At 40.5% G+C, this 72,089-nt stretch overlaps 1 protein-coding gene across 1 annotated transcript; it reads right to left on the minus strand.

Annotated features, from left to right (window-relative positions):
* Window positions 1-18,034: 18,034 nt before the first annotated feature.
* Window positions 18,035-59,960, minus strand: LOC134226327 (ras-related GTP-binding protein A). Its single transcript, XM_062707044.1, has 3 exons — window positions 59,592-59,960; window positions 59,309-59,408; window positions 18,035-19,604 (listed from the first exon to the last, which is right to left on the minus strand). Exons 1-3 carry the CDS (start codon window positions 59,601-59,603, stop codon window positions 18,649-18,651), a joined length of 1,068 nt encoding a protein of 355 aa, XP_062563028.1. The 5' UTR covers window positions 59,604-59,960; the 3' UTR covers window positions 18,035-18,648.
* Window positions 59,961-72,089: the final 12,129 nt, after the last annotated feature.

The following is a 72,089-nucleotide window of genomic DNA, read 5'->3' on the forward strand; positions in this document are numbered from 1 at the left end:
CAAGTGCCAGCCAAGCCACCACCACCTCGGCATGATCTGCCTAGGATCCGACGTATAACACGCGTCAATACCGATGCTCCATCACTGCTAAAGATTCAAACAACCATCTAAAGCATAAAATCGATTAAAGCCCCAGGGGTCGATCACATATCAGCCAAGATGCTCAAAGCTGATCCCATGACATCCGCTCAACTACTGCATCGTTTATTTCGTAATATCTGGGACACCGCAACTTTCCCGGTCGACTGAATGCAAGGTATCTTAGTGAAGGTGCCCAAAAAGGGTAACCTGACTGTATGCGATAACTGGCGAGGCATTATGTTGCTGTGTACCATTCTCAAAGTTCTATGCAAAATTATCCTAGCCCGCATTCAGGAGAAGATCGATGCGACTCGACTTCCGTGCTGGAAGATCCTGTGTGGACCATATTGTCACGCTCCGCATCATTCTGGAGCAGGTCAACGAATTCCAAGAGTCCCTTTACTTGGTATTCATTGACTACGAAAAAGCTTTCGACCGTCTCAATCACGAGAATATGTGGGGCGCCCTGAGACGCAAGGGGGTTCCTGAGAAGATCATCGGCCTCATCGAAGCACAGTACGAGGCCTTTTCGTGTAGAGTGCTGCACAATGGGGTCCTGTCCGACCCTATCCGGGTCGTAGCTGGTGTGAGGCAAGGATGTATTCTATCACCGTTACTGTTCCTCATCGTAATCGACCAGAATCTACCAGAATCTGTAGATGCGATTGACCGTGAACCAAACCGCGGGCTGTTATGGCAGCCTATAATTATGGAGCACCTAAACGACTTTGAATTGGCGGATGATGTTGCACTCTTCGCGCAACGGCGCTCTGATATGCAGAGTAAAATCAACAACCTTGCCGAGCGCTCCTCTTCGGCAGGTTTAGTCATCAACGTCAACAAAACCAAATCGTTGGATGTAAACACGGTGACTCCTTCCAGTTTCACAGTAGCCGGGCAACCAGTGGAGAATGTTGAAAGCTTCCAATATCTTGGTAGCCAAATGGCATCAGACGGCGGTACCAAGGTCGACATAGGCGCACGGATCAAGAAAGCAAGAGCTGCCTTTGCGAGTTTAAGAAATATCTGGAAAAACAGGCAGATAAGTGAACGCACCAAAATACAAATGTTCAACTCAAACGTGAAATCTGTGCTGTTATACGCTAGCGAAACATGGTGTGTATCAGCGGAGAACACTCAACGGTTGCAGGTGTTCATTAACAGATGCCTGCGGTATATAATTCGGGCCTGGTGGCCTTACAACTGGATCTCAAACAACGAGCACCATCGTCGTTGTCATCAGAGGCCGATCGAACGTTTAGAGGTAATCATACCATCTACCAGAGCTGCGGCAACACACACGAGCTGGGAACAGCTTTCATAGTGATGGGCGATATGCAAAGGCGCGTGATCGGGTGGTGGCCGATCAATGAGATAATGTGCAGGTTGAGGATCAAAGGCCGGTTCTTCAACTTCAGCATAATCAACGACCATAGCCCACACTCCGGAAGCACTGATGATGATAAGGACGCATTCTGCGCACAGCTGTAACGTGAGTACGACAGCTACCCAAGCCACGACAGCTACTGCGCACAGCTGTAACGTGAGTACGACAGCTACCCAAGCCACGACGACAAAATCATCATAGGAGATTTGAACGCTTAGGTTGGCCAAGAGGAGGAGTTTAGACCGACTATTGGGAAGTTCAGCGCTGACCGGCTGACGAACGAAAACGGCTTTCGACTAATTGATTTCGCCGCATCCAAGAATATAGCAGTTCAACACTCGGCGGCTTGTCGACAATATCGATGTGGGGTGGTGGCTTCGCCGACTGGTAGTGGCAATGGCCCTCCAGCGGGGCGACTCTCGACGGCATGTCGAAGATGGCGGTTTGTTGGGGCGGATTTCCAACTAGTACAGTCACGATTCGCTGGTTGGGCCAAGACCTCGACCCAACTAACGAATTCGGTTTTTTAGTTGGGCCAACTGACAGCCATATGAACACATGTATTTCGACTTGAACATCACAAATGATGTCCAGTGACACCCAATCCCGTTTTCCGTATTTACATCGAATTTTTACGTACGGTTTTTTTCAGTTGGTCCATGACCCAACAAGCGGAGGCCCAACTAAAAAGCGGCCCAAATATTAAAATCCCAACCAGCGAATCCCGACTTTAGTGGTAATTATGGCGGCGTGTCGTTGCGGTTGTTCCGACTGGTAATGGCAATGGCCTTTCAGCGGGCGACTCTCGATGGCTTGTCGAAGGTGGCGGAGGTCGTGGCGGATTTCCGACTGGCAGTGGCAATGGCCTTCCAGCGGGGCGACTCTCGATAGCGTGTCGAAGATGGCGGTTTGTCATTCGACTACCGGCTACGGAAGGCTCTAGAAACCGTCCGAAAAACACACACAAAAAGAAAAAGCCCGCAAATCGTCACGGAGCTGCTACACCATTAAACACTTCTAACCATAACCTCAAACCTTAACCTCAAACACCTAAGCATAACCATAACCTTGTAATAAATAATTACCTTTTCTGTACTATTCCTATTACACAGCACTACGAGGAACATTTGAATGGTGCTGAGAGTACAGGCAGTGAAATTCAAAACAGCGGAGGAGATGACTACGTTAGCTCAGCGGACGATGGAAGCCAACCAGCCCCCACCTTGAGGGATGTTAAGGATGCCATCCAACCGTTAAAGACCAATAAAGCAGCTAGTAAGGATGGTATCGGAGCTGAGCTCATCAAGACGGGCTCGGAAAAGCCAACCACGTGCCTCCACAAACTGATAGTCAGAATCTGGGAAACTGAACTGAATTGAACTGGAGGAGTGGAGGGAAGGGGTTAAATGCCCCATCTACAAGAAAGGCGACAAGCTGGAGTGTGAGAACTTTCGAGCGATCACCATCCTTAATGCCGCCTACAAAGTGATATCCCAGATCATCTTCCGACGTCTGTCACCATTAGTGAATGAGTTCATGGGAAGTTTTTTTTTCTGTTTGGGTGTGCCACTGCGACCAATTTTTTTTTTTTTTTAACTAATTTTATTTGCTAATTATCTAATACATGCATTCATCTCTTAGACTAGGTGTTCCGTGTTTTCTTAACACTATCATCCTTATTTGCTATGTTACATTTTTAGTTATTATTAATGCATTTCAATTGCCTCTGGCAGTTAGAATATTTCCTCTGGTTGAATTGAACCATGTAGGAATTACAATGTTTTCTACTTAAACTAAACTTAACCTAATTTATACTAAGGGTACAAGGAGCTAATCGTTGCAATAGAAGATTGCAACGATTTTTGTCTAAAATTGGAAATTATTTTGTTGGACATTTGTTGCAATGTCTCAATATTAGAAATTCTATGAAGTTCATTGGTACTATACCACGGAGGCAACTTCAGAATCATTTTCAGAATTTTATTTTGAATCCTCTGAAGTGCCTTCTTTCTGGTATTGCAGCAACTAGTCCAAATTGGCACAGCATACAACATGGCAGGTCTAAAAATTTGTTTGTAAATCAAAAGTTTGTTCTTAAGACAAAGTTTTGATTTTCTGTTTATAAGTGGATCCACTTAATATATTTGTTACATTTGGCTTGAAGGCCTTCAATGTGATTTTTAAAAGTTAATTTTTGATCTAGCAGAAGTCCTAAATATTTAGCTTCGCTAGACCAATTAACTGGAACCCCATTCATAGTGACAATATGTCTGCTAGAAGGTTTCAAATAAGAAGCTCTCAGCTTATGTGGGAATATTATAAGCTGAGTTTTGGAAGCATTCGGGGAAATTTTCCATTTTTGCAAGTAAGTGGAGAAAATATCCAAACTTTTTTGCAATCTACTACAAATGACACGAAGGCTTCGCCCTTTGGCTGAGAGACCTGTGTCATCTGCAAACAAAGATTTTTGACACCCTGGTGGTAAATCAGGTAAGTCAGAAGTAAAAATGTTATACAAAATGGGCCCCAGTATGCTGCCTTGGGGAACACCAGCTCTTACAGGTAATCTATCAGATTTAGAATTCTGATAGTTTACCTGCAGTGAGCGATCTGATAAATAATTTTGGATCAGTTTAATAATGTACAAAGGAAAATTAAAATTCATCAATTTTACAATCAAACCTTCATGCCAAACACTGTCAAATGCTTTCTCTATATCGAGAAGAGCAACTCCAGTCGAATATCTTTCAGATTTGTTGAGCCGAATTAAATTCGTAACTCTTAATAACTGATGAGTGGTTGAATGCCCATGGCGAAAACCAAATTGCTCATCAGCAAAAATAGAATTGTCATTAATATAAACCATCATTCTATTTAAAATAATATTATCAAACAGTTTGCTTATTGAAGAAAGCAAACTGATTGGGCGATAACTAGAAGCCTCAGCTGGATTTTTGTCCGGCTTCAAAATTGGAACAACTTTGGCGTTTTTCCATTTATCTGGGAAGTATGCCAATTGAAAACATTTGTTAAATAAATTAACCAAAAAGGATAAAGAGCTCTCAGGAAGTTTTTTGATAAGTATGTAGAAAATACCATCATCACCCGGGGCTTTCATATTTTTAATTTTTTTAGTAATAGATCTCACTTCATCCAAATTAGTTCCCAACGAAGGGTCGAAAACATTATCTTGATTGAGAATGTCTTCGAAGCTCCGTGTAACCTGATCCTCAATTGGACTAGTGAGACCTAGACTAAAATTATGGGCACTCTCGAACTGCTGAGCAAGGTTTTGAGCCTTTTCGCCATTTGTTAATAAAATTTTATTTCCCTCTTTAAGCGCTGGAATTGGCTTTTGAGGTTTTTTAAGAATTTTCGTTAATTTCCAAAAGGGTTTCGAACTGGGATCCAACTTCGAGACATTATTCTCAAAGTTGGTATTTCTCAGAATAGCGAAACGTTTTTTAATTTCATTTTGCAAATCTCGCCAAATAACTTTCAACGCGGGATCGCGAGTTCTTTGGTATTGCCTTCGCCTTACATTTTTAAGACGGATCAGTAGCTGAAGATCGTCGTCAATAATAATGGAGTTGAATTTAATTTCACATTTAGGAATTGCAATGCCTCTGGCTTCGACAATTAAATTTGTCAAAGATACGAGCGCATTGTCAATATCACTTTTGGTATCCAAAGGAATATTAACATCAAAATTCCTATCGATATATGTTTTATATAAATCCCAATCAGCTCTATGATAATTAAAAGTAGAGCTGATTGGATTGTAAATGGCTTCTTGTGAGATTTCAAATGTCACAGGAAGGTGATCAGAGTCAAAGTCAGCATGAGTTACCAATTGGCCACACAGCTGACTTGAATCCGTTAAAACTAAATCAATTGTAGAAGGATTTCGACTGGAAGAAAAACAAGTAGGGCCATTGGGATATTTAATAGTATAATATCCCGCAGAACAATCTTCAAATAAAATTTTGCCGTTGGAATTGCTTTGAGCATTATTCCATGAACGGTGTTTGGCATTGAAGTCACCAATTACGAAGAATTTTGATTTGTTGCGAGTCAGAATTTGAAGATCAGCTTTCAACAAATTCTTTTGCTTCCCATTGCATTGAAAAGGCAAGTAGGCTGCAATGAAGGAAAATTGTCCAAAATTTGTTTCAACAGAAACTCCCAAGGTTTCAAAAACTTTGGTTTCAAACGAAGAAAATAATTTATGTTTGATACGTCTATTAATGACGATGGCGACCCCACCACAGGCGCTGTCAAGACGATCATTTCTGTAGATAAAATAGTTTGGATCTCTTTTAATGGAGAGTCCTGGTTTTAAATACGTTTCAGTTATAATAGCAATATGCACATTATGAACAGAAAAGAAGTTGAATAATTCATCTTCCTTACCCTTTAGCGAGCGAGCATTCCAATTTAGAACTTTCACACAATTATTTGGGTCCATTGAAACGGAGACCGATAACAATTTTTTGTGTGTACTTTATACCAACCTGAACAGCTTCAGGAATGGTATTTGCTGTGAACATTGCATCAATCATGTGATGCAATTGTTCAGTTAAAAAATCAAAATCGGAAGAAAAAAAATGCTACCTGAATCGGCAACATGCCCGTTATTTTCCGTTGGGACATGGGTATAAACCTCATTTTGAGAAGAGAAATTTTGTCTACCAGCAGCGATGTTTGCATACGTAGGTACATTGGAAAAATTGGAATTTACTGAAGTGCTTGCAACCCGTTGAAGAGCGGCAAAATTTGTTTGTGAATTGTGGTGGGTATGAATTGCTCGACCGGTAACTGGTTTCGAAGTTTGAGCGTTTGAAAAATTTCTACCCGTCGAATCTGGGATCCGATTGGAATCTCCCGTCATCAATTTTGCACGGGAATTCAAAACTTTTTTGCATGAAGGGCATTCCCAGAAATTGGATTTATAATTGCCCCCACAATTTGCACACTTAAATTTATTGGAATCTTCTCTCACAGGACAGGCGTCCTTGGCGTGAGAGGTTCCACCACAAATCATGCATTTAGCATCCATGTGACAATGTTTGGTTCCGTGACCCCACTTTTGGCACTTACGGCACTGAGTGGGGTTTTGGAAATTTCCCCCAGGCCTGCGGAAATGTTCCCATGTAACACGGACATGGGACATAATACAGGCCTTTTCCAAACTTTTCATATTATTTAGTTCACTTTTGTTAAAATGAACTAAATAAAATTCTTGAGAAATGCCCCTCTGGGAAAAGTTAGATTTCTTTTTCATCTTAATTACTTGGACTGGCGCAAATCCAAGTAATTGAGAAATTTCAATTTTAATCTCATCCAGTGATTTATCATCACTGGGAAGACCTAGAGGCCTGAATAAGAGAAACGCGGATAGAAAATATGACTCTGCCAACACTGTATTCAATCTTCTTCATCAAAGAACAACACATGAAAAGGAAGAAATGATTTATGTAGATAAAATCTTACAATCCCCTATTTTATGTGTCCACATCACATAACAATAGAATCCAATAAACAATGGAATTTCATTTCATAATCTATTTATAACTTGCATATATTATTGAAAACTAATGTAAAATACATTCAATTTTGTTTATTGAAAAATGGCACAAAATCGAATTTGGCCGTTTTCAGTATTTGAGCCAACATTTTGGCTGCTTGACAGGTCTCCTGCTCGATTGGCTGCTGTTTTTTGACGGTTCGATTGGCGGCACATACCTATCCGCGTTTCTCTTATTCAGGCCTCTAGGAAGACCTTTCAAGACGACTTTGAACAATCGCTCAGTTTTGTCGTCGTATGTGAAGAATTTATGGCGCTTCTCAGTTAAATAGTGAAGAAGACGTTTGCGATCGTCAAAGGATCCCGGCAAAACGCGGCAGTCACCCTTCCTAGCAATCTGAAATGAAACCTTGATCCCCTGAAGGTTACTCAAGATTTCATTCCGAAAGCCAGAAAACTCGGCAACAGATACCACAATTGGCGGAATCCGTTGTTTCTTCGTATGAATCGAATCACCTGGGCTAGAGATAGATTCGATTTTCTCAAATTCGTCGTTAATCAAATCGAACTGATTGCTCAGCTCGATAGGAGAAGAAATAATGTCAACGTTAGAGTTAGTAGGAACATCTGAAGTCTCCAGCTTCCTTCTATTTTTTCCGCGCTTGGGCAGGACGGTCTTGAAACCTTGTTTCTTTGAAGGAAGTGGAGAATTCAGAGACTCCCCCTTCCTCTTGTTTTTATTAATGCTCATGGCTGAGCGTGGAGACGTGACCTTCTAAGAGGTTTCTTCCCAGAACGGTGTCCCTGCAGGATTACCACCGCTTGTCGGAATTTTACTTCCGCAAACGGGTCCAACGTAAAACGAAGGCACGGGTCCTTGCAAAGATCGTAACGGGATCAGTGGGTACAAATAGCACTAAGAAGCACCGTTGAAATTAAAATAGCTTCGGGTAGTATTAAAAACTTCCTTCCGCAACGAGAGAAAGAACCGCACAGCACGAAAGCACGATGCGGTCTGGATCGCTATTTCTTTGGTGATACTGTTTCAAAGGGTATTAAAACTACTAGTCACAACACGTGACATAGAGTTATGTGCTTCATTTCCAGAAATACATAGTGCCATAGTCAAAAAGCTGACATTTAGTAACTAAAGGCGTATTTGTCAAACTTATTTATCGAGCTCTTCATTGGAATGATACACTTCTTCGCTTGTGTTTATAGGAAGGAATATATAGGAATATATGAATATAGGAATATATGAAGAAAAGGTATAGAAAATTCAGTGGTCAGATCACCTTCAGATAACCTAAGAGCAGTCGCATGCGTACACGCTTCATGAACAATCCAAACAAACAACGAAATCTTATTCAAAGTAACCCGGATGTTGCTTGCATTCAACGATTAACTCTTCATGTTGATCATATGAAACAGTATTTGTAGAAAATCCTAACCGCATATTGGAGAGACGGCATAATATTCTAGCTACGAGTGCAATCGAATGGTGCTATAATATCTTTCTTATAACATATATTATGGCTATGTTTACCTCATCTGGAAGGTAATAAGCAATCAATTTTATTACTATTGGAAATTTAAACTAAATAAAAAATGTTGATAATCGCCTGACATAAGACGAGTTAGTAATATTCCATTTTTATTCCACCATGTCGTGGATAATTCCAGAACGTGGTAGAATTAAATAAAATAGTGATAGATGAGAACATTCAACTAAAATATTTTCTTGTCTTTCATGTTGGTAATGTTGTTGTTGGGAAACTTCAACAGACAAAACGTCTGTTAGCTGTAATTTCGTAAAGAACAACACACCACGGGTTGACGTAACAACTGTTTAAAATTTCAGCGAGTTACTACGCGTTTACTAGGGGTAATTCAACCATTGTAACATCGATACACCTATGCAATAAATCGCCTGCTTTGAGCGTAATTACAGCGGCACATTAGGAGTTAACTTTCTGAAGTCAGTATGGCGAAAGGCATCTAAGGTTCGATTTCTCAAAATTAAGCACCTCCATCAAAAAAAAATATTTGGTAGGCGTAGTAGCGGACACCTTCCTACATAACCGGTACCAAATAGTTTTGCGTAAAAAGTTCCTAATTTTAAGAAAACCCGCGTTCGATGTCTTTCGCCATACAAATTTCTGGCGGTTAACTCATGCTGGCTATTTGCGCATATACGATAGCGCCTGGATGTGGAAGCGGCGAGTAGAAAATCAGCCACTGCCAATAATTCATTGCGTTGCATTATATAAACGAAGATCTAAATTCTTAAATGGTGCATACATGCAACCGGAAGAGGTTTGGACCACAAATCCCAAAAGGGTGGTTGGTTTTATCGAAGCCATCCCGGGGGAACCCCAGGCCCAGTTTCGGTAATTGTGGAGTGCCGCGAAGAATCCATTGAAAGTGTCTGTGCACACAAAATCTCACTCACTTTTTAGGAACTTTTCCTCAACCGATTTGCTCGCATTAAATAGCATTCGACGTAAAATCCTGCCCTATTGTTTCCTATTGAAAATTGGCCAGATCGGGCTATGGGCTCCGAAGTTATGGCCTAAATACTAATTTCAGCTCCTGCATGGGAAAATCACTTTTCTGGCACTTATGTTTATCCGATTGGCTTGCAATAAGTTGCGTTCAGCAGGAAATTTTAGAATGCAAATAAACAAATATGAAAAATAAGAGCTATCTACCTATTTGTGTTATATTAAACTTTTCTTATATATTTCTCAACCCTTTTAAACGAACGATAAAGGCACCATCACCACTAAGTAGATTAATCTTGTTTTTTTTCTATCAAATAGGTCATTCATTCTAAACTTAATATCTACAACCTACAAGGTACCCGCAGGAGTCTCGCAAAAGAAGAGATTTTCTTTTTTATATCAAAATGTTGCGTTTTCATGTCTTTGTCCACTGCGATCGGTGAAAACCTCAAACTTCTATGAGTCGATATTGAAAGGACCATCGACTAATGGTAATATCGAGATGTGGAATAGAAAATCCTTGGAGAGCTGTTCGAAGGAACCATCACAGTAGCCCAGAAACTATTTTTTTTATTTAACTCAGTACTCAATTTTAAATAAAGAACAGTTTCAAGCGCATAACCAATTTTTTGAAGACTTGTGGCCAGGGTAGACAATGTGATCTAAATCGATTTCAAACACATAACCATCTATATGTTGGAAAACATGGAGATAAAGCTGCCGCAAGCGGCACAGTACATTTGATATAAGCATGAAACTGTCCTCTCCTACGGGTTCGCAGGGCACCTCAAAGGTTCCAAGAGTAGACAATATCACTAATCAATTCCAAGCACATGACCATCTGTTTGGTAGAAAATAACAAAGAAAGTGCCACCGCACGGCATATTTTGGTGTTGAAATGGAAATGTACTCTTCTCCCAGGGAACCTCATAGGTTTCAAATGTAGCCAATGTGGTCACTAATCGATTTCGAGCGCACGACCATCTGTTTGGTGGGAAACCACCGAAAGAGCCGCCGCACGGCTTATATTGGTGTAAAACTGGAAATGTCCCCTTCTACAGGTTCCCCGGAGGTATATATGTTGGTGTAAAAATGGAAATGTCCCTTCTACGTGTTCTCCCAGGGAACCTCATAGGTTCCAAATGTAGCCAATGTGGTCACTTATCGATTTCGAGCGCACGACCATCTGTTTGGTGGATGCACCTCATAGGCTGCACGAGCGCATAATCATCTATTTTGTGGAAAAACATGACGAAAGAGCCGCCGCACGGCATATTTTCGTGCTAAAACGGAAATGTCCTCTCCTACGGGTTCCCCGGGGGCAGCTTGCATGTACCAGGAGTGGCCAATGTGGCCATTTATCGATTTCGCCATTATCGCCATATCGGCCATTTATTAAGAGTCGCCGCACGGCATATTTTGATGATAAAACGGAAATGTCCTCTTTTACGAGTTTCTCGAGGGCACCTCATAGGCTCCAAGAGTGGCCAATGCGGTCAATTATCGATTTCAAGTGCATAATCATCTATTTTATGGAAAATCATGACGAAAGAGCCGACGCACGACTTGTTGAGGTGTTAAAACGAAAATGTCCCCTCCTACGGGTTCCCCGGGGGCAACTTGCATGTACCAGGAGTGGCCAATGTGGCCATTTATCGATTTCGCCATTATCGCCATATCGACCATTTATTAAGAGTCGCCGCACGGCATATTTTGATGATAAAACGGAAATGCCCTCTTTTACGAGTTTCTCGAGGGCACCTCATAGGCTCCAAGAGTGGCCAATGCGGTCAATTATCGATTTCAAGTGCATAATCATCTATTTTATGGAAAATCATGACAAAAGAGAAAACGCACGACATATTTTAGCATTAAAATGGAAATGTACTCCTCTACGGGATCCCGGGGTGCACCTCATAGGTTCTAAGGGTGGAAAATATGTCAATAATCAATTTCGAGGGCACCTATTTGGAGGAAATCCACGACGAAAGAGCCGTCGCATAACATATGTTGGTGTAAAAATGGAAATGTCATCTTCTACGTGTTCTCCGAGGGAACCTCATAGGTTCCAAATGTAACCAATGTGGTCACTTATCGATTTCGAGCGCACGACAATCTGTTTGGTGGGAAAACACACCGAAAGAGCCGCCGCACGGCTTATATTGGTGTATAAATGGAAATGTCCCCTTTTACGGGTTCCCCGAGGGCTCCTCATAGGCTCCAAAAGTGGTCACTTATCGATTTCGAGCGGATTATCATCTATTTTGTGGAAAATCATGACGAAAGAGCCGCCGCACGGCATATTTTGGTATTAAAACGAAAATGTCCTCTTTTACGGTTTCCCTGGGGGCACCTCATAGGCTCCAAGAGTGGCCAATTTGGTCAATTATCGATTTCAAGCGCATAATCATTTATTATGTGGAAATTCATGACGAAAGAGCCGCCGCACGGCATATTGTGGTGCTAAAACGGATATGTCCCCTCCTGCGGGTTCCCCGGGGGCACCTTGCTTGTACCAGGAGTGGCCAATGTGATCACTTATCGATTTCAAGCGCATAACCATCTGTTTGGTGGAAAATCATGACGAAAGAGCCGCCGCACGGCATATTTTGGTGTTAAAACGGAAATGTCCTTTTTTACGGGTTCCCCGAGGGCACCTCATAGGCTCCAAGAGTGGCCAATGTGGTTAATTATCGATTTCAAGAGTGGCCAATTTGGTCAATTATCGATTTCAAGCGCATAATCATTTATTATGTGGAAATTCATGACGAAAGAGCCGCCGCACGGCATATTGTGGTACTAAAACGGATATGTCCCCTCCTGCGGGTTCCCCGGGGGCACCTTGTTTGTACCAGGAGTGGCCAATGTGATCAATTATCGATTTCAAGCGCATAACCATCTGTTTGGTGCAAAATCATGACGAAAGAGCCGCCGCACGGCATATTTTGGTGTTAAAACGGAAATGTCCTTTTTTACGGGTTCCCCGAGGGCACCTCATAGGCTCCAAGTGGTTAATTATCGATTTCAAGCGCATAATCATCTATTTTGTGGAAAGTCAAGACGAAAGAGCCGCCGCACGGCATATTTTGGTGCTAAAACGAAAATGTCCTCTTGTACGGGTTCCCCGAGGGCACCTCATAGGCTCCAAGAGTGGCCAATGTGGTTAATTATCGATTTCAAGAGTGGCCAATTTGGTCAATTATCGATTTCAAGCGCATAATCATTTATTATGTGGAAAATCATGACGAAAGAGCCGCCGCACGACATATTGAGGTGTTAAAACGGAAATGTCCCCTCCTGCGGGTTCCCCGGGGGAACCTTGCTTGTACCAGGAGTGGCCAATGTGATCACTTATCGATTTCAAGCGCATAACCATCTGTTTGGTTGAAAATCATGACGAAAGAGCCGCCGCACGGCATATTTTGGTGTTAAAACAGAAATGTCCTTTTTTACGGGTTCCCCGAGGGCACCTCATAGGCTCCAAGAGTGGCCAATGTGGTTAATTATCGATTTCAAGCGCATAATCATCTATTATGTGGAAAATCATGACGGAAGATCCGCCGCACGACATATTGAGGTGTTAAAACGAAAATGTCCTCTTTTACGGTTTCCCTGGGGGCACCTCATAGGCTCCAAGAGTGGCTACTTTCGTCGGAAGCCCTCTCATGGACCACCGTTTTAAGAGAATCTATGAAGAATTGGCGATCGAATGGCATATATGGAGCGATTTTTCTGCTCCCCTGACCGACAAGGTCCCCGTGGAAGTCGTTTCCCGGTGACCATTGTCTCCAGAACCAGCATATCACCACATAGACACAAAATTGATGAGTTTATCTTTCGAACGGTATATAAACTTTGTAATTCGGTAATAATTTGACTGTTTTATAAGCATTTACATTTCTGGGTCAATATGACCCTAATATCTTATTCGTAACTTTTTTGCGGGGTCGTTCCTGTTGCACCTTAAAATACTTTTTTCATGTCAGATGCTTCATTTCCACAAAATATTAAAAGTCAAGAAATTTCAGAACGATCGGATTATCAGGTAAAAAGTTATTCTACTTTGAAGATTCGTTTTGGGTCATATTGACCCCAACATCTTACTAAGGTTCAAAGCACGGCAAATGCTGGGTAAAGCGTACCATTGGTACTTCGCGTACCTGAAGGAATAACATAGACCCCGTCTCGTGCTCCTTACCCTCCTACCCAGCAACTCCCATCCCTACTTCCTCGTGGTGCTGGCCGGGATACGAGCAACCTTAGGGAAGATCGAGTAACCAACCCCGGTGGGAACTATGGTCGTATGCTGACAGGGAAGGGGGGTTTGCACCTCTCCGGCGGTGCAAATTTTATTGAGCGTCTGTTCTCCATGTCAGGATCGGCTCACAACAGCGTCTGTTCTTCATGTTAGGGGCGGCTGATCATCGTCCGAGTGCCAGCGAGGGACTCTAAGTGAAATTGTGCACCATGGTCCACCGGGAATAAGGAGGAATGGTCCTCCGGAAATTCAGGGGGTTTGGTGTCAGGCCCTGCAAGCCAGCCATTAAAAACACATACGTAACGAACAATCAACAAGAGAGTACGGACCGGAACCATCGGCGAAGACCACTGTGACGAAAAGGGACTAGCGGTTGAAAACTCGGTTCGTGGAACTGCAAATCTCTCAACTTCATCAAGAGCACACGCATACTCGCCGATGTGCTCAAGGACCGTGGATTCGGCATCGTAGCGCTGCAGGAGGTTTGTTGGAAGGGATCAATGGTGCGAACGTATAGAGGTAAACATACCATCAACCAGAGCTGCGGCAGCACACACAAGCTAGGAACATAGTGATGGGCGATATGCAAAGGCGCGTTACTGGAGGAGTGGAAAGAAGGGGTTATATGCCCCATCTACAAGAAAGGCGACAAGCTGGAGTGTGAGAACTTTCGAGCGATCACCATCCTTAATGCCGCCTACAAAGTAATATTCTAGATCATCTTCCGACGTCTGTCACCATTAGTGAATGAGTTCGTGGGAAGTTACCAAGCCGGCTTCGTTGACGGCCGCTCGACAACGGACCAGATCTTTACTAAACGGCAAATCCTTCAAAAAATGGCGTGAATACCAGGTCCCAACGCACCATCTGTTCATTGATTTCAAGGCGGCGTACGACAGTATAGACCGCGTACAGCTAAGGAAAACTATGGACGAGAACAGCTTCCCTGGGAAGCTTACCAGACTGATCAAAGCAACGGTGGATGGAGTGCAAAACTGTGTGAAGATTTCGGGCGAACACTCCAGTTCGTTCGAATCGCGCCGGGGACTAAAACAAGGTGATGGACTTTTGTGCCTGTTGTTCAACATTGCGCTAGAAGGTGTCATGCGGAGAGCCGGGTGTAACAGCCGGGGTACGATTTTCAACAGATCCAGTCAATTTATTTGTTTCGCTGATGACATGGACACTGTCGGTCGAACATTTGCAAAGGTGGGAGAACTGTACACCCACCTGAAACGTGAAGCAACAAAAGTTGGACTGGTCGTGAATGTGTCAAAGACAAAAGAAAAGCTTGTGGGCGGAACCGAGCGTGACAGGGCCCGCCTGGGAAGCAGAGTTACGATAGACGGGGATACCATCCAGGTGGTCGAGGAATTCGTCTACCTTGGATCCTTGCTAACGGCTGATAACAATGTTAGTCGTGAAATTCGAAGTCACATCATCTATGGAACACCTGAATGGCGATGTGGCAGACGAAGATGGCGGTATGGTGATGGACCTGGGAGAACGCGCGCAGGACACAATTCTACCGGCTCCGGATCTCCAGGAAATCCAGGAGGAGATTGGCCGGCTGAAGAACAACAAAGCCCCTGGGGTTGACCAACTACCAGGAGAGCTATTTAAACACGGTGGTGAGGCACTGGCTAGAGCGCTGCACTGGGTCATTACCAAGATTTGGGAGGAGGAAGTTTTGCCGCAGGAGTGGATGGAAGGTGTCGTGTGCCCCATCTACAAAAGGCCAGTAAGCTGGATTGTACCAACTACCGCGCAATCACATTGCTGAACGCCGCCTACAAGGTACTCTCTCAAATTTTATGCCGTTGACTAGCACCAATTGCAAGAGAGTTCGTGGCGCAGTACCAGGCGGATTTTATGGGCGAACGCTCCACCACGGACCAGGTGTTCGCCATTCGCCAAGTACTGCAGAAATGCCGCGAATACAAAGTGCCCACACATCATCTATTCATCGACTTCAAAGCCGCATATGATACAATCGATCGGGACCAGCTATGGCAGCTAATGCACGAACACGGTTTTCCGGATAAACTGACACGGTTGATCAAAGCGACGATGGATCGGGTGATGTGCGTAGTTCGAGTTTCAGGGCATTCTCGAGTCCCTTCGAAACCCGCAGAGGGTTACGGCAAGGTGATGGTCTTTCGTGTTTGCTATTCAACATCGCTTTGGAAGGGTAATACGAAGAGCAGGGATTAACACGAGTGGTACAATTTTCAATAAGTCCGTCCAGCTATTTGGTTTCGCCGACGACATAGATATTATGGCACGTAACTTTGAGAAGATGGAGGAAGCCTACATCAGACTGAAGAGGGAAGCTAAGCGGATCGGACTAGTCATCAACACGTCGAAGACGAAGTACATGATAGGAAGAGGTTCAAGAGAAGACAATGTGAGCCACCCACCGCGAGTTTGCATCGGTGGTGACGAAATCGAGGTGGTAGAAGAATTTGTGTACTTGGGCTCACTGGTGACTGCCGAAAATGACACCAGCAGAGAAATTCGGAGACGCATAGTGGCTGGAAATCGTACGTACTTTGGACTCCGCAAGACGCTCCGATCGAATAGAGTTCGCCGCCGTACCAAACTGACAATCTACAAAACGCTAATTAGACCGGTAGTCCTCTACGGACACGAGACCTGGACGATGCTCGTGGAGGACCAACGCGCACTTGGTGTTTTCGAAAGGAAAGTGCTGCGTACCATCTATGGTGGGGTGCAGATGGCGGACGGTACGTGGAGAAGGCGAATGAACCACGAATTGCATCAGCTGTTGGGAGAACCATCCATCGTTCACACCGCGAAAATCGGACGACTGCGATGGGCCGGGCACGTAGCCAGAATGTCGGACAGTAACCCGGTGAAAATGGTTCTCGACAACGATCCGACGGGCACAAGAAGGCGAGGTGCGCAGCGGGCAAGGTGGATCGATCAGGTGGAAGATGACTTGCGGACCCTCCGTAGACTGCGTGGTTGGCGACGTGTAGCCATGGACCGAGCCGAATGGAGAAGACTCTTATATACCGCACAGGCCACTTCGGCCTTAGTCTGATTAAATAATAATAATAATAATCATCTATGGAAGTCGGGCCTACTACGGGCTCCAGAAGAAACTGCGGTCAAAAAAGATTTACCACCGCACCAAATGTGTCTTGAGACAATGCTTGAGGACGACTTGCAAGCACTCGGAGTATTCGAGAGATGGGTGCTTAGGACCATCTTTGGTGGTGTGCAAGAAGACGGTGTGTGGCGGCGAAGAATGAGCCACGAGCTCGCCCAGCTCTACGGCGAACCCAGTATTCAGAAGGTAGCTAAAACCGAAAGGGTGCGATGGGCAGGGCATGTTGCAAGAATGCCGGACAGCAACCCTGCAAAGATGGTGTTCGCTTCCGATCCGCCAGGTATGAGGCGGCGTGGCGAGCGAGGTGGGCAGACCAGGTGCAAAACGACTTGGCGAGCGTGGGCGCATTCGGGGATGGAGAGATGCGGCCTCGAACCGTGTATTGTGGCGTCAAATTGTTGATTCAGTGTTATCTGCTTAGATGTAAACTGAATAAATGAATGAATGACCATCACGACAGAATAAGAATGCATTCGATTGATTTTAACATTGTTGATTCAAACCGTCTAAAGTTAGACGAAACATGACATTTTTTGGCATTTTTGTTCAATTTCAAATTTTGTTCAAAGTTACAACACAAGGATCTGAATCAATAGCTTTTTTTGTACTACATAAGATGGTGGAGGTACCTCTGCAAGTGTCGTTTTGAGAAGTATCCGGTATTGTGAGATGTCCGGCGCTGGGGGATCTTTCCCTGTATTTGCTTTTAGACGCCCATTTTCATGGTAGGAATTATAAAATTTGATATTTCATATTTTTTCATTTCCTTTCTTTCTTTGGCTAGGGTACAAACTGGGTACAAAACATTTGTTGACCGAAAATCAACACTGCATATAAGTAGCTGCAATTTTTTTTCCGTTTTTGTAAAACAATACAGTTACTTCGGAGAAAAGTTAGCGAAGGTCTTTAGTTTTCCATTGGTGTACACATGTCACGGCATAATATTGACCTGAAAAAGAAATTATTGGCGGAATACGAAACCTGTAGCCGGAGACACCCTCTACCATCAAGAATGCAAGATAATGATCATATAGGCTATTGTGGGTGTTGTTTGGGAAACTTCTAAATTAAAGATTAATATGGCAAAAAGCAGCGTTTGCCATTCCTTTTTTGTATCATCCGAAGTTTGATCAAAACACGCTTATCAAGCTTTTCTCTAAAAATCTCTTTATTTCCGTCAGTACAGTACAGTAGATAGCAAACTGCCTTATCATACACTCAAGACTTTATTTGACTTTTTACTTTTCTGTACAGCAATAAGGGTTGATCAGTTTCTTACAAATAATTTGATTTAAAGTTTGTTATTGGTTCTCTAATAGTCGTTGTTTGTATATATGTAAAGACAATAGAATAAAAGTGTTTGCTAACACATTAAGGAAAGCGGAAAAGGTCAATCTTTTCTAGCAACATGGCCACTTGGTAGCATTGGGAGCTCCACCTCTTCGGGAGTATTGGGCTCCGTTGACTGGGTTTCAACATTCAGATAAGTGTTTGATTTTTCTCATTTGTTAATAAAGTATAGGCTAGGCTCTCGAAAACATATAACAATTGAATAAACTAAGGAAAATGAATCCGATCTTGATCGCAAAATAGAATTGATTCGATTAATAACAGCTAAGTTCAACGTTGGAAGTTGGTAGTCTGCCTGTGAGGAGAAAATCGGGAAGAATGTTCACAGTGCTTTGCCTTAACAGACCTAACCAGCTGCGTGGAAAGGGTTTATTTGAAATAAAAGTACTTCTTCTTGATTAAATATCAGTGATATGGGTTGTTCGCATTATGGTACTGCTGTTGCTGTTGCTGCTGGAGGAACTGTTGCTGTAACTGCTGATGCTGTTGGTGATGGCTGTAGTAGTGAGAAGGACCTCCATTGGCCATGCCCCGAGCTGCGTGCGCTGAATGGATTGCATTGGTTGCGTTCATGCTGTTAGGATTCTCCAGTTCTTCAAAATATTTACGGGCATTCCGAATGTTAATCAGGGTCGCTTCAGAAGGAATTGAAGGATCCGACATAATTACCATCACGTAAGTGTTGCTGGTGAAGGTGTCGATGAAGGCCGCAAATATGCTATTCCGTACTTCCATCGAGGAAAACTTAGCTCCTAGTTTTGAGCAGGATAGTTTGAACTGCTTTATTATGTTGGACACTTTCTCAAACCTATGGCTATCCCTGTGGTTTTTCCGCTGACAATGTGAAATCACTAGAAACGTGGCTCGTTCGAACAGTAGAACTTCGTCAGCGTCGACAACATTGGCAAAATAATATAGCGAATGCTCCAGTGCTTTTACATTCGGGATCAACTGGTATACGATACTGCTCCACGCCCGGTAAAGGGTTTCGTCCCAGATGCTCGTCCGAAAGGCGGTGCATTCCAGTGGCTTCGAAAGCCGCTTCAGGTCTTCTTCACGCTCCTTAAAGATAATATCACGCTGCTCTTCGGCAACCAGATCCATTTTGTGTACCAAACAGAAAATCTTGGCGTCCGGAGAATTCTGCAGGATCGCCTCCAAGCATGACTGGTAGTAGTGCATGTCCTTGTCCAGCTCGCGGCTTTCCACGTCGAAAACATAGATAAGAACTTCCACATTGCGGAAAATGTTGTCCTTCTGGGAAGCAAAGTACTGTTCCATAAACGATTCCTGACCACCGCAGTCCCACAGGTTGAGAACCAGGTTACCCAGGAAGCGCACATGCGAGTGTTCGACATCGACTGGAAGAAGTGAAAATGAAAGGGATGGTTAATATATTTATTTTCTAATGATCATGGTGTGAAGCTGAACTTCCAGAAAATAAAGTTTAGAAGTAGGTAATTGACTTAAACAAGTCATACGTTAGCAACGCGGTGGGGGTCACAACTGAAATATAGTTTTTCTCGAAGTAAAACATTCCAGTCGAACCACAAATGCTCCACACAAAACACACCCTATACTGTAGGCATAATGACAGTTTTGTAGATTTCATTGAAGTTGAGTGTACTTATCTTAATAATTAGGTATAGGAGTAATAATTAAAACTTGTAGACCAAACAGGTATTGTATTTATGAAGAAATTATTTTAAAACAGTGGAATTTCCGTCAACAAAATTACATTCAAGAAGTATAATATCCAAACAATAGCGTAAACTACCGCCAATATCAATACAGCCGGAACGACCACCACCAGCAGCAGAACATTGTCTACGCCCACCGTCCCGACGCCTGGCTTTCCCCACTGCTTCCCGAACACCGTCTTCTGGCCACCTTCGGGTGTGCCCACCGTGGCGATGAAGTTATTCCACAAGTAGTTTCCAGCGCGCTCGATCCACATCTTCGCAACCTGAAGCAGCTTCACGGTCTGCTTCAGTACCAATTCGGTGAGTATGAATCCGAACGCGACCGAAATGATCGTCAACAAATTCCAATAGAAGCTTCCGCACAGTTTGTTCATACGAGAATCAGAAAGCGAAACTTTCACCGATGGGGGAGAATTGGCCGACTCCGACGGAACCAGCGTTGTGTTGGGCGTTTCCGGTAACTTTCTTGGATCGGTCGTGGGAGATGTTGGGGGTGAAGGGGGCTTCTCCGATTGGATTATGTTCATCAGTCGGTTCAGTTTAGGATTTCTGCGAGGGAAATTCCCTGCTTCGGAATAGATGTCAGAGCCCAGCTCCGAATGACAGTCGTCCAGATCAGAATCAAGGTCGGCACCATCTCCAGTCCCGGCGTTGGGATGTCTACGATTCGGTGTTAGCCGGACAGCAGCCGCCGAATTCCTTCGATTGAAGATCTCCTCAAGTTCGGTGTTCCTCTGCGCTCCTCCGTTCATTGATCGGTTATCGTCAGCACCCTCCGGGGATGTTTGCGGACGAAGCTTGGTGAAAATTAGTTTGTTGTTTCGGCAACGTTCAAACAAGGAATCCATCATGGCTGGATGTTGTCGTGGGGGATATTAATGACAACGTATCTTTTGAAGGCCAGAAGGTTGCTTGGATTTATTAGGATTTATTTAAAATAAAATGTGGCTCAAAAAATCGGTTTTAATAATGAATAATCGGGTGCGCCCAAGGGTGCGCCCAAGGGTGCGCCTAGAATGTAACGTTGGCTTATCATGCAAATTAATCAATAATTCAGCAAAATTAGGTACATTGAATTGTAGGGAGATATTTATATAAGAAGCTTATTTCAGCAACATTACGCTAGAAGAATAATGTTCTGAAAAACTCCGATGTGGATATGCACATTATGTGGAAAAATTTGAATTTGAGAAATGGATTGTGAGTGCATCGACTATGCGCCCGATATGAGAAACTCGGGCTCACTCATTAGCCGCTAAGTTGCGAAGGCCGACGAAGTTCTTTCGTAGCTTAGTTGGTTAAAAGCACTAGTGTACTGGGTCATGGGTTCAAGTCTCATCGAAGGAAAGTGGTTACCTCCGATACATTTTTCAAATCAAATTCATCCACATATCTCTTAACATATCCACATGGGAGTTTTTCAGAACATTCTAAATTAATGACTATGTCGGGTGGCTAATACCCGAAAAATAAGCAAATAATTTTGATTGAACGGAGGATTTGTATGACTATTGGAGACTTCCGAGCCTCTTGAAGGGTAGCTTCCGAGTCACTTTAAATAAGGCTTCCGAAAGAACGCCTCTGAGCCTCTTGAAAGCTGGCTTACAACGACTGATAATAATTGTGTGGCCCTAAATAGCCAGAACGAACAGGGACTCTCCGTGGATGAGTGTGCACGCCGCGGAGATCTCACCAAAAGAAGCGAAGTCATGCTCGCCGTTTGACACGCTGAGGTGTGAATATATAAAAACACGCTGAAGGCATTTTACTCAAGCACCACAATAATGCTAGTCGTGAAATACGGAGGTGCATCATCTGTGAAAGTTGTGCCTACTACGCGCTGCAGAAGAAACTGCCTACTACGGGCATGAAACTTGAACCATGCTCGAGAACGATTTGCAAGAACTCGGAGTATTTGAGAGGTGGGTCCTTTGAACCTAGGATAGGATGTGACAATAGAATTGCAACTGCCTTGTTGTTTCCTCAGTCGATTGCTTCGACGAGGTGGTGGCCAGTGCTTCCAAATATTTTTTTTGCGAAATCCGCCGTATAGTATATGTGGAAAAATCATGTTTTCTCGTTCCCTTCTTCCATAATTCGTAATAAAGGATGCTACGTACTATCAGAAAAAAAATTACAGGGAGATGTAAGAGTTTTACACTCAACTAAACTATATTCGAAACAACATAAGCCTAATCTTATGAAACGCGAAAAAATAATTGATTTTCATTTTCATTGAGTCTCTTATGACAATTAGTTAGCCTATTATGAAAATCATTGATTTATCTTATGGAATTCATAGAAGCTATCTATAGAAAGAAAAAAACATAAGAGTTTTCTTATGATTTTCATCATTACTTTTGATGTGAAAACCTCATAAGATAAATCTTATGAAAGCAGAATCCAACATGGCCGGATACGTAGTGGACGAGCTAGCTCTCATCGCAGATTTATTCAACGATACACCAGTGGAGTGCGGTCAAATATTCCGACAAGCGGGTTTGCAAACAGCAGACTTATTAACCATCAACCAGGAGAATTTTAAATATCGTCTGTCTTTGTTTCCTCATGATGTCCAGATCGACAAGATATGGGAGTCGATTGTAAATTGGAGGATCAGAAACGTGAGTATATGTTTCCTATCTTTAAAGTTTTGTTTTTATTGTTAAAGTTGAATCAGATAAATAATAAGCCATATTTTACAGAACCTCGTTGACGCATCATTAGTAGAACCCGACCAGTACACCGACAGTAAGACAACTCTCGAGTATCTCGAGTACCCAACCGATGAATCCGATGCGAGTCTTCAAAGGCAAAACCACGTTACCGCTCCAGCTGAAGTAGAAACAGGCGTAGTAGAACCGAATTGGAGGATCAGAAATGTGAGTATTTAGTGTTTTTTTTTAATTTTCTTAGTATCCACAGTTTTTTAAATGTGACGTTCAATAATGTAATGTGATGTATTTTACAGAATCTTGCTGACGTATCTGTAATAAAGCAGAATACCAGCTTATTCGCATCTAGCACCCAGGAATTTTCATCGGAAAACGAAGAAATTGTTCACGAAACTACAGCTGATTCGGCCGAGTGGTCCGATGAAACGATCTGTCAGCCGGGACCGTCAGGTCTATCACTACATAAACAGAAGCACGTAACGATCGCAGGTGACCTACAACCCGGCGTTATAGAAGCGAATCAATCTCGGAAAACTAACACGCCTAGCAACGATGGAGGGGACCATAATCCGCCAACCAAAAAATTAATTGTCAATCAGAATCATGCGGAAGAGGTGGAACAGTCTCACGCAAAGGTGCATTACATTTTCTTTTGAATCAATAACATTATTTTCTGATATGTTTTACTGTATATATGACTTTTCTATTTTGTATTTACAGCAACTGGAAGGTAGACGAGAACCAGTAACTCTTCCACCGCTAACCCCGACTATCCTTCAGTCATTGCTGAACAAACACGATTTTGGAAAACTTATCCTCAAAACAGCCAAAACACATAAGCTTTCGCATAACGGATGCAAATTGGTAGTAGAGACGGTTGCGCAATATCATCTGGATCGTGGCAATAGATGTACATCGGAGACACTCAACGATCTGAGCGAAGTAATCATTAGTTTGTTCGTGAAAGAGTCAAAGGTTGGTTTGGAAAGCACCTAATTTTTTCCAATTGATTATCCATTTTTCTCTTTAACAGGAAACATATTATATAGCTAGACCCAGTTCCAATCCTCGCGGAAAACTATTCAGTCATATCAATTACATAATCCAGAAAAAACGTCGGATTGCTAAGGAAGAAAAGTCAAGGACAAATTCGACCGCTGATGAGCAAGGAGTTGAGCATATTGACCCAGAAGTAGAGGCAGCAATTTCTTGGTTGGAAATCAATTTGTCTCCGTGGTCGACAGTTCTAGCGCAGTGGGAAATCAGTTTCCCCGGCAGAAAACAGTTCCTCAGACAACTCAACAAATCACAGCAGCTCATTCAAACATACCCACACGTATGTCAGAAATTCGGATATCAGCTGGTAAGTACTATCTAGCATTGCTTCGCTTTTTCTGGTTTTGTTCCAACAGTCCCACGAATTGCGTAACATTGTGATGTAGAAGAGGTGCCTATATCTAAGCGGTGTGGTTCATTTAAAAAAGTTGACCTTGTTAACTGAAAGTGAGAGATCTAAATAAAACTAAAACTATATAGTTCTATGACATAATAAATAAAAGCCTTCTAATGGCTCAAATATGATTATAGCACACATGATTCACAGATTCGTAACGTTATATTTGACAGGCTCCGATATACTTACTTCATCTTGCATAGCAAATTTGAAATGTTTGATTGGAATCCAATGCCTCAAGCAAAAACAAAATGTTGACAATTGGGCTTATTCTACGAGTCGAGTGACGTGAGGTGAGTCGATTTTAGCAATTCTCACGTAAAGTGACCATGTTATTCAAATGGGGCTATACGACTCTTCTCACGTCATTCGAGCAATCTCACGTCACTCCACTCGTAGAATAAGCCCAAATGATAAAAATCGTTGGTAAATTGAAGAAAACGAGTTAGTGATTTTCAATAGAATGTATAGCACTGTAAAATGGACAAACACAGAACTTTTATTTCAGGAATGGTTCTTCAATGATAACAATAAGTTTCAAATAATATTAGGTTAATTTTTTCTAAAAATGTTGGTTTATCTACTTTGCTTATAAATATTTGGATGCTCTACTTGAACATTGTATCAACAGAAGCTGAAGCTTTTCATCGAATCGGTTCGCATGCAAAACAATGTTTCGATCTAACAGTCTAAACGTAGGCTCGTCAGATTTTCTCTCGTAATATTTCCAATTTGTCCGAAGTTTCTTCTTGATATGCATGAAACTGTTGCCACAGCTGCCACGTCCATTGCCACCGTGGTCCTGATGGTCACAGGTGCCGTAACTACTCGACGATGAATACGTGGATGTTGAGCCCATTCTTCTGAAACCGGCAAAATTTTGTAGATATTGTCCGTTGTGGGTGGTTCGGTAAGCGGCATTTGATATTTTGGATTTGGAGTTTTTTTTTGGATTGGTATTCATGGGCTTCATCGTGGTCTCTTTTAGATCTGATGTCCATGTAGCGTATTTTGGGCGCAATTTTAGCTTGCTGGTCGTTATCAAACTGGTGAAACTTGCGGTTGATGTTCCTGAAATTCGAATTTATAGTTTGTTATTGTAGTAGTGATTAGCCTCGAAAAATGCAAAATATAATAAGTCGGTTAAGTGCAATTTCTTACCTATGAATTTAACTCCGGAAACAATGCAACTGTCGCTTTTCTTTTGGCGGTTTATTACCGTTTCGTAGGAATCGGTGGCTTCCCCGAGTTCGGCCTCATCAATAGGTTCTTGTTTGCTTCCGAAGGTTACAAATCTCGATTACTTAGTCAACAAGTTTATTGACTTCTCGGGAGCTGGTAGACCGTTTCACGCCCAATGTAAATATTGTGACTGCAAATATTTAGCTATGAACTGTTGTACATGAGGGACCGACGATAACGCCAACTATTGATAAAGTTGAGTTTCATTGGCATCACAGGAATATTCGAAGCACCACGGATTAACCGAATAAAACATAATAGACTAGACTCGAGCTTGAATTTACTGCAAAGTGGCTTCACATTTTTTATTTTTATTTATTTCACAACTGTCACTGCAGAAACACGGTTAGAGAAAAGGACTTAATTATAAGTACTTTTAACTCAAACTGGAAGTATAGTGTGGGAGCACAAAATTAATATTTTTTTTATCGAGATTAAGTAAAATTTATTCAATATTAGTATAATATAATTAATACAAGTAAAATACAAGTATATATATATATATATATATATATATATATATATATATATATATAACTCAATGTTTGTATGTATGTTCCAGCATAACTTTTGAACCTGTTGATCGATTTCAAACAAATTTGGAACACACATTCTTTACCTTAAGGTGACGACAATAGAGGGGCTATGAATGCTCTTTGAAATAAGGGTGAATGTGGGGGAGGGGTATTGTTTAGTTATCGATCAACTCAGTGTAACTTCTCAACCCCTTGGCCGATTTCAACCAAATTTGAAACACACATTCTTTATATTAAGGAGTCAACGATAGGAGGTGCGGTACATTGTGGAAAAGGGGAGAAGGGTGGAAGTGTGTTTTGAACCTCTTGACCGATTTCCTTGCGATTTCCACCAAATTTGGAACACACATTCTTTAGGAGATGACGATAGATGGGTTAGGGATGCTCTTCGTAAGAGAGGGAGGTTGTGAGGGGAGGAGTATTGTTTAATTAACGCTCATCTCAGTGTAACTTCTAAACCCCATTGGCCAATTTGAACCATAAGGCATCGGTGGATGTTTTTCCTTCTTTAGAAATAGACGTTTGCCCGGACATTTTCAAATGTATCAATAAGAAAACACAATTATCCTGTTGACCAATCGGTTTTTTCATTTTCCAATTGTGCAAAACTGCGAATCAAACTGGAAATTCCGAGCAAGGCCGAGTACATACAGCTAGTACTTATTATTTAGTAAAATTGTTGACGAATAATAAGTAAATATTGTCATTTAAATGTTATGTTTCGTAAAATGGTTTAATTTCGTTCTGAGACTTTGGGGCCGTACACTAAGTACGTGGCTAATTTACAAAAATTAGGTATATTTTACCAAATATTAAGTAATATTGATTAATCTTAAGCGAAAATTACCCAGTTTCAGACTACCTTACCAAACCCTCGATTTGGGTGAAACGTACCTAAAATTAGGTACTTTTTTTTCTACCGTGTAACAAGTTTTTGCTCTTTGTAAATACTGCATTTCCATATTGTAAAATCGAAATTATAAAATGTTCGAATCCTAACTTTTTTTTTGCTCTTCCATCTCCCTACGTTGCTGAGTAATTTGAAAAAGTATCCAATAAAGTACGCAATTTAGTGAAGTGTTGGTCGATAATTGGATTTTGTTATTAATGAGTATGCTCCTATGAATATTTAAAAGGATGAGTTCTTGTGTATCATGTGTTACATCCTTATTGCATGTAAGGAAATCAAAAATAAATATTTGTTCTACAAATTATTTTCCAATAACAATTTTGAATTGTTAACGTTAACCACCGTTAACTTATATTACTATGTTAAACTTTAATATTTATACGGCAATTTTTTTTTTGCAGCTCGATGTGGATTTTCGTTTGTTGGGACTAGGAAATCCTTCCAAAGGATCGCAAAAGTGGACAGCAATTATTGATCAATTGACTACATATATCAGCAAACACGCAAAAGATTCATCGGCCAAATCACTCATCAAATCGCTCAGGAACAAAGAGTTGTCGACAGGTAAACACCTCATATATAAGAAAACTGCAATGTCAAACCATATATTCTTTCAACAGACACCAAGCTACCGGTCCTGCTTCATGCATTATGCACTGTATTGGCACCGGTTAGAGCGGCTAAAGGTTTCAAACCGACGATTCCTCTTGCTCAGGAAGATGTCTTGATAATGGCAGAAACTCGAGAACTGGCACTAACAAAGTTTCGAAACGACCGTGCAATTAACGAACCAGTTGCTCCAAAACTTATCGTGGTAGGTTCTGATCTATCAGCAGCTACTGGTGAATGCATGGTCATTTATAAAACGATTGAATACACCTGTCCCAAAATCGCACGAGGCATTGATGTTTTAGTGAAACTACGTATGTTACTTGGTCTGCCATATCCACCAACGTCGAAGCTTGTTTGGATGTTCATTAGAGTGGGGCGCAGTTGTATGGAAAAACGCAAACTTTGTCCGATCAAGTGAGATCAAGGTTTTTCTGAATCGTTTTCGGACCCCAATCAACTGTGCAAAATATGGGCTCGTTTGGTTGCAACCTCGCATGCCGCATCGCGTTTTAAATTTACATGGAGATTAGTATGGGAAAACATACTTTTTTACATTTTTGCTCTTAGCGGCTTCAATTTATCATCAATCACGTGACTCAATACGTTAGCATCTAGTCTGGAAGATGCTGAAAGACTTTGCCGAAGAAGGTACGTAGCTGGAAGGTCTACAAAAAATGTTATTACGTTTCGAAAATTGATTGTGTAAACCATATGCAAGAAATCAATGTTTCTGCCTCCACTTCCGGACAACCTATGGTTCTCGAAGGGCAAAACCCATCTTCCTTCTCGTCGGATTTTTTTCTTTGTGAAATGATTCCGGATAGCTCCCACTAGCTCTAAAGCCCTATAAGATCAATTATCTTGAAATAACAATTAATTAAATTATTGGTCTACGTAGTACGGCAGTGCTGGCAGAATAAACGATTTTTTGCATATGGTTTGAACACTCAATGTTCTAAGCGTTATAACTTTTTTCGTGCACGTTCCAGCAACGTGCCTTCTTCAGCAAAGTTTTTCGGCATCCTTTGGGTTATACTTTAACGCAATGTGCCACTTGGTTTACGATGAACTGAAGCCTTTAGTAGTAGAAATACAAAAATATACGTTATCCCATACTAATTTCCATACAAACTTCAAACGCGATGCGGAAAGCGACGAAGCAACCCATCGGTCCCAAATTCTGCAGAGTTGTTCAGGACCCAGAATGGCTTCAAAAAACCATTGATTTGAAAAAATGACCATGACGCCCCACTCTAATGTTCATAGAACAGTTTGTTTATGGAGTTAACCCTGTTGGAGGAGGATATATGGTCATCAACAAACTTATCGACTATCTCGAGCCTGAAAAAAAATGATCGTTCCATGCTGCATTCCCGGCTGTTCTAGCCAGTTTACAACAGCAAATGACCTACTAGATCATATAGCGAAAATTCATAAACATTCTGCAGAATATCATTACCGTTGTTCGTATCCTAAGTGCATTCAAGTTTTTTCCAATACATATTCCTTCAAAAGACATGTAAAAAATCACAAATTTGATAATGCATTAGTAGCATCAGGAAACAACAGTCAGACTAACCAGCCAGATATAATATCTATTGATACAGTAGAACCTCTTTGTACTGAGAATGATTATTTCCAACAAGATCGTAATAATTTGAAAACAGCAGCTGTAGAGTTGACGCTTCGTTTACACCAGAAGGCAAACTTCTCTAGACAGGACGTAATGGATATTCAGAAGAGCGTTCAAAATTTTGCACCACGTCAGCTGAAAATCTTGGAAGCATTGATATTGATGTACTAGATACAGAGAAGAATTTTCAATATAATAAACATCTAAGAGAATTGAAAGATGCATTCAAATTCATCGACAGCGATTTCAAATTTTTGAATATATAAAAATTTGAATATTTTTCAAGAGCCCACCATATTGATATTAGAAAATGATCTCGTTACAAAAGTTACAACCGAAGAAACTAGAAAGTCATGTTTAGTATTAAACCCAATCGAGTTTCAAATTAGATCTTTTTTTCAAACTAGTGACATTTTGCAGAAGACTTTGGAATATACCGCTAAATTAGAACAAGCCACTGATATTCAAAATTTTGTAAACGGTTCCCTTTGGCAAAACATCAAAACTAAGTATATACAAAACGAATACAATTATGTTTTACCTCTCTTTCTATACGCGGATGAATTTGAGGTGAACGATCCGCAGAGTTCGCATAGTAAAGTTGATTCAATATGTGGTATATATTTCAATTTTCCTACTTTGCCTGTCGAATATCGGTCAAAGTTATGCAATATATTCGTAGGTGGCTTTATAAGAAAGGTTGTAATTAATGAAACTGGCGTGAGTAAGTTCGTTGAAGAGCTGTTGATTCCATTTAAGAAGCTAGAAAACGAGGGATTAGTTTTTCAATTGAAGTCGCATTGTGTAAGAATTCGTTTCGTTCTGTGTCTAGTCCAAGGGGACAATTTAGGTGTACACTCCTTATTGCAATTATCCAGTGGATTCAATGCGAATTATTACTGCCGGTTTTGTAAGAGGCATAGGACACAGATGCAAGTTGATGATGAAGAACATAAAAACTGCTTAAGAAATATTGAAAACTATGAAGAAGATGTACTCAAAGACAGACATTCACTAACAGGCATTAGTGGACCATCTCCATTCAATCAACTTCAATCGTTCCATGTAATCGAGAATCCTAGCATTGACGTCATGCACGATATGTACAGTAATGGGGCATGCAAATATGGCTTCATAGCAGCTCTCAATTATTTCATTTTTGAAAAACATTGGCTGACTACTGAGATGTTAAACACAAGAGTTCATACTATTGGAAAATCACTAACAGACAAAAGTTTACGAAGAATTCCTGATTTTGAACAAACGCGAGATTCAAAGCAGAAATGCAAAACGGTTACAGTGCGCATGACTGCGGCTGAAATGAAGGCATTTTGCTATAATTTTACGTTGATAGGGGAAGGGGGGGCAAAATGCCCTAGCTAAGCAAACACTGATTTATTGTCTTATTTGTAACGCTATTCATGGGTATTTTTACATTATGCAACAGTTAAACGAGCTAGCTAGTTGATGTCATTCAAAAATTGTTAAAAATCTCAATCATATTGATAATATTCACATTTAAAAAAAGTGGTGATATTCTGTTGCCGGAAAACTCATGAGGCAAAACGCCTTTTAGCTGGCAACTACTAGGGAACAAAGTACCATGCGTCGGCGAATCAGCATTCTGGTATGGATAGTGCGTGGAGACGCAAGTACATTGTAGGTTAGCGCCACTAGGGCATTTTGCCTCGCCAAAATGTTAGATGTTTCTTCAAAATGTGGAAATTTTCGGTTTTTCCGACCTTCCCATACACTATTTTGAAACTTTTTACGCCTAACCTACATAATTTTACATCTAGTTTTGTTACGGCCATATTAATGACGGTAAATATGACGGAAACCACAAAAGGCGTTTTGCATCGGGGGGGCGTTTTGGGGCCTCTTCCCCTACTTGGGCCTTTTATTTTGGATTCAAATGATTCGGTTTGGACCTTTTGTAAAACTTTAGTTGAAATTAGTGATTTGCTTAATTTGACAGCATTTTCAGAAGTTAACTTACCTGCATTGGAAAGCAAAATTAAACTTCATCATCAATTATATCAACAACTGTTTCATGACTCGCTAAAGCCTAAGCACCACTTTCTAGTTCACTACCCCGAAATCAGGGTTGTTAACGTTAATTAACGATTAACGCCGTTGACGTTGATTTTCACTTGGGTTAACGTCAACGCCGTTGCGTTAAGTTACTTGGATTATAACGTTAACGTTAACGCGATGCATTGAATCAACGTCAACGGACATCGATAATTTTACCGTTCATTTGTCTTCGTCCTGACTAATCAACAATCAACACGTTTCCAAGCCAAATTGTGGTTTCCATGGAACATTGAAAATTTTCTTTATGAAATCATAGTTCACCGCTTCAAAAATCCATTGACAGTTTGCTTCCATTCAACTCAGATCAAGTTTAAAGAAAACATGGTAAACCAATTCGCCAAGTTTTTGAGCTGATAAGTCAAGCCGCCATCTTCAAGAGACCGATCAATATGCGCTCATCTATATTTGTTAGATGGAGCGTATGTACTTGAAGGATTTCGCAAAATGTAAAATGCGATACAATTCCAGCTCTTAAAGCTCCACACTAGATTAAAAGGATGTTCCGATAATTTTGCCCAAATTCCGGATCTTTTTCAGAACTGGCTAGTTGGGGATTTAATTTAGAATCTGACCCGAAGAATCTGACATCTGTGCACACACTACGTATGTTCTAGCGTTCTAACCATTTGAAAATTTGTTTTTTTTTTCAACTTAAAAAGAACAATAATTGTTTTCATAGAATGGACATCTGACCTGGTAAAATTTTGATTTTTTAAAATCATCACAAAGAAGTGAAAATATTAAAAACATCCACTTGTGTTCAAACGGCGACCGTTTTGTCAACTGACCATTCCATTCGTTGGTTTATTCCATTCTGCAGGCTATATGCTTCGTATTCCTTCAGGCAACAAGCGTTTTCGTGCATTTTTGCGACCTCTAGAACTAGCATAGTTTTGCAGAGGTGTTTCCAGAATCCATTTTAGTTCTATATATTGGAAACAAAATTGAAATTATAGAGCATGACTCAATTACCAAAAAAATCCAATTTTCAAATCTTACTAGTTTTATAAACTAGTAAGTTAAAATTACCGGAATCTCCTCTCAACTATGGGTAATCAAATTGATGTCCTAGAGAAACTAAAGTTAATCTTGAGTTCCACAAAAAGGTAGATCAGTTGGTTCTACTCATTAGATATTCAGCATTGGAAGTAAAAATAATCATCCACAGGACATATGATTATTCAATGATTACAATTTTATTGTAATATTTATCATAAAATGCAAAAAAAACAATTTCTAAAAAAAGTGTGTATGCGTAACACATAATAAGTATAATATCATTGCATCTAGCCCTTATAAAATGCTTTGTTTGTTATAAAATTTGTTTGTATCAAAGATACCTTTATCCGATAAGAGGCTTCGTCAGTGTTTTTTTATTCTGTATAATTTAAAATTCAGTCCGAATTTGACCAGATTTGGCAAAGATTGATCAACAAACAAATATTAAAATAAACCACCAAGCTGAACAACATATAAATCAACTTTGGCTGGAAAACTTATATAGCGCATCATTAGCGTGAAAAATAACGCAGCCGTTAACGTTTAATTAACGGAAAACGTTAACGTTGCCGTTGATTAACGTGTTATAAACATTAACGGAAAAGCCGTTAATCGTTAAAATTAAAGTCAACGAATTAACGAAACGGCGTTAATCGTTGATTAACGTTAACAACCCTGCCCGAAATCATAAAAAAGTGTGGTCCAGTAGGAGGAATGAGTTGTTTTAGAAACGAGGCTAAACATCAAAAGTTTAAAGAATATGCACATGTTACCAAATCACGCAAAAACATTGCATATACTCTAAGCATAAAATCTTGTTTGCAGTTCAGTCACAATCTATATTTCAAAACTTTCTTCTCGAGTGATGAAGAAAACCATTTCACCTCTCATACTTTGAAGTCCCGACCATATATGAAAAATATTAAAGGAGAATGCCCGTTCGATGAAAATGAAACAGTTCAATTCGCAAATACCATCAATCGTGAAGGAATGGAGTGTAAAACAGGGCAATTTATGACTAGCACAGATTATGTAGAAATCCGTTTGTTAGAAATCGAAGAATTCGTCAAACACCGGGATACTATGTATGTTATTTGTAGAGACTGGAGAATAGGACAATTTTCTGATCATTTATTAGCATATGAAGCACTAGGAAGGAAAGGATTTATGAGCATTATTGACATGGATACATTGAACAGAGTTACGTTCAATATTTGTGAAGTAGATAGTAAGTATTACTTTAGATTAGTTTAAGTCTCATTAAAAATGTAATCATACCAAAACGACTTGAAGAGAAATATAAAATGTTATTTCTATGTTGTACAATGATTTGTAGCGTTTTTTTATATTCCCTTTCATTTTGATCTCATAAGAAAATACAACACATATATAAAAATTATACAGCGAATATATGATCCTCATATGCAAAAAGATTGTTGTTCATAAGATTTACTTATGAATTTTTGTATGGGCTTTGGAAAAACTTAATATTTTCATAAGACAACTTATGAAAATCATCCCCGGTTCAACAACACACAGTTCATAAGAAAATCGTTTAGAGTTCATAAGAAATTCTTATAGCAAAAAAACATAAGATATTCGTATAATTATTGTTAGTTTTCTTGGCTGAGTGTACAGTGAAATGTGTAAAAAGTTGGTCAATAATGCTTCAAATCGAGTGTTTTAAATCAGCATAGCTCTTAAGAATCATGCATACATCATTTGCAGCCTAGCATAAATTAATTTTACCCAAAAAAATGAAAAAACAAACTTTTGAATTTTATCATAACATTCAATTTAATTATCCAGCAACACGGCCAAGGTAACAACAAGCTGCCCTTTTGAAAATGTGATACCGCCGATCGAAGTAATCGATTGTCATTTTCACCCAATCAGCAACCGGTACGATTTTGACAGAAAATCGGTACGATTTTTAATGACTAATTGGCACATCCTATCCTAGCTTTGAACTATCTTTAGCGGATTAAGAGTCATTTGGCCGAATATCTTTTGCAGGGTGGTCACTGAACCGGGAAACCCGGGAGAACCGGTAATTAGCCGGGGATTTGTTAAAACTAACTTGAGGGCTTAAATATCCCTCCCCAGGCCATCTGCGAGTTGTAAGGGTTTCCTAGGATGTGGTGGGGTTTGACAGTGGGCCCTGTTAAACCTCTATAAAAAGCTGCATGTATCCGCAAGTAGGCCCCACCAAAGCGACCGTGTGCCGCTCAAAGCGCACAAGCGTAAGTCCTGGTGTTAGGTGGGACGCTAAATAGCCCTGAGTCGATGGCCCTCCGACGAGACAGGAGGTTTGCGCAGACCCAATAAGCCGCCTGGAAAACCAATAATTACGAACAACATAGAAGATAATACGACTCGATACAATCGGCAACGACCTAGGCGACGAATAAAGGATCACGATTGGAAGCTTGGAACATGGAACTGCAAGTCGCTAGGCTTCGCAGGTTGCGACAGGATAATCTACGATGAATTACACCCCCGCAACTTCGACGTCGTAGCGCTGCAGGAAATCTGCTGGACAGGACAGAAAGTGTGGAAAAGCGGGCATCGAGCAGCTACCTTCTACAAAAGCTGTGGCACCACCAACGAGCTGGGAACCGGCTTCATAGTGCTGGGTAAAATGCGCCATCGTGTGATTGGGTGGCAGCCAATCTACGCAGGGATGTGCAGGCTGAGGATTTAAGGCCGTTTCTTCAACTATACACCCAACCGGCGGTTGTTAGATTTTCTAACAATTCTGTATAAAAATCTACCAAAACCTGCATAAGATCTGGGCATATGCCAAATTTCTAGATTCTTATACAAATATTGTATACACCCAAAAAACAGATCTTACAATTATTGTATAAAAACGTGGCATATACAAATCTGTAAGGTTTTTATAAAGAAATTGTATTAAAATATTACAAATCTGTATAATTTCAATAAACCATTGTATTAAAATCTTACAAAAATTGTATAAGCCCAATTATTATACAATTTCTGTATGGTTCTTATGCAGAACTGTATTAAAATTTGCCATCCGCAGGTTGGGTGTAAGAATCTAACAATATTGTAAGCTTTTATTACATTTTTTGTAAGAATCTAACAATTTCGCATATGCCCAATTCTCATATAGGTGTTGGTAGATTTTTATACAGAATTGTTAGAAAATCTAACAACCGCCGGTTGGGTGTAGCATCATCAACGTGCACTGCCCACACGAAGGGAGACCCGACGACGAGAAAGAAGCGTTCTACGCGCAGCTGGAGCAGACATACGATGGATGCCAACTGCGGGACGTCAAATTCGTCATCGGTGACATGAACGCACAGGTAGGAAGGGAGGAATGTATAGACCGGTCATCGGACCGGATAGTCTGCACACCATATCGAATGACAATGGCCAACGATGCATAAACTTAGCAGCTTCCCGCGGAATGGTAGTCCGAATCACCTTCTTTCCCCGCAAAAATATACACAAGGCCACATGGAGATCACCTAACCAAAAAACCGGAAAACCAAATCGACCACGTTCTAATCGACAGTAAATTCTTCTCCGACATCACGAACGTCCGCACTTACCGCAGTGCGAATATTGAATCCGACCACTACCTCGTTGCAGTATGCCTACGCTCACAACTCTCGACGGTGTACAACACGCGTCGAAGTCGGACGCCGCGGCTTAACATTGGGCGGCTACAAGACGATAGACTAGCCCAAGACTACGCGCAGCAGCTGGAAGTGGCACTCCCAACGGAAAAGCAGCTAGGCACAGCGTCTCTTGAAGATGGCTGGAGAGATATTCGATCTGCCATTGGAAGCACCGCTGCACTAGGCACGGTGCCCCCGGATCAGAGAAACGACTGGTATGACGGCGAATGTGAGCAGTTAGTGGAAGAGAAGAATGCAGCATGAATGAGGTGATCCAAAGGTGGCGGCAGAACTACGAAGAGCACCTGAATGGCGATATGGCAGACAACGGTGGCGGTATGGTAATTAACCTAGTAGCACGCGCACAGGACATGCGACTTCCGGCTCCAAATCTCCAGGAAATCCAGGAGGAGATTGGCCGGCTGAAAAACAACAAAGCCCCAGGTGTTGGCCAACTACCAGGAGAGCTGTTTAAACACGGTGGTGAGGCACTGGCTAGAGCGCTGCACTGGGTCATTACCAAGGTTTGGGAGGATGAGGTTCTGCCGCCGGAATGGATGGAAGGTGTCGTGTGTCCCATCTACAAAAAGGGCGATAAGCTGGATTGTAGCAACTACCGCGCAATCACATTGCTGAACGCCGCCTACAAGGTACTCTCCCAAATTTTGTGCCGCCGACTAACACCAATTGTAAGGGAGTTCGTGGGGCAGTGCAAGGCGGGTTTTATGGGCGAACGCTCTACCACAGATCAGGTGTTTGCCGTACGTCAGGCATTGCAGAAATGCCGCGAATACAACGTGTCCACTAGGGTGGCTCAAAAAACACTTTTTCAAATTTTTTGATGGGCCGCCCTTTTATTCGGTTCTTTTTGATGCCCTGATGCTCTGGACAAAATTTCAGCCAAATCGGTCATCGTTTGGGCGGTGCTAAACTCGTTGGAAGTTTATATGGAAAAATGTATGCAGAAACATCCAAAAACAGTGATTTGCAGTTGGACGGCACAATTTACGATCAAGAACAATAATACTCATTCAGTTCTTGTAGAATTAAATACAGAATGCTATGCTGAAAACCGCGAGAAGATTAGAGTTTATTAGGCAAAGATATTAGCATTTTACTGGAGTGTTGTAGGGGTGAATTTATTTCTTTTCAAAGGTAAAAGAAACGAAATTTGCTCAAACCCCACTTCAGAGAAATGCTAATAACTTAGCCGGGCAAACTCTAATCTTCTCGCGGTTTTCTGCATAACATTCTGTATTAAATTCTTCAAGATCTGAATGAGTATCATAGTTCTTCATCGTAAGTTGTGCCGTCCAACTGCAAATCACTGTTTTTGAATGTTTCTGCATACATTTTTCCATATAAACTTCCAACGAGTTTAGCACCGCCCAAACGTTGACCGATTTGGCTGAAATTTTGTCCAGAGCATCAGGGCATCAAATAGAGCCGAATAAGAGGGCGGCCCATCTATTAAAATGATAAAAGTTTTTCCCATACTATTGTGAGCCTCTCTAGTGTCCACATATCATCTAATTATCGACTTCAAAGCCGCATATGATACAATCGATCGGGACCAGCTATGGCAGCTAATGCACGAAAACGGATTTCCGGATAAACTGAAACGGTTGATCAAGGCGACGATGGATTGGGGGATGTGCGTAGTTCGAGATTCAGGGGCATTCTCGAGTCTCTTCGAAACGTGCAGAGGGTTACGGCAAGGTGATGGTCTTTCGTGTCTGCTATTCAACATCGCTTTGGAGGGAGTAATACGAAGGGCAGGGATTGACACAAGTGGTACGATTTCCACGAAGTCCGTCCAGTTATTTGGTTTCGCCAACGACATTGATATCATGGCACGTAACTTTGAGAGGATGGAGGAAGCCTACATCAGACTGAAAAGCGAAGCTAAACGGATTGGACTAGTCATCAACACGTCGAAGACGAAGTACATGATAGGAAGAGGCTCAAGAGAGGTCAATGTAAGCCACCTACCACGAGTTTCTGTGACGAAATGGAGGTGGTTGACGAATTCGTGTACTTGGGCTCACTGCTGACCGCCGATAACGATACCAGCAGAGAAATTCGGAGAAGCATCATGGCAGGAAATCGTACGTACTTTGACCTCCGCAAAACGCTCCGATCGAATAGAGTTCGCCGCCGTTCCAAACTGACTATCTACAACCCAGTTAACACAAAGTTGTATATGATGCCACATAAGATGCTAAAATTGAGGCCATATACGTACAAGTTGTATGGGGAAGTATGCATATCGCCTCCACTTTAGCATCTTATATGGCATCATATACGATCTTGTGTTGACTGGGAAAACGCTTATTAGACCGGTAGTCCTCTACGGACACGAGAACTGGACGATGCTCGTGGAGAACCAACGCGCACTGGGAGTTTTCGAAAGGAAAGTGCTGCGTACCATCTATGGTGGGGTGCAGATGGCGGACGGTACGTGGAGGAGGCGAATGAACCACGAGTTGCATCAGCTGTTGGGAGAATCATCCATCGTTCACACCGCGAAAATCGGAAGACTGCGGTGGGCCGGGCACGTAGCAAGAATGACGGACAGTAATCCGGTGAAAATGATTCTCGACAACGATCCGACGGGAACAAGAAGGCGAGGTGCACAGCGGGCAAGGTGGATCGATCAGGTGGAAGATGACTTGCGGACCCTCCGTAGACTGCGTGGTTGGCGACGTGTAGCCATGGACCGAGCCGAATGGAGAAGACTCTTATATACCGCACAGGCCACTTCGGCCTTAGTCTGAATAAATAAAATAATTAATGTTGATGACGAATACAAAAAAAACTATAAAAAAGGTTTAATATAACTTATATTATAAGTTGGTGTAAATTACTTCTTAAGAGACATTTTATGCTGGATTGAAAGGTTAAACGATTGTTAATTTATCGTAAATCCTAGGTAAGTTGTTGTACTTTGCAGGATCTACAAAATTAAATCGGCCTAGCTAAATGACTATACTGTCTTGTAATACGATGTCCATATACCACCTCTAAAGTTATATTATGGATACTAGTTGGGTTATGTAGTATGTTATGAACCATTAGTAATGTTTGCTCCTCGACCTCGCACATACCTTGTATCGACAGTATTTTATGTGGAAAATCATTGTAAGTCCAATGGATGAGTATAGCAGAGGTAAATTATAAATTATTTTAACACAACGATTTTGTAGTGTTTGTAGCTTTTTTAGTTTGGATTTACAGGCTCTACTGCAAACTATTATCAAATTATTCAAATGGGAATGAATGTGAGTAAAATAGAGTATAATCAAAACTTGTCGCGGGACGAAACTGCTAATTCGTTTTAGAACTCCACATATGGTCGAAAGCAGGATGTTTGTTTTAAGCTCTAAGAGGTTTTCAGCCGGAGAGTGGTTCGCCTCCTGAAAGCAGGTTTTTGGAAAAGTAGTTCTGAAGGGTTTGCAGGTCTTCATTCATACTTGAAATAATTAATCTTGGATCAACATTCAAATAGCCTGGGGTACCCAGAAGTGCATTGTTCGTTATATCATTAATATATACGAGAAAAAGCCCAATATTGCTCCCTTGGGGAACATCAATAGTTATTTGTTTCGATACCTTGAATTGGTTTGATTAATATTAGACGCTAACTTCGAACTGAGGAGAGATGTTCAATGAAAGTTCCATATATAACTTTATTATTTGCTATACATTCTCCATTGCCTTCTAGTTCAAACTTTTGTTTGTTTACTGGTTTGCCAAGTATCCAATTTATATTTTTCCATAATTTTGAATGGAAGCTATAATAGCCGTCGGACGCATAAATGTCACATGTTACAAAAGAGAGAAATGAGAAAAAAGCAATTTGAAGTTTCAAAATGCATTCATCCTTTTATCGCAAAATTTTGCTTTTTTATTGACTTTAACGCAATAAACTAGAAGAATATTCATATTCGTTGAGCCGGATTCAAACATTGCCAAAAACAACTATTTTTCTCACGTTTTTTCAATCAAAACCCGGAATCGGGAGAGGACTTCCTCGGGTTAGATTTAAAAAATAACACAGGTGATCGTTTTCCGTTTGCGGAGCCGGTAAACGTTCCATTGCCGGTCCCAGAGGTTGACCTACCGGTTCTTAGCGGCAGTGGCGTAGTTTCCTTGCCCGGGAAAAGGACTACACTACATCTTCAACGTCCAAAGGAATCACGACTGTCTTATTGAGATGATGGTTATTCAATTGTTTATAAGTTATGAACTTATTTTCTAGGTCATACGGCTTCCACGCTTGGATTTCTACAAGCGCATTATTTTCTCGTAAAAGCTGCTGGTCTTTAATGACAGCTTTTCGCCTGTTGGCCTCTACATACAGTCACTCTCAAAATTGAGCGTACAGTATGGATTAGTTGACTACATTCGAAAATTTCAAAGGAAATTCAATAGTTAGCTCGGTTGTTTTTAATGCATTTCAATATTCATCCCTTCCTTCAATGTATGCGTACATAAAATTGTTGAAATTGTTTCTCTAAAGTTCATTTATTTGAAAATAATCTCAAAATACGCCTATTAGATGTGACAAAATTGAGCGTACAGCTAATGTTTTTCTATAAAATTTCACAAGTGAGAAGTAAGAACATTGCTTTTTAACAATTCAATGCCTGTGGCCAAAATAAATGCTTTAATTTGTATGTTTCACCGGCATAGTATCCTATATATGATAGATAATCGAAATCGAGTGAGACATACGATAAATTTGTCAAAATTCAGTCGGTAAATGATGAAAACAGATGTAAACATACAGAGAAAACGACAAATGTTAGGAATGACATAATTCAAATTTAGAATTTCTTTAACTTAAATTTGTTTTAAAGCTCGATTATTGTCTCAGGTATTTCATTAAGAGTAATATTATTGAATCCAATCATTCACAGTCAAATTCTAAAAGTACAAGGTGCATGTTAAGGTACCGAACTTAAAAACAGCTTTTCAACCCCGTAGAGCACTTCTGATTAAATATTGTAAATATAGCCTCAAATCGTAATTTCATATTTAAATTTGGATTAAACTCCACGATCTGTTACCATAAAGCAACGTACACACCAGTCAAGCAGTTCGACGAACATTGACTCCGCCCCCAAGAAAACGCTTCGGTTGCTGCTTTGTTTGAACGTGTGTGAAGTTGTTCGAACAACCATTTGACAGTTGGCGGCTCGGTTGGAAAAAATTAAAACGGTTTGATTTTGGTTTGAGTTGTCGGGGGTGGAGTCAAGGTTCGACGAACATGTTTGAGCATTTGTAGTGAAGTTGCACAAACCCCCATATATTTTTTGATGGTTGGTGCTCAAGTTGGCGCTTCGGTCGTTTCGTGTGTGATATTGTTGGTCGAATAAATTGATTGTTCGTGCCGCTGTTGGTGAAACTTGATGGATGTTTGAACAAACGAGAGGTGGAGTCAATGTTGGTCAAACTGCTTGACCGTGTGTACGTTCTATAAGGGATGCAATTGGATGATTTCCATGTGGCGAGTAAAAATAAACTTTTTTAAGAGTTTGGCAGCTTATTTAATGATATCTTGGTGAATTTGAATGATTCAACCAAATTTGTTCCTACGGTGACTGAGTCTTCAAATATGATATGACATCTTATAATGTATCCGTGTGCTGCTCTTTTAGTAATATTATTATTAATGAGTGTCCTGAGCTTATAAGCTACCTATACATCGACTTTTAAATAAAGTTATACTTAATTTGAAATATGCCGTTCCCAACATTTGTCGTTTTCTTTGTATGTTTACATCTGTTTTCATCATTTACCGACTGAATTTTCCCAAATTTATCGTATGTCTCGCTCGATTTCGATTGTCTATCATATATAAGACACGATGCCGGTGAAATCCATATCTTAAAGCATCTATTTTGCCCAGCAGCATTGAATTGTTAAATAACATTGTTTATACATCTTACTTGTTCGCCATTTTGATTAAAACATGGTTTAATTTCAAAACATTGAATGTTTAAGTAGCGGATGTTTATTATTATAAATATAATCATGAAAAAACATTTTTAAAATACATTAATCGTGTTTGTCCACTCCGGAACCTACCTCCGATTCTGGCTAGGAAATTCCTACGTCTAGCCTAGGCTCCGTAAGCGCACAATAAATTTGCCACCAGAACGACACCCAAAAAATGCCACCACTACTGGGTCAAACAGCCACCATTCAGCGCGAACAATAAATTCCAACCGGGTAATATCCACGAGAAACACAGACCACCGTTCACTCCTTGAAAATCACCCGGAATCAAGAATTATCCCTGGGCACAGTTCTTTCGTTCAGAAACACTTTGAACTCCGACCGTTTTCTAATATTAAACTGTATTAAAATCTAAACTTACTGCTACTCAATTTTAACAAAATACGGTATCCAATATTACCGACCGAACCAAATCTAGTTTACGTTTGTACTGGTTACTGATATCTTCAACAGAGCAATCCAACCTTCCTCCGTTCTCTGTTGAAGATATCAGTGACGTAATTACTGACAGCATGGGAGCACATCGCCGTCGGATTCTCTTGCAATCTGCCACGGCATCCATCTCGATCGATATAGTGGTATCGCCATATACCGAATATCCATTGCAGCAACGAACGAGCAACAGAGTTATCATTGTCCGTTGGTTGCTCTGTTGTCCACTCTACCCATCGGCTGGTCAGCTGTTATAGCCATAGGAAGGCGGCGCACGGTGGAGTAGCTAGAGCAAATGGCTGGCCAAAAACCCTTTCTCGTTTTTCGAACTTTTGCATGGTATTACATTTTTAGAATATTCTTCAATATTATCTCCATCATGTGTCATTGAAATTTTTACGTTTGTTCCTTATTAGTATTAGTGACAACCTATTAAAAATCATGTTAATTTGATGGTTTTTAGCGTGCCGTAAGACAAAGATCAGTTACCACTGCTGACTCATCTAAACAACACATATAATGTTGGGTTTTAAGTACACAAAACATCAGTTATGCACTGCCCTAGGACCTCCATGATCTGAAATGAATTATATTTAACTATAAGATATTTTTTCATAAACATAAATAACAAGGAGTTTTTGACATTTTTTAATAAACTTCATTATTGAAAAAGTAGAAGCACTCCCTCGTATTCCGCTACGGAATTGTACACACATGAAAATAGTCACTTCAAAATAGGTTGTTTTCACATTTTCCGCCATTGTTTTCAACAGTATATAGGCAAAAAATCCGCAGATAACTTTTTCTGGTTTTCGAGGCATTTGACACATAGACATTATTTAATACAATAGTAACATACTCTGTTTTTTGTTATTAATTCGTTCATTTGGAAGGCTCAAATGCTGTAGGGTGTTACGGAGCCGATTAAAAAACTTTAATACAATTTCGTAACCTAACACTAAATTAATAATGTTAGTTTGGGGCATCTGCTGCTCATTTAAATCTCTACAAAGCATGGCACATGCTCCGTTATCTTTCGTCTCCTTTCCACTAATTAATGTTAAGAAAAATCAAAACATCAATTGTATTGAATTTGACGATTGCATCGACAACAGACATGTAAATCTCGATAACTCGATAACTTAAATACATCATAGTTGATATTATGTAGACAAGTTGAAGCAAAGAAATAATATGGGGTAGGGGATAAAACGGGTAAGTGCCACTTCAAGCTAAATAAAAACAATTCGAATAAGCAGTCTACTTGGTCTTAAGAGAAGTTACCACTTGAGGCAACATTGTATATAGGACCAAAACAGGAAATACGAACCATAAGGGTGCAAAAACAATAGCCAGACTTTTGTTATGCGTGAGTAATCAGTGTTGATTATACGTTCTGGGTAGCTTTCGCTGCTAAAAATATAATAAACTTGTGAAACAGAAGCTGAAAATCTAATGTTTTGTTTTGAATCGGTTAATGTTTACCTTTCTGTAATAGGCCCTTATCAAATGCTACGCGAGATTTTCCATTTTTCACGTTTCCCACGCGAATCAAGGACAAAAGTGAGTGAACAAATAAACTTTCATGGAGCTGTCGCTTCTGTATCAGTTTATAATTTAATTTTGAACATATCAAGAAAGGTATTTTATCACTGGTAGGTGAATTTGCACCTGTAAGACTGTTAGAAAATCGATTGTTACTATGTTTTTGCATCATAAATGCAAAACCTACCAGAAAACGACGAAATATAATTTTGGTCCAGTTACCCCTTAGTGCGGCGCAGTAGCAACGATCGTCGTACAGCGAAAAGCATTGTTTCTCTCCCTCCCATCCATGCCGCATTGTAAACGATCTGCTATCGGTGGTAGACCACAAGAAGAGCAACAACATCCATTGCTCGCCGGGCGATAGATCCACTGCAGATAAACGTATTTTGGCTGCTGCTAGAGATCGCAGAAACCACTGGTGTGCTCAGGAAGGGGCGAGCCCAAACAGTGTTTATAATAAGAAATTTTATAGAAAAACATTAGCTGTACGCTCAATTTTGTCACATCTGATAGGCGTATTTTGAGATTATTTTCAAATAAATGAACTTTAGAAAAAAATTTCAACCATTTTATGTACGCATACATTGAAGGAAGGGATGAATATTGAAATGCATTAAAAACCACCGAGCCAACAATTAAATTTCCTTTGGAATTTTCGAATATATTCATCTAATCTATGGTGTACGCTCAATTTTGAGAGTGACTGTATGTACGAGCATTCTTATTGTCTGCGTGCATTTGGTCCGAGTCAGTTAATGGTCGCACAGCCAACAAAATCCTTAGCTGTTTTGCAAAGTTATTATGAAGTACGCTGACTTGAAGACAATTATCTTTTGGTTGGATAATTGTTGTTCGCAAAATAAGAACTGGAATTTATTCCATCACATTACCCTACTGATAAACAGTAATGAAATTCAGGTCGAGCGCATACTGTTGGAGAACCTTGAATCGGGACATATGTTAATGGCCGCTGATTCTTTCCATGCGGCGTTTGATTCCAAAATGCGCCATGAACGTGTCGTCAGTTATGAAAACTTCAAGTCTGTGGTTGGCAATGCAAAGAACAATGTTGACGTACTTGATATGCAAGCAAATGACTTCTTCAAAGCTCACCGTTTTGGAGTATAGGATAAACTACTGTAAGCCGCGCCCGTACGTGAATTACATGCGAAAAGCTGTGTTTGAAAAAGCCCGTCATGAACTTAGATACGCAAACAATATCAACAGTAAAGACCTTAAATACTGCAAGTTGTTTTCCAAGAAGCAATTTAAGTTGGTTTTAAAGGATTCATCCTCTTTTGATACAAATGTACGTTGGCAAAATGCTCCTCAAGGAATTGAAGAAAAGGAAACTTCTTTAATGAAAATGGTTCAACCTGTTGTTACCGAAGAGGAAAAATCGTTTTTCATTGATCTTCCGACGAAGCAAGAAGCTTCTGATTAATCTTTGTACTTGTTTCATACTTTGAATAAATTTTATCGTCATAACATGTCACAATAATTATGAGTTTTACAAAAAAAAAAGGATTTGCTAAAGGGTTCCTCTTTATCACTTTTTTACGGGCCTTGGATATTTTAATTATGTCACAGTTCCATATCGCCTTTTGGAGAGGTTCTAGACAATATAATACCTATAGGTATACCCTCTTCTTTCATGGACAACCGTCCAAATAAATTCTAAAAGTAGGGAAAAACCTTGCATAATTACCAGCCACCATTCTAAACTATCCACGTGGATTGTAGATGACCCTAAAGACATGGTATATTTTATGGACGGTCCTCAGGACACATCACGCAGTGCTATGTGTCTTTTTGAGTGATTGTTTTATCTATTTTTTTGTGACAAATATGCGTCCATTTGTTCGAATGTGACAAATTGACTTCAGATTTTTTTCGAGTTTTCTAGAATAAAACCTCTGTTTTGACAAAATATTTCAAAAATACGTATCAAATTATGACGTTAGACATCAAAACCTCAAAAATGTTAAAATGTAGGATGTGACATTTATGCGTCCAACGGCAGTATTGCTCATCAAGTTTTCAATGGACATCAAGTTTTTTTATACATGTTGAAGCAGTTCTGCTAGCCGCATGTTATTCGGGTCTCGATGTGATTTCTTTAAATAATTGTTTTTGATTTTTATAAGTGTCCATAAATCTAAGCTCATCCAAGGGTACTTGGTTTCTTTTATTTACACACATCTTCATATCGTTTTTGTGCAATCTTTCAATATTGCTTCGTATCGAGATGAAATAGTTTGTAAACATAATAGGTTCATATATTATTTGATCATAGTAAGCCACTATATAGGACGGTCGTTCGAATTTTCCTCCGTCAAAAAATTACTCTCTATCAACGCCAGAGTGTAAAACAATCGAAATTTTTTGGTGAAGTCTACCTTTCTTCATTTGTCAGTTCACTTCCAGACACATTCATAGTCGGCTCTGGACTGCCAATATTCGGTTGAATATTAGTCATTGAATATTTATGCATATTTTACAAATTGATAAGTTATCTGAAATCTGAACACGTTTCAAATGAGTAAAGTAATTTATCACATACAACTGAATATTGATTTTCGTCCGTGAGGCACTTTCAACGGTAAACATCAACATAAACAATGCTAACTATGTTTTTTTCGGCACATGGTAAGCACATTCAATGACAGTCGAATGAATGAGCTGGTGGAGTAGTCGTCTGACTATGTCATTCTATGTTTTGAATATTCATGCGATGTTTGTCAAAATTCGGACCGAAGTTGCTTCATGAAGATGAATATTTTAGGCTCTGATCAACGCTATGAGAAAATCAAATTCAAAACAAATTAAGCTTGTTCCTCGATCTTTGAAAAACATTACTTAGGAAAAACCTGAAACCCTTACTGCTGAATCAAATTTCCGGTGTCTGGTACGTGTAGAAAGGTACGATATTGAATCCTGAATCGGTTGCGGTTTATGATCAATGATGATTGCAACGGCGAATTTTGACGAATACGATGGACAATTTCTGGGATGCACCAAGTTTACCTTCAAGAACAAGTCCATCTGCTTAAGAATGTACAACCGAAGTTGGTAACAGTAGCTGTAGCATAAAGGTAACAAACTCTATATATCCGGATATACTGCTGGAATAGGATTCTATTGGTGAGTTTTTATTTTTATTTTATCCAAGGCCAGAACTGGCTTATCTGGTCTCATGAAGACAAACAATTTTGTGAATGACCTTTAAAACCTTGTGGGCGTTATTTACCAGATTATCTAATTTACACAGAATTCGTAATTTATTTCGAGGATTTAAGAATTTACGTGATTTTAACTAGAACATTTAAACGTACTCTGGAATCCAATTATAGAATTGCTTCAAAAATTTCCTTATTTTGATCAAAAACATTCACGAACATCCGGTAATTATTCTAAGATACCGTTATTTCATCAACAGCACGAGAAGTGGTAGGCACTGCACAGAGGCGACCCAGGTTCGATGTGGAGTGCCAGAGAGTGACAGACGAGAAGAACGTTGCCAGAAGCCGGATGTTGGTGTCAGGTACCCGATCGAATAGAGATCGGTACATGGAAGCAAGAGCAGCCAAAAAACGAACCCACCGCAGGAAGAAAAAAGAGTACGAAGAACAAGTGATTAGTGAGGCGCAGGAAAAAATGGAGCAGAACGATATGCGGAGGTTTTATGAGTCTGTCAATGGCGTGCGGAGAAAGACAGCGCCACCTCCCGTCATGTGCAACGACCAACCAGGGGATTTGCTGACAGATAAAACTGAAGTGGCTGCCAGGTGGAAGCAACACTTCGAGACTTTGTTGAATGGAGGAAGTGACGGTGCATCGGAGAACAGAATAAATATTGGCGACGATGGACAAGCTGTGGAATCACCTACACTAGATGAGGTTAAAAAAGCTGTCAAAGAGCTGAAAAACAATAAGGCTGCGGGGAAGGACCAGCTCCCGGCTGAACTTCTCAAACATGGCAGTGAACAGCTTTACGAAGTTCTGCACCATATTATGTCGAAAATACGGGAACACGAGAAAATGCCTGCTAGCTGGTTGGACGGCCTCATCTCCCCTCTCTTTAATCAAGGGCACAGACTGGACTGCGCCAATTACCGAGGAATAACCCTCCTTAATTCGGCGTACAAATGTCCCGTATTCTGTTCAACAGATTGAGACCGCTTGAAGAGTCCTTCGTCGGCGAATACCAAGCAGGCTTTCGTGAGGGCCGATCAACGACGGATCAAATGTTTACCCTGAGACAAATCCTTGATAAATTCCGGGAGTACAACTTGCAGACACATCATCTGTTTATTGATTTCAAGGCGGCGTACGATTCAGTGAAACGGAATGAATTATGGCAAATTATGCTTGAACATGGTTTTCCGACGAAACTGATACGGCTGATTCGTATAACGTTGGACGGATCGAAATCAAGTGTAAGGGTTGCGGATGAAATATCGACGTCATTTGTTACCTTAGATGGATTAAAGCAGGGTGATGCACTCTCAAATATTCTGTTCAATATAGCGCTCGTGGTAACGATTAGGAGAGCTGGTGCGCAAAGAAGCGATACCATTATCACAATATCGCATATGCTCCTGGGGTTTGCGGACGATATCGATATTATCGGAATTGATCGCCGTGCCATGGAAGAGGCTTTGCGCCTTTTAAGAGGGAGACAGCGAGGATTGGACTCACGATCACTACCAGCAAAACGAAGTACATGGTCTGTGGCAATCAACGTGGGTTCATTAGTGGTGGTGGTAGCGAAATAGTGCTGGATGGTGAAAAATTTGAAGTGGTAGAAGAATTTGTGTATCTTGGAATATTAGTGACGTGCGATAATGATGTTACCCGCGAGGTGAAAAGACGTATTGCAGCTGCAAATAGGGCTTATTACGGACTTCGTAACCAGCTTAAGTCCCGTAGTCTGCAAACGAAAACAAAACTCGCGCTGTATACTACTCTGATTCTTCCGGTGGCTTTATACGGCCATGAGACATGGACGTTAAAGGAGGCTGATCGGAGAGCTCTCGGAGTGTTTGAGCGTAAGGTGCTGCGGACAATACTCGGCGGTAAACAGGAGAACGGTATCTGGCGGCGTCGCATGAATCACGAATTGTACCAGGTGTATAAAGGGCTGGATATTATTAAGCTTATACAACACGGCAGACTACGGTGGGCTGGTCACGTTGTTCGTATGCCGGAAGAACGACAAGCGAAGATAATATTTAGTAGAGAACCCGGAAGAGGCCGCAGGCTTCGTGGAAGGCCGCGTACATAATGGCTTTTTGCATTTAAAGAGGACCTTAGGGCGCTCAATGTTCAGGGCGACTGGAAGCGATTGGCTCAGGATCGAGTCCAGTGGAGAAGGATACTCCATTCGGCGTAGGTTCATCGAAGAGCTGTAGCCCATCAGGTATCAAGTGAGTACCGTTATTTCACTACTGATTGAATCAGTAATAATAAGCGTAAACAAGGCTTGTAAATTTTTTACTTCATATTTTATTTCATTTGTTTCAAAGAGCGAGTAATGGCACTTAACTAAATGCATTCTTAATAAATGTTGCTGATATATACAAAAAATAGTTGGAATGTCATGTCTCTGTGTTCTGCAGATTTCCAATAGTTTGATTCGTTTGATGAGACGAAATCATGCAATTTTCTGGTCGATGGAGAATGTTTCGTAGTTTGTACTGAAAAACATCTTTGAATCATTCCTGTTTTCTCTTGAATGAACCTGGGAGATAAACAAAAATCGGATTTCTTGATGATTTTTTTTTTCGTTTCTTCATTTTCACTCCTAATTCACTTTTCGCGAAAATTTGTGGAAAGAAATTTCAATAAATTGTGTTTTAACGGGAATAATTAAAAAAAAAACGCTTCCATGAAAAATATGGAGATGTTGTAAGTAAAAATTTGGTATAATTTTATCGTCTTAAGTTTTCGCTTGCTTTTCATCGCTTTTGTTTCCTTTTCTTTGTCTCGTTCCAGAGAGCGAGTAATGGCGCTTAAACCTAGGTCTATATATGTACACTGATTGTTCTCGATGTTTGTAGGGTTAAGAACGTCCGCCACAAGTAGATTTTCGTTCAGCAAATAACAACACTTGATAGAGTTGGTTGTAACGTAGCTTTAGCTATAATTTTATTTTGAATGTTAGTTATAGGGTAATTTCAATATTTAACTTCTACTTACATAAATCTGCTTGCACGTATAGCTTAAAGGACAGTTCTACCGTACTATATGTGTTCCGTGTGTGTCCTGCATGATTATTTTAGGTTAGGTTAAGTTTTAACAATAGCTATAGTAGACTTACTAATTGCATGGAATTCACACGATTTTATAGAGAACAAACCACTAATTTTAGTTAAGGATATTTAGCTCGTATTTAGCTGTAGGATAAATTCAATTTTTATAAAAGTTTCCTGAACAACAATATTTAATTAGTTCACCTTTCTGAAATGATACCGTTCGCTGCACGTTTTCGTTTCAATAAACAGCAAGAAGCCGAATTAATAATAGACAGGTTACCTTCATCAACCTGTCATCCTCCGTCATCCTGACAGGTCTGTCAACGGGTCAACCTGCCGTATCGGCCGTCACATTAGCGTGACCAGAAGTGCTGCCAGTGTTAACATCCTCTCCCCCGTAATACTGGCCACCAGGTCCAGTCTTACTAACTTCATCCACCTCAAGTACCGCTAGCCTAGCCACTGGCCTACGCACAAGACCCCTCGCAGTTTGAACCATAGCCTGCCTAATTCTCCCATCCGCCCCGGGAATCGCTTTAACCACCCTGCCTCTTATCCATTCGTTTCGTTTCCCGTCACCAGCTACCAGCACTAACTGACCCTCCGTTAAAGGTTTTGCTTCACCACACCACTTTGGCCTCTTAGTCAGTGTGGGGAGGTACTCCAGGATCCATCTTCTCCAAAACACATCCAGCTGATGCTGTACTTGATGCCATGACGACCGTATACCTTGCGCTGCATCGGTTGCCTCGACCACTGGTTGCCGAACGCCACACGAGTTTCCCAGCAAGAAATGGTTCGGTGTGAGTGCCTCGCTCTCGTCCGACGTTAGTGACAAATACGTTAGTGGTCGTGTATTAACGATAGCTTCGGCTTCCACCATGAATGTAATCAACGTTTCGTCATCCAGCTTGCGATGGTTGTTGTATGACGTCTCCACCGCCACTTTGATAGAGCGGACCATCCGCTCCCAGGCTCCACCCATGTGCGGAGTTCCAGGCGGATTGAATACCCAATTGGTAGTGGTCCCAGTGAAAGTTACGGCCAGGTTCTCAATTTGCTCCTTCAGTAGTCTAGCGGCTCCCACAAAATTCGTGCCGTTGTCTGAATAGATCTCGGCAGGTGCACCTCGGCGGCAGATGAAGCGTCGAATACATTTGACGCACGAGTCCGTAGTGAGATTATGAGCCACCTCGATGTGCACTGCCCGTATTGTCAAACACGTGAAAACGGCTATCCAGCGTTTAGCGCTGCTTCTACCTACCTTCACCGTCAACGGTCCAAAAAAGTCCAGGCCAGTATACGTAAAGGGTCTGGCGAATGACGCCATCCTGGCTAACGGGAGCGGCGCCATGCGGGGAATCTGCGGTAAGCTCTTGTACACGCGACACCACTGGCACGCTTTGGCCACGCTGTTAATCGCCCTTCTAAGTCTCGGAACATAATACAGCTGACGAACTTCGTTCACGACAGTTTCGGTGTTACCGTGTCGGTACTTACTGTGATAATATTCCAGCAGCAAGGTAGTGAACTTGTGACTCCTAGGAAGGATTACTGGAAACTTCATCTCCTTTCCAACATTTGGAGCCTCCGCTATTCTACTATCCATTCGAATGATGCCTTGTTCGTCTAAGATTGGACATAGCTGATAGAGAGCGCTGCTTTTTCCCACATAGATTCGCTCATTTGGAGGTTTCGTCTGGTTGCTTTTCAAGATCACCATCTCATCTGGGAAGCATTGCCACTGTGTCTCGCGGATTAGTAGACTTTCTCCCTTTCGTAGCTCTTCTGAGGATAATGGACCTACGAATAACTCCTGTCTTGCTAGCTTCTTCTTGATGTTGCTTATGAATCGGTGCACGTAGGCAATGGACCGTATAGCACGTTTCAGTTGAGAAAATCTATCTAGTTCCATCAAACCTCCAGTAGTTTGAACTGTCCCATGAACGAAGCATGGACGTAGCTCTTCTTCGGTAGGTGACGTCAACGTTCGTTGTACTGGCCATTCTGATTCCGCTAGTTGAAGGAACGCTGGTCCCTTGAACCAGACACTGTTTGCTTTTAGGTCTGGGCCATTTCCCCACTTCGTGGCAATGTCGGCTGGATTTTCTTTGGAGGGAACCCAACGCCAGTCCTCGACATCGGTGGTCGTAATTAATTCTCCTATTCTGCAGGCTACAAATTGTTTATATCTGCGATGATTAGCTCGCAGCCAGGAAAGAACTGTTGCGGAGTCGCTCCAGAAGACTTTTCGTGTAACTTTCAGTGTGTGGTTTTCTTCGACGAACTGTGAGAGACGAGCACCGAGCACTGCGGCTAGCAGCTCCAAGCGAGGTATTGAAACAGTCTTCAGCGGGGCCACCTTTGTTTTCGCCGAAACAAGTACACACTTAGGAAAACCGTAGGAGTTCGAAGTGCGAAAGTAGACTACTGCGCAATACGCAGATTCGCTGGCATCCACAAATATGTGCAGTTGGAGATTTCGGTACCGCTCTTTGGTAGCACCTGGGAAGTATCTTAAGACTTGCGACATCCTTGATCAGGTTTGTCCAATTTTTCCACCTTTGATGCAGACCGTCATTCACTTTTTCGTCCCATTGTTTCCCTTCTCTCCATACTTCTTGCAGCAAGATTTTGCCATGTACCACGAAGAGGCTCAGTAGGCCGAGTGGGTCAAAGAGCGACATCAGGCACTTCAACATTTGTCTTTTTGTAGGACGTTCATCGTCTCTTAACGAATTAACGATTTCAGGTTTCATTTCAGTTGAGAAACTGAAGGCGTCTTCCTGCGTCAACCACAAGAGCCCGAGAACCCGATCATAGTCTGTCTGTTTGTCAGTATTAAAAGCCTTATCTTGTTTGGATGAATCCATAGATACTCCCAAAGCAATCAAGAGGTCACTGCTGTTCGATAGCCAATTTCTCAGTTCGAAACCGGCTTGCTGGTGAACGAAACGCATTTGTTGGGAGACTTCGATAGCTTCGTGAACAGATTCATAGCTCTCTAGCGAATCGTCCACGTAGTGGTTGTTAAGAATGCCTTCGACCGCTCGGGGATACAATTCTTGGTAATCTTTGGCGTTTTTGTTTTTCACATATTGAGCTGTCGCTGGGGAGCAAGTTGAACCAAAGGTGGCTACATTCATGAAATACACCTCTGGTACGTCGGAAGGATCGTTGCGCCAAAGGAATCGTTGAGAGTGGCGGTCTTCTTTTCGTATGTAGATTTGATGGAACATTTCCTTTATATCTGAAGAAACTCCAACATTAAACTGACGGAAGCGCAATAGTACACCGGGAAGCGAGGTCAGCTGATCCGGACCTTTTAGCAGCACTGAATTTAGTGAGATACCATTGACTGCCGCTCTTGCATCCCATATCATGCGAACCTTTCCCGGTTTACGAGGGTTAACAACTGCTCCTAGCGGTAGATACCACACACGGCGCATGTCGCCGTTAGCTAGTTCTTCTTTGGTTGGGCGATGGGCGTAGCCTTTCTGTTGGTAGTCTTCCAGTTGTTGTTGTAATGCTTGCTTCAGTTCTGGAATCCGGTTCATACGTCTTTCCAGGCACTCAAGCCGTCGCAGAGCCATGTTATAGCTTTCGGGGAGCTCTATGTGGTCGAATTTCCACAGAAGGCCGGTCTCGAAGTGGTGGCCTACCCGGACAGTTGACTCCTCTAGTATTCGTTGTGCACGCTTCTCTTCATCCGACACAAGTGGTGCTACTGGTTTCGTTCCAATTTCGTCCGTGGTGAAGAAATCTTTGACGAGATCGTGCAGCGTTTGATCGGCGACACACCCATAGGCATGGTAGTTGATCGACGCCATCTGACTGTCCGCTGAACCACCATATATGCACCAACCTAATCTTGTTTTCACAGCCACTGGTTCGCGTTTGATTCCTTCTCGCGTCTTCAATGGGACCATCAACTCCAGGTTGTTGACTCCGATCAGCAGTTTTGGAGCTGCTTTGGTGTAGCTCGCCACCGGCAGTCCCTTGAGATGGCCGTACTGCTTCGACAACTGATCGTACGAAAGTGTTTGCGTAGGTAACGATAGCTCTTTAACGGTTTGAACTTCTTCCAGTGAATACTTTCTCCCATCAGTCGACGAAACGATTAGCGACATCTGCTTCGAATCGTTCTCAGTTCTAGTTATATTCTCCGTCCACAGCAAACATAGTGACGCCCTAGCACCAATACCTTCGCCAGGCTATCCTCAATAAGTATCAAAGACGACCCATCGTCTACAAAGGTGAAGGTATTCACTTTTCCTTTTGGTTCATGCAAAGTCACCGGCACAATCCTAAAGAACAGGGACTGTTTCACTTGTCGGTTAGTCTGATTCTCCGAAATGTGCATCTCTGATGGTGGCTTCACATCCGAACTGCCGCGCGACGAGTGTAGAAGCGGATGACAATCGCAACCATTTGTACCGCAGGTGCTGGTTTTTCTACAACTTCTTCTGCCGTGAGAGTTCAAACAATTTCTGCAAAGTGCACTGGATTGTACAAACTTCCAACGTCCATCCACCGAGAGAGATTTGAAGGCTTGGCATTCCTGGATACGATGACCAATTTTCTTGCAAGCCAGACACGCCTTGGCTTCCACCGCGTTGATTTCGGCTCTGATTTTAGGTTCACTGTGGTGCGCAATGATATTTCCTCTTGCCCTAGAATTGTTCTTCGTTGGAGCACTAGGTCTTACACTGCTGCTGGCGTACACGGTCACTTTGCTCACTGCTTTCACTACACTGGACATAAAACTTCCAAACGTTTTGAGATTCACTTCCGAAAATCCCTGGAGATATGAGCCCCATTCCATTTGTAGATGTGGTGGTAGTTTGGCAACGAGTTCCGCGAGGAGTGAAGGGTTTGACAGGTGTGAAGATTGACCAGCAACTTCTAAATGGTCACAGAGACTTTGTATAGACATTCCAAAATCGATAATGGTTTGGAATTTATCCACTTTCGGTGAAGGGGCTGATCGTACCTTTTCTAGAAGCGCTGAGATTAGCAACTCAGGCCTCCCATATAACAAATGCAGAGTTTCTATGATGTGTGGTACAGATTCAGGCAAAAGCAAACGACTTTGAACAGCTTCGTATGCTGCGCCTTTCAAACTACGCTGAAGGCGACAAAGGTTTTCGGCGCTAGAGTACCCACAAGCGAGTGTAGTGTTCATAAAACTGCTTATGAATACTGGCCAATCAGCCGGATTGCCAGAAAAGGGGGGTAAATCACGCGGCATAACTTGCCTGGCGGCTAACTGCGAGGGGGAGGGGGCAAAGGTGGCTATGTTTGCATTAAGCAATGGTGATTGCGTGGGCGATAAGGCAATACTACCAAATTGCTTCATTAGATGTTGGATATTGGCATCGTTATTATTTTGCGGTACATGTAGAGGATTATTATCTGGCTACCTGATGGTCCGGAGGGTGGGAAGGGGTAAGAGGCTGGTACAAACCCCGATGCTGGCACAGACCAGTTTGACGCCACCGGTTGATGCATGGGTGGTGGCTGGGGATTTGTTGATGTGCGCCCAGGTAGCGACGCAGCCGACACTGCGTGTGGTCGTGACAGTCCTGTGGCGGTATGTGTAGGCGTTTGCAATTGCGATACCTGTACAAACCGCGGAGGCACTACAGATGCGTGTTCAGGTGCGGAAGGTGGAGGTGGCGCCATTGAAGGTCCAGGTGCCGACGGCGGTGCTGCTACCGATGAAGTTCTCCTTGCCGGCGCGGAGGCTGTCATTGATGCTGGATGATGTTGCGATGAAGCAGCCCATACTTCTGGTGGTTGAGGTAATGATGATGATTGCGGTGGAAGTACTACTTCAGAACCGCCTACCAATGAATCAGACTGTGTTTGAGTTGGAGTGGATTGAGCTAATGGCACTGTACCGGTGATCTTATTAAACACCACGGATTCGACAACATTTTGTTTCGAACCTGTTTTAGAATCTGCTACCATCGTTTTGACTGTAGTCAATTTTTGGGTGGGCAGAGCAGAATGTTTCAGAGGACTATGCAGGTTGACGTCTGAACACTGAACCGAAGTTTGGACTCCGACGATAGTTGGCGTAGCGATAGATGGACCGATCTGATGGGAGGATTCTGGTGGCAAGAAGGTGGGATGTACATCCGCGATTGTTGGAGCGTGCGGGGCTCCTGTTTGCTCTGCACAGCTGTTCACCCATTGAACAACCTTATCGATTTTAGACCGCTTACTCAATCGACTGCCTTTACTACGAACACTTTTGTTTTCTTCTTCCAACTCCAACTGAGATTCAAGTAGCTTATATTGGTCTTCGATGAATTTCTTCTGCATTGCTTGGAGCTTTTCCAGCTTCTCAAGCTGTAGATTCAATCTGGCTGAGTTTCCTGATTTTACGGAGTTGTGAGACGCATGTGATTTAGACGCTATGCTAGCTATTTCGTCCACCTGACAGTTTCCACATGACCAGGCACGGTTGTCGATCGAATCGGAAACCCCAGCACACGTGAAGTGCCACCAGGTTTGGCAAATATCACACTGCACCATACTTTCCTCGCCGTTTAGGCGATCGCACTTTACGCAATCTGACCGTAGTTCGTCGAGCGTGTGTGCGTGTTGCAAAGCAAGATCTTCTTGCATGTCCGGAACCGATTTACTTGTTTCCATGACCGACGAATTATTCGTAACTGCTGAAGATTTATCTAAAGTTTTGTTCTCGATGTTTGTAGGGTTAAGAACGTCCGCCACAAGTAGATTTTCGTTCAGCAAATTACAACACTTGATAGAGTTGGTTGTAACGTAGCTTTAGCTATAATTTTATTTTGCATGTTAGTTATAGGGTAATTTCAATATTTAACTTCTACTTACATAAATCTGTTTGCACGTATAGCTTAAAGGACAGTTCTACCGTACTATATGTGTTCCGTGTGTGTCCTTCATGATTATTTTAGGTTAGGTTAAGTTTTAACAATAGCTATAGTAGACTTACTAATTGCATGGAATTCACACGATTTTATAGAGAACAAACCACTAATTTTAGTTAAGGATATTTAGCTCGTATTTAGCTGTAGGATAAATTCAATTTTTATAAAAGTTTCCTGAACAACAATATTTAATTAGTTCACCTTTCTGAAATGATACCGTTCGCTGCACGTTTTCGTTTCAATAAACAGCAAGAAGCCGAATTAATAATAGACAGGTTACCTTCATCAACCTGTCATCCTCCGTCATCCTGACAGGTCTGTCAACGGGTCAACCTGCCGTATCGGCCGTCACATTAGCGTGACCAGAAGTGCTGTTAGTGTTAACACTGATGTACATAAGAATTCGTTATGCTTTCATAGTAATCTATCTGAATTCATACGAATACTTTTGCCCATCAGTGTATAAGCCAGGGCACTAGACTAAAAACTGTGTCCCATCCCAAGACGTCGAGGACCCATGGAGTGTACATTAATCTTCTTAGCAAAGTCACTCCCAACGATTCGTCAATCATCTTTCCCCCTGAATGTGAAACGGTTGGTACGGCTGTCCCCGTTTCTTCCTTTCGTAGATTCAAAACTCTTCGTTGATCATGTTATTTATTACTAAATAATCTGATTGCCGGAAGTTCTGGATTTTCTCCCAAATTCAAGCCTGCACGGTGGGCCTGGCCGTTTTAATATTTGTCTTATATTTATGATATGCTGCAAATATTAATGCAGACAAGAAAATGCTCGGGAATACAACCGACATTTCCAGGATGCTTTTCAATACTGGCTGTGTATGTGCTAAGACAAGACAAGACAATAATAGGTTCATATATTATTTAACATATTATGTTCACATCCTGAACAGGCCCGAAAGTATCAATATATCTTTCGAATTGCGCATCTAACTTATCATGATTGATAATCGTTTTGGATATTTCTATCCGGTGCGGTTCAGATAAAACCAATGTTCGCTCAACTCATGAAAAATAGTGTGGTTGCTTAGGCGATGAGCATCTGACATTTTACATATAACATGATCCAAGATATTTGCACTAGTAGGTCGTGTAACACATGTATTTGTGCACATAAAACTGTATGACTCCAAAAGATACTTATATTTCAACACAACGATATTATTTAACAAAATTTAACAGGAACTGAAAGGGTGTTTTTCGACTGGATGGGATGTACTGTTCGGAGGATGGCTTTCTCAGTCTGAAGTATCAAAACGATGGTTTAGTTACTTGCCCGACGTTTCGGCCGATGGGTTGTGGCCTTTTTCAAGGGTCGTATAGTCTATCGTCTATCTATAATTTACGATAGAGGATAGACTTTACGTTCCTGGAAAAAGGCCACAACCCATCGGCCGAAACGTCGGGCAAGTAACTAAACCATCGTTTTGATACTTCAGACTGAGAAAGCCATCCTCCGAACAGTTTAACAGGAACATTCATATCTCCAAGAATGAAACAAGCACGATTATCGTTGTTTCTATTGAGCCAACTTTCCAACCGGTCGTGAAATGCATTGAAGTCGTGAGACAGGGGACGATATACATCATGAATGTCAATAACTTCCCCTTTCAGCAATAGTTCAATATTAATATGATGGAAACCCACGTTGCACACGTTTTCAATGATTCTAAATTCAAAGTTGTCTCTTATATACACGCTGCATTAGTCTGGATGGCACATAAGCTGATTCAAAGGCACTGAACCAAACTAATAAAAACCCTGATTAATCCACCTAGCGGTAATGGTGCCTTTCTCGCGCATTATAAAAATAGTATTTTAGTCATTACTTTTAGACCCAGGATTCCCCGTCGAATACAACTTGTTGCGAACAAATAGGTTAAGGGTAAGTGCCCAAAAAGTTGACCCATTATTAAAAAAAAGCGTTTAGAGCAAACATATACCCTTTACGTATACTTTATATTCAAGAAAGGCAAAAGCAATGCAAATTGAAGAAAATTTCTTGGAAAAATAATTCAACTTAGGCCCATTTATTTAATTGTTGTATGTTGGGTTGGCGAAGTGCAGCCATGGACCGAGCTGAATGGAGAAGTCTTTTATGTGCAGCACAGGCCACTCCGGCCTTAGTCTGATGATAAATAAAAAATAAATGTTTTATAGAAAAAGTCATATATTGAAGGAAACTGATCTAATTGCGTACTAAATGAGCCTGTATTCCGTATATGTATTCTAAATACGAATCACTAAAAACGTCTTCATAGTGGATGGAAAACTACGCGTTAATATCCCAAAACAGTAAGAATTTAAATAAATTGTACTAATTCATTCCCCAGACATGCAAATCTACTCACTTGTGGCTCCTAGCCTCCTCGTATCTCTGGCAATATAGTTGGCAAAGATAATCGATCGCATACTGGTCTTCCCAGAGCCACTCTTTCCCATCAAAAGAACCTAAAATGCATTCCATGTTAGTCAGATCATCGCGCAACGAACGGTGGGCATTCTCCAACGACTGCATTCCAAGGGATGAATCAGAGGGTAATGCTGCAACTGCACCGCACCATCATCTGGTCATTCACATAGAACGGCGAAGGAAAACACCACACCGTTCCCATATCATTATCAGTAACATACCTTCTTCTTCATCTTGCTGGTCGTGTTGCTGCTAGCAGGGTTGCCTTGCGTTCTTTCTTTATTCTTGCGCACACCCTTACCCTAGAGTAAAGGTTACCCTGGCTGCTCTATCTGATTGGAAAAGAGAAATTCGATCCGTTCGAAATCGTCCTCTATTCGACGGAATATCCACAGATCAACTACTTTCTAGCTTCTCACTACAATATTTTCCAGATAAACGACGTAACCGTATCAATCACATCAATAATCAAGTTCTAGATTTGAAAAAATTACGTCCTGCGGACGAATTCCGTCTTGTCTCTAGCGAATGTTATTTGACTTTACAGTGGAATATGGGTTCATCTATCCACCAACACTACCAGCACACCACAGCACAGATCAACCATAACAACGACAGCGGCCATGTGTGCGTCATTTCAGTGATAACCAGTTGACGTCTCTTCGTTTACCGCAGCCAGCGAGCGTGAGAACGATTGCTGGTGCGGGATTTTAGTGAGAAAGTGAATCTTGTATTGCGGGTTATGTGTAAAAATGCGATGATTAATTCCTGGGTGCTGCAGATAGAGTTGCTTTTCTGCTCTCAAGCGAGTAGAGGGATATTTTAAAATCAATCCCATAAGCAAAATTATTTTGCAGTTACTTAGCTGTCAAACATTTACCGCTATTCGAATTTCTCTTTCCATGCTGCATGAAGGCGCACAAATGCGTGAGACTCTACATGATTTTACGATGGTTTACATACATTCCTGCTCCAATCAGCTGTTGAATCTCGTGAAATTTCGTAACGAGTGCTTTTTAATTGCATTTCTACTAATTTTCAACTCGAAATATAATGAGAAAATATTTGTTACACCACAGAGAACAGACATGGAGGCTCGAACAAAATTTCTTGAAAAACATGTGTAAACAAGCACACCGAACCTCAACGCCATCGACGTCGACATTGCAACTCACAATCTCATTTTGACAACACGATGGCGCTGGCATCCCAACTAACATTTTTGGTACTAAAAGCTTCAACTTCTAGCCTTTGGCTGTATAATATTTGAATAAAAGCAGCCAATGCTGAATAAAAGAAAAGCCTCCGCAAATAATCCCTTAAACTTCAACTCGACTATTACCCAAATATCTATCAGCTAGTCAGTGTGCCGAATATATTTAATCTTTTATCGTTTATGCAGCTTTCATATAGTCATAAAACAGCTCTGTCTGAATTAGCAACAAAGCTTATCGGTTAAGAGCTCATGTATGTAACTGAGTTGCTTGTTAGCAACTTCCCATATTACGGTGAGTAGCATTCACAATGAAAACGTTTTTGCTGTTGTTATAGCACTAACAATATAGCGTAATGGTGCTATAAATGAACTAACGAAGCTTTTAGGCAACTTCTGTACCTTTGAAGATTACACAACGTTTAAGTAAACCTATTACTGCTTCTTTTAATAGCATATCAGTATGGAACGTCAAAACCGCTATGTTTACATTTGATTTTTGTTGCCGGAGCTGTGTATGAGCTATTGATTTCTGTAATGCAGCTACAAAGATATTCACCTGCTCTTATAGCAACTGACAAAGCGCTGTCATTAATGCTAGCAGATAGCGTAAGAAAACAAGCCATTTAGAAGCGATATTTCTGTTGACGGCTACTGTTAAACGATTAGCAGCAAAGTAGCATCTATACAGGTCGAGAAAATGTTGCCTAAAAACAATTTCAGCGATTGATGATGGATCAAAGTTAGCCAACAGAACATGCTGATAGATGTTTGAATAATGGTTGAAATAATGCTGAAAGCATAATTTTTAAGCTTATGTGCTGAAAGCGGCATGTAGGCCTCTTTCTAACGTTTATACAGCATGAATCTGAAAATAGTGTTAGTAAAACAACCTATAGGGTATGCGAAGAAGCACATCCATAATTTTCTTTGTTATTTACATATGTCAAAGTGACGGTGATGACAGAGCAGCGGCCATTGAATCAGAAGATCAGGAGTTCGAATCTAGGTAGCAACAAAATTGATGAGTTTTCACAAAAAAAAAAACATTGAATAAACTCCCGAAATTTACTCTCCTCTCAAATAATATTTAATCAAATTGAATTCAGTGGCTGTATAAAACTTATTTAACAGATTCAAAAAATCTGAATAAGCGCCATTGAAGCGAATTATATTACTAAATGGTTTAGTAAAGATTGAGAAAAACTGTGTAACATGCTGTAAAGTAATTGTGCAGACACGTCAAAAACAGCTGAATAGATTCGCCAGATTTGCTGGTAAAAGCATTGAATAGAAGTTCTTGATCATATGTATAGCACACATATTCAGCTTGAAGCCGTATAGACGAGTTGAAATAACATTTACATTGACATTAAATGTTAGTTGGGATGCTCTTGCATGCATAACAACACTAGCGTACAGTGGCATTTTTTTATGACGCTAGCGCTGATTATGCACGAGATAACGGCGACATTCCAAAGTAATTTCAAAATGAACAGTAAAAAGTTATCACAACATGGCGAGTGGAGCTTCAACGTCTGTTCTCTGTGGTTACACGCAGCAGAATTTCTTACGATTAAACTTAAAATTTATATTATTGATTTCAATAATCGGTCTATTATTGAATTAAAAAGGTATGATTGTTGATTCTACAATATATTATTATTCAAACAACAATAATAATTGAATTTCAACAATATTTATTGTTGTTTTTAACTTTACTTGAATAAAGAAAATCGTGTATTTTTAATGCGTATTTTTTTTGCATGTTTTATTGCCATTTCAGTTATCTCCAAAATGAAAATAAAAATCTCCGTGAAAGGGTAATTTTGATTTTGGAAGATGTTATTAGGTCCTAAAAGTTTCCTGGATGTACTGGCAACTCATGTAAGTTCAAATATTCAAAATAATTTAAATCCATGCCTGTCACTGGCGAACAAAGCTCGTGTACTCTGCATCGAAGCTTAGAACCGGTGTTAGGGCGCAATCGTTAATGCGAACATTTTTATATTTGGTTAGTTACTGCAAATAAATTCTTTTTCGAGTCCCTATAATCAAGCAGGTATCTCAAGCATACAACATCGTTATAATGCTGCATGATTGAGTTTTTGATAAAATATCGAAAACAAAAGTGTGCATAAAAATTGCCTCGCCATAACAAAAAGGTGGTAGAGAATTAACACTGTTGTTTACAGTTTAGAACCAAATCCAGATGTCGCACATGTTGGGGTAGGGATTCAGCCTTCTCCCCCTGCGAAAATGTCTGGTAAATAGAGATGAAATTTTAACTTCGAAGCAAAAGCAAAACTTCATAGCCATATCTATTTTTTCAGAATATTCACTCATTGTCACGTCCTGGTTACATCCTAAGTCTAACAATTATTGAAGTAGGGCATCAGAAAATTTGTTATTTTAAAAAATATATTAATATATGTCTAATTGAATCTAAAATATAAAAAAATCTCAACATTCATTTGTTTCTTATTTTCTTTAACCTAAAAAAAGAAAAAAATATAAACTATACACACTTAAAATAAATCGCCGAATTCGGTAAAATTTTACCGAAATCTCAACAGCAGAACTGTTCGGTAAATAATTTAACTGATTTTCGGTGATTTTGACAGTCGCGCAATGGAAAAAATTACAAAAAATCTGAAAAATGAATTACCGAACAGTTCTGCTGCTGAGATTTCGGTAAAATTTACCGAATACGGTGAAATGAGTTAAGTGTGTATATAAATCATTATTGCATCAACAATATTATATTGTTGAATCTACTGTGTTCATATATTGAAACAATCATAAAGCTACAATTATTTCAACAATAATATTGTTGTTTCAACAATAACGTAAGTTGAACTTTTGATTGTTCCTTATAATTCAGTGTCTTGAACTTCAACAAGAAAAATTACCGTATTGTAGTCGACCTTATAGTTGCAAGAATTTAAAACAGTTTTAGTTTGTAATAATTTAGAAAAAATAAAATAAAATAATTTTTATTTACATATGAAAGGTTGAGAAAGTCATTATTGGGAAATGTGAGAGACTTAAGCCTCCCCCCTCATGTTTTCCGAGAACCAAAAAATCTTTGGTCCAACGTTTCGCCTTTCTCGTACAACAAAGCTGTATCGAAAGGGCCCTTGTCAGGTTTCTTAATTAGAATGGAGTGGAAGTAGCTAAGTCGAAGGCACTGCTTAAACATTGTGGTCAGATGGTCGAAAAACTGCTTACCCTTGTGTTTGAGTGCCCAGTTGAAAGCATTGTCGAAACCTGAGGCCATCATATTTTTTAACTATTTACCTAGGTCGACAGTTCATCAGCTGTTATCAACAACTCCTTCGAGCAGTCGTTAGTAAGTTGATGAAAATGGTTTGCCTGTTGCGGCAGACAGTAGCCTCAACTGATCATGTTTTGCCCAAAATTGTGCTCTAGTGTGTGTGCTCTAGAAAACGCGAGCAGATTTGAATTTGGATTCCAGAAGGATTATCCTTCAAGAAGTGAACTCAGGTGGCTCCAGAATCCTGTTATTACCGATTTTTGAAGCCTTTTAATATGCATTTAGATCTTAGACATATATTCCAAAATCTTTTTACGTAACGTTTTAAACTATGCCACATTGGTTGTGCTAATATCACAAAAGGCTATACACGTAAATATATGCAATGAATATCTTTATCGGCTGATAATACCATTGCTGAAGGCTTCTTTTTGTTGGGGCATGATTACCACTGCGACCAGTATTTACATCTATTGTGACTTAATTGAAGGCTTTCTAGTTCATTCGAAGCATTCATGAGTTCTGTTCGGGATGTCTGCAATATTGTGAAGAAACGTAATATGAAGATTAGTAGAATCATTAATGGAATCAGAACACAGAAACAAGTAGGACGAGATCCCCCAGTGCCGGACATAGCCATTTAACTAAAAACTCTCTATTTATCCGGATTATGTTTACTTGTATACCATATACATAAAATATGATCATTATTGGTGATTCATACAAAAAATATTTGATCATTTGAACACGTTTTCCGACGATGCATTTTCATGATGAATTTTGGAGAAAAATGTCACGATACGGAAAAGTGCCCCCAACCGGACAAGTTCCTGTTATATGAGTAAAGACATCAATTAGAATGGTATTATGTTCACTTGCTTTAAGCTGTAGATATTAAAATGTGTTAGTAGAGCTTATTTGACTCCCCAGTCAAATTTCTTTCATCCAAATCCAAATTCGCATCTTTTTCAATAACATCTTCATTTTTTATTATGTGCTTATTTCTGTGCCTTTCTGATACCTTAATAAGAAGAAACAATTGAACTAAAGTGAGTTTAACAAAACAGGTGTGAAGAATGGCTATTTGATCACATAAAAAGTCTCACTGTCCGGACCCGGGGGACAGCTACAGGATACAAAAATTGATGTTGCAGCATAGCTATATTGTTTATCTAACAAATCATGATCGTTATTTAAAATATGGCTAATATTGACCATTTCCACATAATCAGAATGCATTCGATTGATTTTAATATTGTTGATTCAAACCTTCTAAAGTAAGGCGAAACATGATTTTTTTGGCATTTTTGTTCAATTTCAAATTTTGTACCTACAAAGTTTTTTTTTTGTCTTAATTAAGGAGACTTTCAGCCCGAGGCACCTACAAAGTTTACAACAAGTTGATTTGATATTCCATGCAGGTAAAAGACTTTCCAATAGCTTTGTTTTGTACTACATAGGATGATGGAGGAACCTCTGCAAGTGTTGTTTTGAGAAGGGTCCGATATTGGGAGGTGTCCGGTGCTGGGGGATCTCCCCCTATGTTCCACATACAGGGGAGAAGGCGGAGCACTGAATCCCTACCCCGACATGTGCTGGTTCTAAAATGTAAACAACAGTGTTAATTCTCTACCACATTTTTGTTATGGCGAGGGAATTTTTATGCACACTTTTGTTTTCGATATTTTAACAAAAGTAAACACTCAATCATGTAGCAATATAACGATGTGGTATGCATGAGATACCTGCTTGATTAAAGGGACTCGAAAAAGAATTTATTTGCAGTAACTAACCGAATATAAAAATGTTCGCATTAACGATTGCGCCCTCACAGTGGTTCTAAGCTTCGATGCAGAGTACACGAGCTTTGTTCGCCAGTGACAGGCGTATGAGGCCCTTGCAGGGGATGGACAAAAGGAGAAGGAAGTTTTGCCGCAGAAGTTGATGGAAGGTGTCGTGTGTCCCATCTACAAAAAGGACGATAAGCTGGATTGTAGGAACTACCGCGCAATCACATTGCCGAACGCCGCCTACAAGGTACTCTCCCAAATGTTATGCCGTCTACTATCACCAATTGCAAGTGAGTTCGTGGGGCAGTACCAGGCGAGTTTAATGGGCAAACGCTCCAGCACTGACCAGGTGTTCGCCATTCGCCAAGTACTGCAGAAATGCCGCAAATACGAAGTGCCCACACATCATCTATTCATCGACTTCAAAGCCGCATATGATACAATCGATCGGGACCAGCTATGGCAGCTAATGCACGAATACGGAATTCCGGATAAACTGACACGGTTGATCAAAGCGACGATGGATCGGTTGATGTGCGTAGTTCCAGTTTCAGGGGCATTCTCGAGTCCTTTTGAAACGCGCAGATGGTTACGGCAAGGTGATGGTCTTTCGTGTCTGCAATTCAACATCGCTTTGGAAGGGGTAAGGGTGGTACAAATTGCAGTAAGTCCGTCCAGCTATTTGGCTTCGCCGACGACAAAGATATTATGGCACGTAACTTTGAGAAGATGGAGGAAGCCTACATCAGACTGAAGAGGGAAGCTAAGCGGATCGGACTAGTCATCTATACGTCGAAGACGAAGTACATGATAGGAAGAGGTTTAAGAGAAGACAATGTGAGCCACCCACCTCTAGTTTGGTGACGAAATCGAGGTGGTAGAAGAATTTGTGTACTTGGGCTCACTGGTGACTGCCGGAAATGATACTAGCAGAGAAATTCGGAGACGTATAGTAGCTGGAAATCGTACGTACTTTGGACTCCGAAAGACGCTCCGATCGAGTAGAGTTCGCCGCCGTACCAAACTGACAATCTAAAAAACGCTCATTAGACCGATTGTTCTCTACGGACACGACACCTGGACGATGCTCGTGGAGGACCAACGCGCACTTGGAGTTTTCAAAAGTCGAAAGTGGTCAAAGACGTCAATGGCCCCTTTTCATATTCATACTTCGCTTCCTGATCCAAAGCCATGAAAAAAGAGCCGTCGAATAACTGGTTTTGGTGCTGAAACTAAAATATCCCCTTCCACAGGTTCCTCCGTAGATCCTGGAAGCGGTCAGAGACCTTAATGGTCCATTTCCGGCAGCATCCCAGCGACTCCAGGATCCCTTTATTCAATTGGTTTTTCATTCTTGACCCATTAGAAGCCTTCTGAAATAAAGCCTTAGTGGACGATCTATCAAAAAGCGAGATTCAAATGAATTTATGGCCTGACTTCTTTGATAAGTATCGATCTGAACCGATTATAAAGAAATGGCCATATTTTAAAAGAATGCTTTCGACTGTTGTGCTCAATTTTGTTTGACTATTATCGGCTCTTTCAGTCTTATAAAGCAGCTAAAACGTTATTGCATCTATTTTCCGACGTTTCGGTGTATATTTCCCCTTCTAAAGCCTCTAAATCCCTGAAGAAGGTGAAATATACACCGAAACGTCGGAAAATATATGCAATAACGTTTTAGCTGCTTATAAGACTGAAAGAGCCGATCATAGTCAAACAGAAATGGCCATATCTCACTTGATTCTGGTCCGATTTCAAATCCCAATATATGATTCCAATCGACAAGAGGCCTGCTTCATTAGTGATTGCTAATATTGTTTATTTTTTAACCACAACTTATCCTAACTTCCACCTCAAATTTACGGTTTTAAACATATGTACTTCCGAAAAAACTGGAACATCTCCGGAATCCGATGTCCATAGTGGGACATACCGTGAAACTGCATTAATTTTCTAGTTTTTTTTTTTTTTTTTGATTTATTTATTTGCTAAATAATATACATAAATGATAACAGTTTACATCATTCTTTGGTTTGTTTCTAACAAACATTTAAATATTTGTCGAACTGATTTCTGAAAATTTCTTTGTTACTCCAACGCAATTCTCTTATGCCTTTTTTGAAAACAAATAAACTACACTTTGGAAAGTATTTACAAACATACGCGTAATAATGACAGACTAACCATAAAGCGGATCTTTGACGAGCACATTTCATGTTCAACTCACTTATAACTACATCTTCTACATCTGTAAAATCTATATACAGTCTATACCGTATTATTGATTCTACCCAGTTTCTTATTTCTATACTTACAGAACAATGCTTCAACCTATGTTCATTAGTGTCAACCAATTGGCATTCATCACATATATCGCTCATCCTTCGTATTCCATATTGAACTAGTTTTTTCTTATTCGGAATAATATCATTCATCAGTTCGAACATTTTAGATCTATCTTCTGACTGCAAAAACGGTTGACTAATGTTTGACCATACAACATTCCAGTTTATCTCAGGGTATAACTGTTCTACCTTTGGTTTAAAATTATCTTTTTCTATAAAATACGTATAAATCATTTTACATGTTTCCGTGTTATAATTCTGCATTAGGAATCTTCCATCTTCTAACCATTCTCGGGAGTTCCTGGTCAATTTTGAAGGGCTTTGAAACTGCATAAGATAGTAATCATTATCTACATCATGATCTCTTAAAATTTTCTTCAAAAATAGTGATTTACACTTAGCTACCGGATCTTGTAGACCTAAGCCTCCTTTTTCGTATGGCAAAAATAGTTGTCTCCTATCTAATTTGAACATATTGTTATGCCATAAAAACATTCCCACAGACGACTTTATTTTAGCGAAGTGTACATTTTTTGGAGGGAAAATTTGGGATAGAACAAAAGTATTGACGAACCAGACACGTTGCAAAAGATTCAATTTGCGGAAATTATTTAAGCTTAATCTGTACTTAATATCTGATACTAATTTATCATAATTCGAATTAATGCTTTCACTCCACGTTCGTTTAAAAACTACGCCCAGTATTTTCAACTCATCTGCTTCTTGAATAAGCTGCGGTCCGGTAGGAAAATCATTTATTCTAATGAATTTAGATTTCCGAAAATTTAGCTTTATTTTGGCGAATCTAGCAAAGGAAGTAATGATTTCAATTAACAAATCAAATTCTTCCGCAGTTCGAATGAATACATTTAAATCATCAGCGTACGCGATTACTTTGAGGATCTTATTATAAACAAGAATCCCACAAGTATTTGCATATATTTTACGAATTAAAGATTCTATATATAAAACGAACAAGACCATACTCAGTGGACAACCTTGTCTCACTGACGATTTTATATTAAATTCTTGCGAAAAAAATCCATTAAAAATAATCCGTGAAGTAGCATTTGCATACAATCTTTTAATACAGTTAATGAATTGGATCGGAAAATTGAATTTCTCTAGTGTTTTCCACAGAAAAGAGTGGTGAACTCGGTCAAACGCTTTTTCTAAATCAAGGCTGACCACAACTCCTTTAAGTCTCCTTGTTTCAATCGATTTTGTAAAAATCGAAGGAAGCAATGTCACAACTCCTTCTGAAAATTCTTTGGGAGGAACAAGAGTTCCATTCCAATATCCATTAAGAATATTACATAAATCGGTTTTCAGTACATCAAAAATTTTCAAGTAAAACTCGTATGTCAAACCGTCTGGACCTGGCGTTTTTTTATGATTGCACGTCTTCAGAGTTGTTTCGATTTCTTCCAAGGTAATTGGTTCTGAAAGTGCAATTGACTCATTAGTGCCTATTGATTTCGTAATATAGTCTAACGGGTTTTCATCTTGATCCAAATTTATGTTTTCCGTGCTTCCTTAAAACATGTCTTGAAAATATTCTTGAATGATTCTTCCTAACCCATCTTTATCCGATACCATACCTTGCTCAGTCGACAGAGCCAAATGATAACCATTTGTTCCTCTGTGAATCTGTTTGGAAACTTGGAAAACACCTATTTTCTCACCTTCAGCAAAACTTGATTCTGGCAGCTTTTTCGAATATTTTTTTTATCCTTTCGTATTCTATCTCCATCAGTCTGGATTTTACTAGTTTTATCAGTATAGTTACATCTTCTCCTCTACCTCTGCGCTCGTTAAGATCAAGTAATTTCCTCAGTTGCTCACTTTTCGCATTCCTTATAGAGGTGTTCAACCTGTTAGAATAATCAGGTATTATTCAGCGTTAACCACGCAAAAATAAAACACAAGTATCTCTTGGTTTTAAAAGGATAAATATTTATTGGCATCATTGTCATAGTCATGTAAGAAGTGCATATTCCAATAGTGATTGATAACATTATCTCTAGTGTCTATATCTATATGTGTGTCTACACACTGACTGTGCGTTACATCAGCGCGAGCTTTTAATCGAGCGTTTATAGCAAAAGCTCGCTCACTGAAAACGTGTGTATTGAATGTTGGAATTGTCATGATATCTTCACGTCCGTGTTGCCAGTATTTTTAACACTTCCCCTCAATTCTTACATTCAAAATATTAAATAGCTTTCGATGTTGAGATTTGGGTAATCCTTTCGTAAAAGCATCGGCTGGCTGTTCTGATGACGGAACGAATTTCAATTGTAGTTTTCCATTCTTGATCAATTCTCTGATGAACATGTATTTAATATCCAAATGCTTCATCCGCTGGTGAATTCGTGGTTCTTCTGAGAATTTAATGCAGGGTATATTATCCTCCATGATAAGTATACGGCTCCTGTCAATATCGAGTTCTTCAAGGAATTTTGTTAACCACAAACCCTCTTTAGCGGCCGAACACAACGAAACTAATTCTGCTTCGGTAGTAGACAAACTTACTGTTTGTTGTCGTTTCGTTGACCACGAAACTAAATTTCCATAGACTTGGAAAACATACCCAGAGACAGATTTCCTATCAGTCTCATCATTAGCAAAGTTTGCATCTGCAAACCCCTGGAGAGCTAAAGCTTTCATTTCTTTGAAACATTATAAATGTTTCTGTTGTGCCTCGGAGATAACGTAAAATGCGCTTTAGAACTCCCCAGTGCTCATTTGTGGCACAGCTTTGAAACTTACTCAGTGTGTTTACCGCAGCACTGATATCAGGTCGCGAAGTCAAAGCTAAATATTGTAGGCATCCTAATAGCTCTTTGTATGGATGGTTACCCTCATCCGATACACCTTCGTTTGTTTTATCCATTTCATATTCGGTTCTAATGGTGTTCCTACGGGTTTACATTCACTCATACCAAAGCGATTCAAAATCCGTTCAGTGTAGCCAGACTGGCAGATTTTCAAAGTCTGTTTCTCGAAATCTCTTTCAATATCCATACCTAGGAAATGCTTTACTTCATTTAAATCCTTTAATTGGAATAACTTTCCCAGCTCCGATTTAAACCAGCATATGTCCTTAATATGAGAACCAACAACTAATATGTCGTCTACATATACAACTAAAATTAGTTTTCTGTCATGATTCCTATATACCCAATTATCACTTTGTAACTGTGTAAACTTCAAGTGCTGTAACGCTTTATCTAATTCTCTGTTCCAACTTCTACTAGCTTGTTTTAGCCCATACAAACTTTTCTGTAGAAGAACAGTTCGACTTTGACCTACGTCATCGTTGGGAAGTTGCATATATAAGACTTCGTCCAAACGACTGTTTAGAAAAGCAGTTGAAATATCCACTTGATGTATCAGTAAATTCTTCTCATTGGCTATGGAAAGAATTGTTCTAATACTTTCTATTTTTGATACAGGTGCAAATGTATCTTGATAGTCAAACCCTGGTCGCTGTGAGCAACCTTTTGCTACCAATCTGGCTTTGTATCGCCCATCATCCTTTATGTTGAACACCCACATTGACTTTATTGGGTTTTTAGTTATAGTACCTTCAACTGACTTCCAGGTTTGATTACATTCAAGAGATTTTAGCTCATCGTTAATAGCAACTTTCCATTGCTCCCAATCATTTCGAAGCTTCAATTTTTCTATATGTTGAGGCACATCTCCTACTGATGAAGCAATTTTTGCCATTTGGTAACCCCCAAATCGTTCTGGAAGCTTTATATTCCTTGTACTGCGTCGTATCTGCTGTGGCACCTCTGTGCCTCCGTCACTGCCTTCATCCTGCTCTTCAATTGTAGATTCATATTCACTTTCTTCCGCGTACTCTAACGGATCTCCTAAAATGGTATCTCCATCTTCTTCTGAGATCATGCTCAAGTTAATGTTTGTATCATTCAGAGTTCCTTCTGCTTGCATATTTTTCCAAACAAACGTTTCGTGAAATTTTTCAGTACTCGGCTGTGACCCATGAGCATTATTTTCCTCAATGATACTTTGTTTGTATAGTGATTCTTCATCGAAAATTACATTCCTTTCGATCTGCA

Source organism: Armigeres subalbatus, chromosome 3 (genome assembly GCF_024139115.2).
Source record: "Armigeres subalbatus isolate Guangzhou_Male chromosome 3, GZ_Asu_2, whole genome shotgun sequence".
Lineage (NCBI taxonomy): Eukaryota > Metazoa > Arthropoda > Insecta > Diptera > Culicidae > Armigeres > Armigeres subalbatus.

Bases quoted from the DNA above. Each gene is read 5' to 3' on its own strand.
- LOC134226327 (XM_062707044.1), bottom strand. The intron at 19,605-59,308 runs GTGAGTAGATTT...CACTTCTTCCAG, and splicing joins GAGGAGGCTAGGAGCCACAA to TCGATGTCGAACACTCGCAT.